Source organism: Lepus europaeus, chromosome 13 (assembly GCF_033115175.1).
Source record: "Lepus europaeus isolate LE1 chromosome 13, mLepTim1.pri, whole genome shotgun sequence".
NCBI classification, from domain to species: domain Eukaryota; kingdom Metazoa; phylum Chordata; class Mammalia; order Lagomorpha; family Leporidae; genus Lepus; species Lepus europaeus.
The window spans coordinates 85,848,693-85,901,775 of record NC_084839.1 but is presented as its reverse complement, the minus strand read 5'-3'; the positions used below and the strand labels follow the sequence as shown (position 1 = coordinate 85,901,775).

Sequence of the window (53,083 nt, the reverse complement as noted above, 5' to 3'; positions counted from 1 at the left end):
CTTCACACTGGGCTTCAAATTACTCCCTGCAGGTTTTCAGGTACAACCTGTGGTACTCAGTCAAAAACTGTTGCGTGCAGAAACAAGACAAAAACCTCACAAAAACCAAGAGAAACAACAGACACTAGAAACAGACACGTGTAGGAGCAAAGCTGAACTTTAAAATAACTGCTTAATATGCTCAAATATACATAAAAGACAAGACAGGCAATTGGGCAAGCAACGGGGAGTGATATTTTAATTATTTCTATTTCACTTGTTTTCATCTCATCAATTGCATTTAAAAAATAAATACAGGGTGCTAATTCCCCTGTCCAGGTCAACAGATGAATAACATGGGGTAAAAAAAAAAATAAAAACCAACAACTCAGGGAAAAGACAAAAAGAGATAACGGCTAAGTTCAAGGTTGCTTGCTTGAGAATGTGCCTGCAGTAGTAACAATACTGTGTAGGCACTGTCCTAATTTCTAGTAGAAATTTGTTGCTAATTTACCAAATGCAATTAAACACGATCTTTGAGGGCTTTCTCCCTGTGACAGGGTCCCATCTGCCTCTCCCTGCGGGCCTGCCCAGTTCCCAGTTGTACCCCCGGCGCAGAGCTGTCGTGACACAAAACAGCGGCTCCCAGCCAGGGAGCATTCTGCACCAGGGCCCTGCCGAGGGCTTTCTACACATTGTCACGTGGAATTTCCACCACCTTAGGAAGAGGCTGGGATTATTTGCCCCATATACCTACTGGGAACCTATGCAACACATTCACGGTACCCCAGCAAATAAGCATCCGCCCAGGCTGCAAACCCAGGTGTGCTGCTCCTCAGGGTGTGCTCCCAGGGAGGCCCCACTCCCCAGGTGCTGGTTGCTGCAATGATCCCCGGATGCCTGCAGCCAGGAGGCCTCAGGGTTCTCCTCTCCAAGAATGCTCCCTAAGCACCTGCTGTGTACAGGGCCCCAGTGTGGGAAGCCTGTTCTAAGGACCCAGACCCAAGGCTTAGGGAGGCGCGAACTTTCAACACACCTGAGGTCCCTCCACTTCCTCTTCTCTCCCCTTCCTTTTCTCATTTCTGGAACTTGGGGTCCAACAGGCAGGGACAACGCAAGAATAGGAGGGGGTAAGCCCGGGCCACGTGCACAGAAAGGAAGGGGGAGTACAAAATCCTGGGATGTCTGGGTGGGGCCATGGAAAAGGCTAGCTCCTGGGAGCCAAGGGGGAGCCACCCACCCACTATAGCCCAGGTGCCAGGTCCCCGTCTGTTAACTCAGGGTGCAGGAGGGGAGGCTCAGCCATCGGACAGGCATCCCCCCCCACCACTGGAGACAACAAATCCAGGCCCTGGGGTAGTGGAAGGCTTGGGGGCCATCGGAGCCCACTACCAGTCCATGGTGCCCCTGCCTGCTTGGGGGCTTCACCTGACTAGTGTGGTTGGGCAGGAGGAATCTCTGGGAATCGGGGTGGGGGAGGGGAGAGGAGGAAATGACTTCCCTGGCCCGCAAAGGGCTGAGGAGGCTGGCGGAGAAGGTGCAAGGAGCCTAGAGCGAAAGGGTGAGAGGGCAGATGGGGATGTCCTAGGTAGCCTTGGACATGGCCTCTATCCCTCCCAAGAGGTTCCATTAGGTGGAGGACAGCCCCTCCTGGTGCGGACACAGTATAGCACAGAGGATGCGGGGTAGACCCTGGGAAGAACCTGCCGGCTCTGTGGCTTGACAGAAGTTAGGCATGACTGTGACGACGAGGAAGGTGGTCATGCGCAGAAAGGGATGGGAAGGAACAGGCAGGAGGGAGCCAGGCAGGCTGCAGGTCAGGCCCGGCTCTGGGCCACGAGCTACCGCAGTCCTCTGGTCCAGGCGAGTCAGCGGCGGAGCACGGGCAGCCCTGGGAATCACCTTGCCCTGTCGTGGGTTGGGAAGGAAACAGGTGAGGTGGGGGGCAGGGCTCAAGCCTGTCAGTCCCCTGCTGGGAGGGCCACCCCTGGTACCCAGACGCCACCAATCTCTGAACCTTCCTGCCCTCCTGGGCCCTGGCAATCCCAGATCCCAGCGCCTCCCTCCCCAGGATGGAGGATGGGGAAACTCACCCAGGGGGTCCTACAGCTTCAGGGAGGTGACCCGGGGGATGTGGAAGAGCTGCGTCTCCTCGGAGCTGGTGGAGCTGTGGCAGCCCCGAGGGAGAGTGAGAGAGCCCCCAGCACAGAGGCAAAGGCGGAGCCCTGTGGGTCCCACCCCAGGGGATAGGAAGAGTCTCAAGAAGTGATGCCGTCTTGGTGACTGTTGCAGCGAGAAGGATTGGGGCAGACACATGGAAGAACTTCCTGGGCCTGCAGCTGCTCAGATTGTGTGGCTCTCCAGGGCCAGGCCACCACACCCCAGGCTAGAAAGGGTGTGGCAGGGGCCGCAGAAAGACTTCCCCGGTCCCTGGTGCCCCCGTAGGGTCCTGGCAGCCCTCACCTGAGGCGTTTCCGGATTGGACGGAAGTATTTGGAGGTCTTGACGGCGAAGATGATGCTGGGGATGAGGAAGAAGGTGCACCAGGCCAGGCAGAACCAGAAGGCATTCTGGAACAGGTGCACAAGGTCAGCTCACCCGGCGGGGCCACCTGGCATCCCAGCCTCCCCCACTGCCTCAGCGAGGGGCAGGAGCAGCAGTCGACGAGGGCTGCCCCTCCCGTGGGGACTCGATGTCCCCAAGCCCTGCTGGGCTGGGGCACTCACCCAGGGGTCAGCCATCATGTCGCACAGGATCACATGGCTGTTGTCCAGGGCTGCAGAGAGGGGCTGGCAGGTGGCGATGTGCTGCGTCACCTGCATTGACAACACGGGGCAGGTGCATGGGGACACCCCGACCCATGCAGTCAGAGAGGGAGGCTGCCAGGGACTGGGGAGGCCCCGGGACACAGCTGAGGGGCCACCGTGCCCTTGTTCACAGATGCACAGGTGCAGCTACAGAGATGGGGACACTGGGCAGGCTCCCCACGCAGCTCTCGCCCCCTTGGCATCCACTCACCAGCCTGTGGGAAGGCCCCACTGTGTGCCTGGCTCTGGGCTCAAGGCCAGGATCTCACGGGAGAGGGGACCCATGTGTTGTCACAGGCTCACCCAAGCACACACAGACATGGAGGAGCCAGGCCTCCTGCCGGCCTTGTGTGGGTGCGCAGACAGCTTGCAGAGGCTGTGGGTTGCAAGATCCACAGGAGGAGGTGGGCCTGGGGGGCGGCTGTGGACAAGCTGGGCACAGAGGCTGGCCCAAGGAAGGGCGTGGGGACACGGTACGGATGGCATGTTCTAGAAACGGCCACTGCACTCCCACTCAAGCCTCAGAGCAGAGCAAAGAGGGGGCAGGCAGAGCCCGGCCGCCTGGCAGGGTGCAGACGCCAGGTTTGGGAGGCTGGGTTCAAACCTGAGGGCCCATACCTTCCCCAGGGGCACCAGGGAACAGTGGGAGGAGAGCAGAGCAAGGCGAACTGCTGCAGGTACCAGTTTCTGCAAGCAGCTGGGTCCCCACTCACCTCCTCTTTCACCCAGGCCAGGTACTGGGAGAAGTAGCCCATCTCACGGGCCAGGAAACATTCACTCACCTGCAGGGAAGACAGGCCTCTGGGTGGGCGGGGGTCCCAGCAGCCCCCTCCCCACGCCTGACGCTGTTGGACAGGACAGGAGGAGCCCGTGCGCACTGGGTCCTGGGGCAGCCCTCTCTCCCCAACTCACATTCCTCAGGATGTGGTCGACCCGAGCAGGGAGCTCTGCTTTGAGGCGAGTGACATTGGTGAGGACTTCTGTAGTCTGCAGCTGGAGGTCGGGAGAGCCTGCACTCAGGGCCCCGCCCCGCTGGGGAAGAGCTGCCCGTTCCCTCCCCCACTCACTCCCTCAGTCATCCATTCGTTCAATATACAGCACACCGTGTCGCCAAGCCCTGAGGACACAGAGAGCCCAAATGGCAGTCCTCAAGGGTCTGCCCACCCACTCACTCCCATCTTCTCCCACCCCCACCCTCAACTCCAGTGTGGCCAGCACAGCAGGTGTGCTCCCTAGCCGGCTGGAGTCCAACTTCCTCCCTCTGCTGCCCTCCTGCCCCACCCCCGCAGCTACCTGGAGCTCCAGGGCAGAGGATTCCAGGGCCCTCATACTGCGGTTGAGCTTGGCCTGCAGAGAAGAGAGGAGGGATGGATGGGGAGAGAGGGAGTGGTCCCAGCATCTCTCTCCTCTCCCCTGCCTCCTCCTCACCTCCCTTTTCCCCCCAGGCCCAGGCTCCCTTACCATGAGGTTCTGCTGGGTGCTGACCCTCTCCTGGTAGAGGTTTCTGAGCCCTTGGGCCTCCTCCTGCAGCTGCTGCCCCAGCACAGGATTGCCCTGGGGGGAGACACGGGTGAGCACGGCCCCCGTTGGGGGGCAGGACTGGCTTGGCCAAGGGATTCTTGACCCAGCCCTTGAACTGGACATGCTGAGGCTGGGGAGGTGGGGGAGGTTCTGGGCTCAGAGGCAGCAAACCAAGGCCTCCTTAAGCTCCAGGACCTGACCTTGGTCAAGGTCAAGTTCTCAGTCTACCCCTCGCTTGCTAGGTGCCCTGAGGATTGCGCTCTGCTCTTTCCACCACTCGGGGGTGCTATGAGGTCTGTGAGATGTCTTGAAGAGAGTTCTGGAAACTCTGAATGTTTAGGAACAAGCAACGCTGCTCTTCCCAGGCGAGCAAATGTCAGGGTGTCTGATGCATTGTGGGTCCTCACCGTACCTGGCCCAGCAGATCTTGTGGCAGGCTGGGGGGTGAGCACACGGCCACTTGCCCAGCTGTGTGACGTCAGGCTGCGACAGCGGTCACGGCCACACGAGCATCACAGGACACGGTTCTCGCCACAAACGCAAGGTGGCGGATTCCCACAGGCCACAGCAATACTCTCCCCAGCTCTGGCCAAATGAAGTTTTGCCGGCCACAGAGCCCTACACCGAGAGTTACGTTTCGAGTCTGGGTGGTTGGCTCTCCCTTTCGTCCATGCTGTGGGCGTGCGTTAACGCTCCTCTAGGCTTCCCCAGCCAGAGCAGAGCAGCTCCACCAGGGGTGGGGTTTCTCTCTGCCCCTGCAGAGGGCCCCAAGGACTGAGCGGCGATGTGGTCGCAAACTCGGTGCCGGGCTTTGGTTTTGGCCAAAGCTACCTGGAGGAAGTGCCGTTCCTCCTGCAGGCTCCGTGAAGCCAGCCCCTGCCCCTTCTCAGGGCACCCCAGTAAAATCCCCAGGGCACCCCACTGAGCAGAGCTGCAGGGCTCAAGAGTGCTGGGCTGTGGCTGGCCCCCTCTGCTCAGACTAAACCGCCCAGACTAAACCGCCTCTTCCCCTCACCCTCCAGCCTCGTCCCGGCTCTTTAGATTTGGCATTGAGGACGGGGACCCAGCTTTCGGTGACAAGGCCAGTGACTTCCTCAGCTATGAGATGGGCAGTCCACTCTGCAGATGAAGAAGCCAAGGCCCAGAGATGCCAAATGACTCACCCGAGGCCACCCAGCCCATCAGCTGCAGAGTTTATGTCACAAGTGGATCTGCAAAACCCTCAAGCCCAGCTGGCTCTGGAGCCAAAGGAGGCTTCCTGTCTCTGAGTCCACGAGGGATTTAGGAACCTCAGACCTCCCTGGAGAGCATCCTCAACCCCCTGTCTCTACCCTCACCTGCTCCCAGTCCAAGCACTCTCCACTGCCCCAGTCCCGCCTCCCAGGCCTCCCTGGCCTGGTCTCTGCCCCTTCTCACTTGGGCCTGGGCCAGTCCCTCCAACTGCTGGGCCAGCTGCTCCACGTCGGCCTTCACCACGGGCTTCTGGATCTAGGGGCAGATGGCAGAGGATGGCTCTAGGTGCCCCCCGCGCCCACCCACCCCACGGCCCCAGCCTCTGAATTCCTAGTCTTGCTAAGCGCTCTCTGCACCTGCTAAGTCTATTTGAACGCATCCATCACTCACCTGTGGAATCTTTAATTTTCCAAAAGGATAGAAGAAAGCACAACAGGAAAATGAGATGCCCTTCGTTATACTCAAGGAAGAGGCTACCTCCCCTCAGTGTTCCCGCAGCAGTGGGTTCAGGGTTTGGGGGTGGAGCAGTCACACTGCCAGGCCTGGGTGGTGGCACCTGGATAAGCCAGGGGCACAGGCTCCTGGGACACTCCCTCCAGACAGAGGCCCCAGGAGGTGTGAAAGAAGGCAGAGGACAGGGACCCAGTCTCTCCCCAGCTCCTCTGTGGGGCCTCTGTTTGTCATGACCCTGCGGAGGGCACCTAGGGTACCCGCTGCTCACCTGCACAAGCAAGTCACGGTAGGTGATGTTCTCGATGCCACTGCTCCTCAGGGCCTCCAGGTCGCGGTGGGCAGCTGGGGTCAGCAGATCCAGGTTCTGCAAGTCCATTTTGAGACTCTGCACCTCCCACTGCAGCTTGTGGGTGAACTGGGAGGGAGAAGGGGGAGGGGACATGAGCAGGTGCTAGGCTGGCACTCCAGACAGCTCCCCCTGCCCTGGGCACACCCCAGCTTGCTCCTCTTGCCCATGCTGGAGACCCAGCCTACTGCCAGAGTCTGGCTAGTGAGCTGTGACACAGACGTCCCCTGGCTACCTGCTAGCAATCAGCTTTTCTGCCCCTTTTATCACATCACCTGTGTTAAGGTCGCCACAGTACCTGTTGCTCTGAAATCACCAGCCGTTAGCTCCCTGACAGTGGGGCCTTGTCTGCCTATTCTGTCCCAAACCCTCAGTGTCTAGAGCAGAGACCCCGCGTGGTAGATGAAGACAAATCTGTGGGCTGTGTGAACGGACGGATCAATGGATGGATGGACACAACTGTGTTTCCAGGAAAGACCCCTGGCATTTTCCAATGATCCCTGGAGGAGACTGAGGGGTCCTGAAATCCAGCCCCAGTGTTAACAGGCGAGAAACTGGGGTCGGGGGGGGGTTTACCAGCCAGTGGTCACATAGCAAGTTAGAGGATGCAACCCAATCCTGCTCACACCTCCCTGCCCCTAGGCTGCCTTCCCTAGCGGGAGGAAAAGGCCTAACCCGCTCAGGGCAGCATTTTGGGCATCGCTGACAGCAGGGATGGGAGGGGCACTCTGGGAAGCACACCTTGTCCTAGTCACCTGCCACAATCACATGGCTACTATCGCCTTTAAGGACGAATATTCTTTTTTCATTTTTAAAGATTGTATTTGGAAGTCAGAGAGAGAGAGAGAGAGAGAGAGAGAGAGAGAGGGAGGGAGAGAATCTCCAATCTGCTGGTTCACTGCCCAAATGGCTGCATCAGCTGGGGCTGGAGCAGGCTGAGGCCAGGAGCTAGGTCTCCCACATGGGTGCCCCAGGGACTTGGGGCATTTTCTGTTGTTTCTCAGGTACATTAGCAGAGAGCTGGAACAGAAGCGGAGGGGCTGGCGCTGTGGTACAGCGGGGTTAAAGACCCTGGAACCTGCAGTGCCTGCATCCCATATTACTGCCTGTTCGAGTCCTGGCTGCTCCACTTTAGGCCAGCTCTCTGTAATGGCCTGGAAAAACACTGGAAGATGGCCCAAGTCCTTGGGCCCCTGCACCCACGTGGGAGACCTGGAAGAAGCTCCTGGCTCCTGGCTTCCGATCAGCTCAGTTCTGCCCATTGTGGCCATTTGGGGAGTGAACCAGAGTATGGAAGATCTCTATTTTTCTTTCTCTACCTCTCTCTGTAACTCTGTCTTTTGAATAAATAAAATAAATATTTTTAAAAAAGATTTATTTAAAAAAAGTGGAGGCCGGTGCCATGGCTCAATAGGCTAATCCTCCGCCTGTGGCGTCGGCACAACGGGTTCTAGTCCCGGTCAGGGCGCCAGGTTCTGTCCCGGTTGCCCCTCTTCCAGGCCAGCTCTCTGCTGTGGCCCGGGAAGGCAGTGGAGGATGGCCCAAGTCCTTGGGCCCCTGCACCCCATGGGAGACCAGGAGAAGCACCTGGCTCCTGCCTTCGGATCAGCGTGGTGCGCCGGCCGCAGTGCGCCAGCCGCTGCGGCCATTGGAGGGTGAACCAATGGCAAAAGGAAGACCTTTGTCTCTCTCTCTCACTGTCCACTCTGCCTGTCAAAAAAAAAAAAAAAGTGGAGCAACTGGGACTTGAACTGGCACCCAGTTCAATGGGATGCTAGCATTGCAGGCAGTAGCTTAACCTACTATGCCACAGTGTCAGCCCAACACATATATATTTTTTCCAACTAAAAAAAAAATGTTTGGCCGGCGCCACGGCTCAATAGGCTAATCCTCCGCCTAGCGGTGCCGGCACACCAGGTTCTAGTCCCGGACGGGGCACCGGATTCTGTCCCAGTTGCCCCTCTTCCAGGCCAGCTCTCTGCTGTGGCCTGGGAGTGCAGTGGAGGATGGCCCAAGTACTTGGGTCCTGCACCCCATGGGAGACCAGGAGAAGCACCTGGCTCCTGCCATCGGATCAGTGCGGTGCGCCGGCCGCAGCGCGCCAGCCGCGGCGGCCATTGGAGGGTGAACCAATGGCAAAGGAAGACCTTTCTCTCTGTCTCTCTCTCTCACTATCCACTCTGCCTGTCAAAAATAAAAAATTAAAAAATTAAATAATTAAAAAAGAAACTTAAAAAAAAAAAAATGTTTGGGGCCAGCGCTGTGGCACAGCGGGCTAAAGCCCTGGGCTGAAGCGCTGGCATCCCATATGGGTGCCGGTTCTAGTCCCGGCTGCTCCTCTTCCGATCCAGCTCTCTGCTGTGGCCCAGGAGTTTGTGGAAGATGGCCCAAGTCCTTGGGCCCCTGCAGCAGCATGGTAGACCCAGAAGAAGCTCCTGGCTCCTGGCTTTGGATCAGCTCAGCTCCATCTGTTGCTGCCATTTGGGGAGTGAACCAGCGGATGGGAGACCTCTCCTTCAGTTTCCCTCTCTGTGTGTCTGTAACTCTACCGCTCAAATAAATAATCTTTAAAAAGAAAGAAAGGAAGGAAGGAAGGGAGGGAGGGAGAAAGGAAGGAAGGGAGGGAGGGAGAAAGGAAGGAAGGAAGGAAGGGAGGGAGGGAGAAAGGAAGGAAGGGAGGGAGGGAGAAAGGAAGGAAGGAAGAGAGGGAGGGAGGGAGGGAGGGAGGGAGGGAGGGAGGGAGGGAGGAAAAAAGCAAACCCCAGCCCCAACAGCTGCTGGTGCCCCAAGCCCTTCCTCAGTCAGCAGCCAGCTCCTCTGGTTCTCAAGCATGTACATTACACTGTCTTAATAAACCTTTGCTGCCTTTAAAAAAACAATACAAAGGTCAGATCTGATATGTTGCCAGCCAGTTTCCAAAGACTGTCCAGCCCACGGAAACCTCAAGTCCTGTCTGTCCAGATTGCTCTGGGAGCTGGACCCTTCCCCTCCCAGGGCCAGGGCCGAGACCCTCCCACCTGGGAGCTATGACATCCAGCCAGCGGGGGGGCTGAGGGGGCCCTCTGCCCAGGGCCCATGCTACAGCCCTCCCCGCCAGCCTTCATCCACGGGACAGTGTCTGCCCTGGCGCCGGTATATTGCCCTGACTGTGGACCTGCCGTCTGGCTATAGATGTTGACAGAGTGAGCTAAGGCGATAAGCAGGCAGTCCCAGGTTATAGTTTAAGGCATGGGGTTGAACTAGACCACATGGCTGTGCTCCCAGTGGACGATGGATCCAAGAGGAGTTGGGTTTCTCGGGACCACTCAGAATCAGGAGTTAGGGGCCAATGCTGTGGCGGGGTGGGAGGTGAAGCTCACACCTTCAACGCTGACAACCCATATCAGAACAATGGTTGGAGTTCGGGCGCTCCACTTCTCATTCAGCTCCCTGTTAACGCACCTGGGAAGGCAACAGAGGACCCAAGTTCTTGGGCCCCTGCCACCCATGTGGGAGACCCAGATGGAGCTCTGGCTCCTGGCTTTGGCTTGACTGGCCCCAGCTGTTGCAGCCATTTGGGGAATGAACCAACAGATGGAAGATCTCTCTCTCCCTCTCTCTCTCTCTCTGTACCTCTGCCTTTCAACTAAATAAATTAATGGAAAAAAAAAAAAAAAGACTCAGGAGTTAGGATGCTCTGCGGGGAGGGGATGAAGGCAGGGGGAGAGAGGCTGTAGATGTCCTGGATGTATTCAAGAATGGCTCCCCAGGGGCCTGGAGGTCAAGCCCCGCCCCTCAGGTGTGCAGTAAATGGGGGGAGGGGTGCCTTACAGATCCTGGACGCCTCTAGCAGAACCATGCTCTCCCGAAGTAACCTGTCCTCTGCTTTGTTCTAGAACTGTCTCTTGCCAGTGGGGACGGGGGCCTCCCCTTCTACCCACCGCGTCCCAGGAAAGCCCAGGGATGGCAGGAAAAGGCTTGGGAGTCAGGAAGTCAGGATGGGGACAGGGTCCCTGCCGCCGCCACCTGCTGACCCTGAGCCCTCCAGCAGCGTCACCAGGCTTCATCCCTGACACTCTCCGCACAGCCCCGCAATGGAGCGTCCCAACCAGTGCGTGTCCTCGGTCAGGGCACACGCACGCCCTCGCCCTCCTGCTGCAGCCTCAGCTGTGTTTGCTTGTCCAGGAGCACAGCCCTCGCAGCTGGCCACGGCCCCCAGGTTCTCACACACCTACCCACACGCCTTGACCCTTCCCCAGGCTCTAGCCCTGACTGTGCACCTGCAGCCTCCGCCCCGAGAGCATCAACAGTTGCTCCTACAGGGACCAAAGGAGGGGGGGGCCTGCAGGAGGGGGCCCAGAACCTTCCAGAACTTTCTCCTACCTGGCTGATGTCCAGGTGCTGCTCCAGGTTGAAGGAGTCATTGAGCTGCAGAACCTTCCAGAGTGCAGCCCCTTCTTTGCACTGCCTGGGAGGGGACAACGGGCATCAAGAGTGAGTGACACTGATGGCACCCCGATGGGGCACCCCCTCTGCCCCTTCCCCCAGACGCCTCCTGGCACGCACGCCCCTCTGCAGCCAGGCTATGCACTCACTGATAGGCCAGGAGGACACTGATGTTCTTCCGCAGGCCAAGGAGATGGGACAAGTTCATGGACGGGGGCAGGTTCCCCGGCGTGTCTACAAACTGGCCACAGGCAGGGAGGGCTGCAGCACAGCGAGGGCTGGGGGCAAGGCCACCCCAGCTCCCCAGCATCTGGCGCTGGTGCAGCAGAGACCGGGGCGGGGACACCCCAGGGACTCCAGCTCAGACATGGCCTCTCGCTCCAGTTACCCCCGGGCCCTAAGTTCTTCCGGGGACTCTGCCCACGAGCTCCCAGAGCAGCTCAGCTCACCCACTAGAGAGCACAGTGGATACGGGGCTAAGGAGAAGAGAGGGGCTCAGGTCTGGGTGCACCCCCCAGGGGTCCCCATCCAGGGGTCCCCATCCAGGGGCCCGGGCAGCTTTCCGGGACTCACAGGTCCCCTCATTCCCTGGCTCCCACCCCATCCATTGGTGGTTTTCTGCCTTTTTCCCTGGCCCTCTGTCCCCCTTCCCCCTGGCCCCCCACCACTGGCCCCTCTGGCTCCCCCTTCCTCCGAGCCCTGGTTCTGCCTCACCTCCCCCCACCTGCACGCCGGCCCACCTCAAACAGCTCTCCGCTCTCCCAGCTCCGGCACACCAGGGTCTCCACATTGCCGCCCACCAGGAAGGTGGCAAAGACCAGGAGGATGAGGGGTGCGGCGAAGAGGAAGCTGAAGCCCACGCCGCTGGGAAAGGTGAGAGGCGTGTCACGTGTCAAGGGAGAGGGGACACCAGCTCCTCCCCCACACCCTCCGGGGCCAGCAGGACCAGCCTTCCTGAACAGTAGGTTGGAGGCAGAACTCTGGCCCAGCCCCCTCGCATCCTCAGCCCGTGCCACCCTATCACTGAGGGCCTGCTGGCTCTGACAGCTGGGGAGCGAGCGGTGGGGGTGAAGCGGTTGGCAGCTGCTTTGTTGTTCTTTATTTGAGAGGCACAGACAAACAGACAGGGAGCTCCCATATGCTGCTCTACTCCCCCAGATACACACAACAGCTGGGGCTTAGTCAGCTGAAGCCAGGGGTCAAGAACTCCATTCAGGTCTCCTGCGTGGGCGGCAGGGACCCAAGCCCTGGCGCCATGGCTGGCTACCTGGCAGGGTATGCATTAGGAGGAAGCCGGAATCGAGAGTGGAGGGGACTTGAACCCAGGCACTCTGATACAGGATGCCTGGCATCTTAACCACTCGTCAAATGCCCACCCCCGGGACATTCGTTTGGAGACTAGTCAGGACTGCCAGCCTCTGGGGGCAGGGCCCAGGGAAGTGACCTGCTCAGAGCCCAGCCCTCCAAGCGGTCCCCGGCCTGACCGGGCATGATCCGCCAGCAGGGGCAGCACCCTAGCAAGTCTGAGTAATAAAGACCCTTAGATCAGGTGCCACGGATTTGTGGGGCTTCTTGTTGAATGTGCAGCCTGCACAACTGTATATGGCAGCCCTAGCCCTGAAGTCTAGGGATGGTAAACAAACCCTATTTCGGGTGCTGCCACCTTTTGGTGGTGGCAGCTGCCTGGGAGGTGGGTTAAGAAGGATTCTGAGGCTTTTGCCTGGAGTCAGTGAGAAAGTGCCCATTGGGTACTGGGGTTGTCACCAGCACAGGTAGGCAAGTGCTTCTTATTGGCCATTCCTGTGCTAGCCCACCCCCCTCATCCAGGTGAGGCTGCTGAGGCCCAGATGGGTTAGCAAGCTGCCCAGGGTCACCCAGGGAGCAGGTGCCAGGCCTGATCCCAGGACTTGGCTCCTGCAGCCCCGCCAGGAGCCGTCCACAGGAGCGAGGGGAATCCAGCCGGCCCAGACCTCCCACTGCCCCAGCCCTGTCTTACGCCATGAGGAAGCGGGCTCCGGCCTCGCCCCTGGCTTCCGAGTGGCTGGGGTCCTCCCGGGCAGACAGCCCCCAGATGCCCAGGTTGAGGCCCAGCAGGTTACAGATCACCACAAGCAGGATGGTGGAGCACAGCACGCAGCCCAGGAGCCACCTGCCAGACAGGGGGTGGGGTCACGGAGATAGGAGTCGGCTGAGCCAGTGGGGGGGCCCCTAGCCCCAAGGCTGGGGCTTTAGAAGTGTAGGTGTGCACCCTTCCTGAGGGTCCCGGGGTCACACAGCCAGGTGTAGAGATGGAGACCCGAGGAGTCAGCAATCCCAGCTTCAAAGAAGGCCAAGGCTTGGCACAGCCAGGGGCTGAAGGGGCCTGGAAATAAGGCTCAGAGGAGGCGGGCACCAGCACACCCTCACCCAAGCACCTGTACGTCTCGTATCTCTGCACCTCCTGCAGGTATGGACGGCTGCTCTGGTCCAGCTCCTCGAGGGCCTGGCTCCAGCGGGAGGCTGCCTTTAAGCCTGGGAACCCTTCGGCCAGGGTCCTCAGCCCCTTGGGCTCCTGGGCCACCGCCTCCTTCAGTTCTGCCCAAATCAGTGGGGGGGAGGGGGGCTTGAGGAATCGGGAGAGCACCCAGGGGCCAGGCAGGAGGAACACCTGAAACCCCGCTGAGATTCTACTCTCTAGGGGCCCGGCCAAGGAGGACAACCTTCCCCTGCCTCCCCCTCCCTGCCCCACTGCCTGATTGGAGCTCTTTGGTGGGGGTGCAATGGGGATGGCGCCCTGGGCAGGGCCTCACCTCTGATCGTGCTGGCCATCTGCGTGGCAGCCAGGAGCGGGAGGGCATTGAAGGTATTGTTGTCCTGAGGGAACCAAGAGGGTTGGTGCGCCCACCCTCCATCCCAGCACCCCAAAGTCATCAGGCCCAGTAGGAAGCTTCCCTTGTTCACTTGGCTACTGCCTCCCCCCACCCCCACCCAGGCCCAGTCTGACCCGACTCCCCCGATTGCTCCACGCAAACCCCCTTAATCCTCCCCAGCCCCCATCCTACACCACCGTCCTCAACTCTGCCGTGCCCTCACGCCCTCGTGTCTCCCAGGCTTCCCGCACACGACCACCAGCCCCGTCTCCAGCAGGCAGCTCCTGCCCCCACCCCACTCCGGCCTCTGGAGCCTCCTGCTCCAGCTACCCAGCACAGCTGACTCACCCTTATTCCCACTCAAGGCCCTGGGTCACAGGCGCTGACTCACACGGCACCCTCCCCGTGGCCCACCCCCAACCCCCAGCCTGCAGGGCGCTGGCTCCCTTGCCACCGCCAGCCTCCCCTCCCTTGAGGGTCCCAGCTCTTCCTCCTGAGCTCCAGGCCCACCTGCCCTGGTAAGCAAGGGCGCCTCCAGCCCAGGACACAGTGTGGTTAGGTGAGGTCCCACCCCAAAAAGGGAACCGTGGGGTCCTTCACTTGTTGGGAAGGAGGTGGGTAGCCTGGGTGGGCACTCACCTCCTCGATCATGCTGGAGAAGTTGGCCTCAGGGACGCCCTGCAGCTGTCTTACAACAGCGTCCACGGAATGCACCTGCCATGGGGGAGGGGATGGCGTCATCACCTAGAATGGCCTGAGAAGGCTCCTGGGGGAGGGTGGGGAGGAGGGAGCAGATGTCCTCTTGTGTGCAATGGGGACCACCGTGGCCGTGACTGCCCCGGGCAACAGGAGCACAGGGAGTTAATGTGTGTGAAGCTCAGGAGCCACAACCAGGTTGGCTGCCGCGAAGAACAACACCAGGATCATGCAGGTGCCCAGGGATTCCTGGGCCAGTGGACAGAGCGGCCCTTCTTAGCGCCCTTGAGGCCTCTGGCCTGGGCCCGCACCTGAGTAAAGTCAGCGCTCAGCTCCAGGGCTCGGACCCAGCTCAGGGCCCCGGAGCAGTCGCCCTGGCACCCGGGCTGCTGCAGCAGGGTGAGCAGGCGTTCCCGGCGCTCGCGGACAGCCGGCTCCAGGTGCTCCTGCCACACCTGCAGCTCCGCCACAGTGGCGTTCAGGGCTCGGAGGTGGTCCACGAAGACCTGCAGGGCTGAGAGTGAGAGCCACACCTGGCCTAAGCAATGGCCACAGCTCCCAGCATGCTCAGAGCCTGTGCCGGAAGCAGAGCTCTCCCTTCCCCCAGCCAAAGGGACCTGTAGTCCTAACCTCCCTGGCTTCAACGGAAACTGCCCCAGGGCATCCTGAGCCAGGAAGTGGGCAGGGTTGGGGATCTTGGGATATTGCATGCCATGGAAAAGTCCTGGGTGGGGCTGAAGCGGCCCAAGAAATCCAGGGCTGGGTGAGGCTGGGCTGGCCCTGGACACCTGCTGGGCCCCTCCCCCACAGAGCGCTGGTCCCGCTCACCTTGGCCCAGGCTGTGCAGTGAGGCCAGGGCCAAGTACACCGTGCTGCTGAGCCGGCTATGGATCACGTTCCCGATGGCCAATCCGACACCTGGAGAGCACAGGGTGTCTGCAGCTGGGCGCCCTGCAGCCCAGGGGCCCTTCCTGCCCACCCACCCTGCCCCCCTGCAGCAGAGGGAAGGTCCTCCCAGGCCTGGGGGCGGGGTGCGCGGTGGCCCTGTGTCGACCAGGCTGCCAGGCAGCTGTGACCCTCACCATCCAGATCCTTCAGGACTCGCCCCTGAGGCAGAAAGAACTGCTGTGCCACGGCCTGCAGCTCCTAGGACACACGGCTGTGAGTCACCCTCCAGGCCACCCGCAGCCCCTGGGAACCCCAGGTCGCCTTGGATGCCGGGATGCACCACATCGACTCTCCAGCAGGGGGCAGCAGGGGGCACAGAGGAAAGGGCTTCCTTTCCGATTTGCCGGCTCTGGGCCGTGGAGGACCCGCTCTGCCCCATCCTGCCTGGGCCTGGTGCTCACCTGGGGCACATTGGAGACCAGGCCCCGGAGGCTGCGCAGCGTCTCCGGCACGGCCTCCACACTGGGGCCTGTGTGCTCATGCGTGCGCTGGTTGGTGACAAAGGCACAGACCAGTCCGACCCTGGGAGGAAGGGGAGGAGGAACACGGGGGCTTGCTGGGTGCCGGGGGAAGAGGCCACCGCCCAGCCTCCCGCCTGGCCTGGGCGGCCCCTCACAGCAGCACGAGGGTGGTCAGCAGCAGGAAGGCCATGAGGGTGCCGCGCTCACAGGCCAGGGCCTTGTGCTCCGTCTTCACTCGGCCCCCGCAGCGCCGGCGGCAGCGGAACCACCCGAAGCACAGCCCGGTGGTGGGGACGGCCAGGAGGTAGAGGCCGGCGATCACGGCACACACCACGTAGCCTGCCTGGTACCGCACCACCTGCACGAGGGCAGCAAGGCGTCAGGGCCCGCCCGGACCCGCTGCCCCCAGCCCTGGCTCCTGCCCGACTGCAGAGGGAGGTCACCGCGCCCATGGTGCATGGTCCTCGCCAACACCCATCGTCTCCCCAGGGAGGAAGCTGAAGTGCAGGGGGCTTCAAGCTCACTGCAAACCCGGCTGCCACTACTGGGCAGAGCTATGATTTGAACCCAGAACTGGTGGAGGAGGGAGGGCAATGCTGGAGAACCCCCCCCAGCAGCGCCCCCCCCCCCCCCCGCAGAGCTGAGCTGGGGAGCTTTTCTCCTGCTCACCCTCCCCCGCAGCCCTCCCCCTCCCACTACCTCCCCTGGGTTCTCACCTCGTCCACCTTTACCGATGATGGGTCATTCAGCAGGGTCTTTACCAACTCTAATGGAAAGAGCCAAGCTGGGGGTTTGGGGACAGCCATTGGCGCGCCCCTGTATCCAGCCCCTCCTCACTGCCAGGCCAAGGGGGAGCCCCGGGGCTCCTTCCACCACCGCGACACCTCGGGAGAAGGCGGGACCCTCCCCGGGACCCCACAGCCTGGGAAAATGGGGGGGGGGGCACAGGCTGGGAGGCTGCTACAGCCCCTCTGGCCGTCCTGATCTGTCTGAGCCAGGCTAATATAAGGTGCTTCTAATGCAACCTGCTGGCCTTGATGGACGGAGAAGGAGGCTCAGGAGGAAAGGGGGCTTGCCCGTGGACGGCCACATGGAAAGTTCCAGAATCCTCTCCAGATGCTGCCCTTCCCCACCCGGGAAGGAAGAGGGTGGTGGGGGAATGCTGGGGTCCCTGGCCTCCGAGCGCCTGCTGACGGGGTGGGCACACCCCGTGGTCGACAGGGGATAGAGGAAGGCTGCCCAGGAACCCACTACCGGCCGAGACCCGCCCGGGTCGGGGGACGCACACGCTCACCTGAAGGGAATGGGTTGAGCTGCACCGCGGAGAGGAAGCGGCGCACGGTGCCGTAGAGGTGATCCAGGGGCCCCGGCGCCCGCACGAGAGGGGCCAGCCAGCGGGTCCTGGCCACTGGGGTGAACGTCAGGCGCTCCGCTTGGCCGAGGAACTCACAGTCGGCGGCCGCCGTCCCCGACAGGCTGAGGACTAGTCCCAGCCCCAGGCCCAGCAGGGGCGCCGTGAGGCCCGGCGCGCGCGTCATGGGGTCGGTCGGGTGGGCAGCTGGGCAGGCTCAGGCTCAGGCGGAGGGTGCAGGCGAGCACGGGGCTGGACGTGCATCCTTCCCCAGCCTGCCTCTCTCTGTCCCTGCGGCTCTCTTCTCAAAACCGGTCCGACAGGTTTGGGCTCCCCAGCTACCCCGTCGCTTGCCGCCCGCCCAGAGCGCAGGAAGGGCAGGGGCGGAGGCCTGGGCTGGGGAGGGGGCAGGGCCGGAGGGGATCGCTCTTGGCGGTCCATGGGGGGGGCCTTGCTCGCTCTCCCACCCCCAGCACCTCCCAGGCAAGCTCCCAGCTGGTCCAGGAGGCATAACCGTGGCTGTGGTTTATCCAGAGCTGCCCAAGTTCAAATATTCTATTCCATGCCCAGCCCCTGCAGAATCAATTGGTGGGCTGCAAGGGGTCCTAACACCAGGCACACCGACCCAGGAACCAGGCTAAGTCTCCCCACTTCCTTTGGGGCCTACCATGTCCCCAGGGGTCATGCCTGGTGCCCACTGGCAGGCCAGGGGAGAGCAGCAGACCCTGATGGGCACAGCTGTGGGAGGTGACCCCAGCAGAGGCGGGCCCTTTGATCCAGCCATGCCTCCCTCCAGCTGAAAGAACTAATCAAAGATACGCCCGGAGATGTGCCTACACAGGCCCCTGGTTTGTAAACGACTGTATGGCCAGTGCCCAGAAAGTCACCTGGATCTAAGTAGGTGGAAGAGAGAGAGTGCTGGATGGGTGATGCTGGGAGGCAGAATCAGTGCCCAAGGCTAGCCCCAGGGAGACGGTGAAAGGAGCAGCTCACAGGACCCACTGGGCAGTCACCAACGATCCTCATGATGCATTGCTCAGCACCGGTAGGGTAGAAGATCCCAGAGTGGGCCACAGAGGCAGGTGCAACACAGACGCCACCTGTGGGCATCCGCTCACAGAAAATGCATATTATGAAAAATCATGCATGGATTTAAAAAAAAATGTTTCACACCAAAATACATTTAGCTTTTAATTCCATTTTCCCATTTCACTTTTTATTTTTATTTTTTTTTATTTTCATTTTTTTTTTTTTTAATTTTTTGACAGGCAGAGTGGACAGTAGAGGGAGACAGAGAGAAAGGTCTTCCTTTTGCCGTTGGTTCACCCTCCAATGGCCGCCGCGGCTGGCGCGCTGCGGCCGGCGCACCGCGCTGTTCCGATGGCAGGAGCCAGGTGCTCTCCTGGTCTCCCATGGGGTGCAGGGCCCAAGCACTTGGGCCATCCTCCACTGCACTCCCTGGCCACAGCAGAGAGCTGGCCTGGAAGAAGGGCAACCGGGACAGGATCGGTGCCCTGACCGGGACTAGAACCCGGTGTGCCGGCGCCGCAAGGCGGAGGATTAGCCTGTTAAGCCATGGCGCCGGCCCCATTTCACTTTTGAAGTATCCACATGCGTCCTAAGTTTTGTGCAGTAAGCATGCGTCCTGGTGTTAACAGAAGTAAGAGAAGCTTGTGTTTCCATGTCTGCCTCCCTACCGCCCCCTGGCCAGGTCTGTGGTTCCCGGGGCCCCTAAGCTGAGCCCAGGGCGATAGGCCAGTATGGGGCTGTGGGCTTTGGGCTGCTCATGATAATAGACTTGAGGGTTGAGGGTTTGGTAAGTTCCCACTAGGGATGCTGGCATCCTATATTGGAGTGCCTGGATTCCTGTCCTGGTTCCACTCTGATTCTAGCTTCCTGCTAGGAAGCTGCGGATAATGACCTAAATGTGTGGACTCCTGCCACGCACGTGGGAGACCTGGCCTGAGCTCTGGGTTCCTGGCTTTGGCCAGGCCCAGCCCTAGCTATTACAGGCATTTGAGAAATGGACCAGTGGGTGGAAGATTCTCTCTCTCTCTCTCTTTCTCTCTCTCTCTCCCCCTGCCTTTCAAATGAAAATGAAAACAAATCAATTGATTAAAAGAGAGTCCAGGCTGATTTTCAGAGCAGCTCTTTCCCTTCCCATTGTTGCCTCTCCACTTTTCTCCCAGCCCAGGGACGCAGGTGCACAGCTGCAGAGGCACAGTCCAGTGAATAAGGAGGAACGGGCTCTCCTCAACCGGTGACTCAGAGATGAGGATCAGGGCTGCCCTGAGGGATGGGAGCGTCCTGGATTGCAGTCCAGGGGGAGCAGGCTTTGGCCCCAGGGAGGAGCCTGGGCCAGCCAGTCCCCCCCCCCCCCCCCCAGCTTAGCTGCAGTACGTGGTGGAGCGAGGCCCCCGCCTGCTGTGCTGTGCGTGTGAATGTGGGTGTGCCCGCCTCACTCCTCACAGTCTTCTGCCCTGTCTCACCTGAGCAGGCATCTGTGTCGGGCTTCTGACCCCACCGAGAGGCCCCCTCAGGAAGGGCTGTCCCTCCATGGCCTGCCTGCTCCTCCTCCTCTTGGTGGGGGATGTTAGAAAGAATTACTCCCAGGCTTAAGCATCCACCTGCGGTGCTGGCATCCCATATGGGTGCTGGTTCAAGTCCCAACTGCTCTTCTTCTGACCCAGCTCTCTGCTATGGCCTGGGAAAGCAGTAGAAGATGGTCCAAGTCCTTGGGCCCCTGCACCCGCGTGGGAGACCTGGAGGAAGCTCCTGGCTCCTGGCTTCGAATCGGCCCAGCTCCAGCCATTGGGGTCATTTGGGGAGTGAACCAGCAGATGGAAGACATCTTTCTGCCTCTACCTCTCTCTGTCTGTGACTCTGTCTCCAAATAAATAAATAAATCTTTTAAAAAAAGAAAGAAATCCATCCCCTAGTGATCACTTTCTAACTCTGGCCAGGTCATGGAAACCCGCCCTTTCCGCCTGTTATCACCCCCTAAGGGGCGATCAAGAAGCTGACTTCTAAGCACTTTCGTGTTTGCTGACTTGGTGCGCTCACCGCTCACCGGTGGTGGGAGAATTTAGGTCCCAGCTCCCCAGAGAGGACCAACAGCCCTCAGGGACTTGGGAAATAAGCAGGTGTTCCACTACCCACACCCTTTCCCTCTTCTCAATTATTGTAATTAAGCCAGTCTGTGGCTATTGTTTAAATAAACATTTACAATAAAAACACTGTCCTTTGAAGGTAAAATTTCCCCAAGAATAAACAAAATGCTTCAAGCTTCTTCCTCAGCCGGGGGGGTGGGGGGGTGGGGGGGGTGGGAGAGTTGCTGAGGATAGCAAATCTACCCATTTGACAGGTGGAAAAGTTGAGGCCCACAAGAAGAAACATGCCTGAGTCAGTGGCCACACCCAGGTCTCCTTCGGCAGTGGGCTCCAGATGGAACAATCTACCATCAGACTGGCGGTTCAGCTCTAACCCTGCCCACCAGCAGCCCCACCCCGCAGAGCAGATGGAAACCAAGCCGCGGCCCTGGCACAGGGCAGCTGCCATGATAGCTGGACTATAGCAGGGAAGCCTGCTACTTGGGCCCATGGAAGAATCTGGAAAGTGAGAGTTGATTCCAGAGGTGCAGGAACAATTAGGGGGCCCGGGGGGACTCAGGAGGGCTCTAAGCCCAGAATAAGAAATTGATCAGGGGCGCACTGCCCTAGCAGGGGAGGCTCCTCCCACCATGGCTGCCCTGCCCTCCCAGGCGGCACACCACCAGGCCACACTCTAAACTCTGGCAGGAAGAGATGGGGGCTCCCACCAAAGGCAGCGTCCCTCAGTCCACCAGGCACGGTCACCTGCCATGGCACCTTCACGTCGGACAAGCATGGCAGCTGCACCCGGGCTTGCAACAGGCAGTGTGTGTGCGGGAGCGAGCCTGTGAACAGGAAGTAGCGTCCGAAGGTGTTTGTCACAGTCATGGAAGCAGAACCCTTGTGGGAATATTTTGGAGGGTTTCCGCCACCTGGCTGGGCTTCTCTCGCCCCCCCCTTCCTGCCTCCAGCCACCTCAGCCACCTCCTGAGTGCTTCTCCCTGGTTTCACATACTCCACTGGCTGCGGGCACCAGCCTGAGGACAACAGTGTGGGTCCCATGATTTCTCTCCCCAGCCCCTTGGCTGCTGGAGCTCTCCTCCGTTCACCTGCTGCTTCCGGGACTGCTCGCGCTCATTGCCACACGCACCTCCATCCCTTCTTGACCTCCCCCTCTACTTTCACCCACTTTCTGCCCATGCATTCAGGCCAGCCTCAACAGTTCTCTCCTCCAGGGCCCCGGGCTGCAGGAGGGGGGACCTTTCAGGGGCCCCTGACTGTGGAAATCTGCTCCTGTTCACACAGACATCACCGTCACACCTCCCCCAGCCCTGAGCACAGAGCCCAGCATACAGCGTGTTCTCCATGCTTGCTTTCTCTGACCTTGGGGAAGCAGATTCCAATCTACACCGGAACGGCCGAACGTCATAGCCTAGACCAGCCTGCCTTAAAAGAGCCCAGAACACTCACGTTAGCCTGTGTTTGGACAAAATCATCCAACACAGAGCCCATGCTGTGATGAAGTGTTGACTATCATGGAATTGACCGAGTGCTGTCCTGGAAAGGGAACACAGGCTGGGTGGCTGGATGGCTACGCTTTCTCACCATTGTCAAGTTGGAAACTCACCCGGCTGAGCTGTGTGTGAGTCAGAGGTGATCAGGATGGAGAGGGCAGGGGTACAGGCAGGGGGAGCTCAGTGCAGATGGATCTTCCAGGAGGCCTTGCTGTAGGGCCTTGGAGCTGACCAGAAGGCTGATCCTAGCAAGCCACGCCCCCTGGGGAGGCTCTGCACCCATGGCATGAGCAGGTTTGTCCTCTTGGATCAGAGTCACCGTGGCCTCTAGACTTGCTGGTCTCCGTGTCAGGTGGGATGACAGCATCTTTCCCCCTGAGCCAGGTCTCAGAGCTACCTGGGCTACAAGTGCCTCTGCTTCCCCAGTCATCAGAGTCCCCCTCTGCCCCCTCGCTCCAAGGTCAAGGGCTTGTGTAAAGATCCAGGCTGAGTGACAGCTGACTCTGATGTGGGCTCCCTCCGCTCCCCGTGGCACAACAGCCATGGCCCCTCGGGAGAAGACAGAGATGGAGTCTGGGGTGCAGAACCTCAAGGCACGGCGCGGGGTGGGGGGCGTGTGTTGTCCAGCCATATCACAGGAGCCCGAGAGCGCCTGACTCAGGAAGGCAATGGACACGCAGTGGGGAGGGGCTGCCGGTCCCCTGGTCCATCCCCTGCTGCTGTGACAGAACACCCAAACGCTGGAGAATTTCTCAAGAACACGGGTTTCTCTGGCTCACAGTTCTAGAGGGTCCTGGGCAGCTAGGCTGGCTCTGGCCAGGGCCTCGTGGCAGATGGCATCACAGTGGCAGGAGCGTGAGTGGAGATCACTTGGAGACAGGAAGCTGGAGCCCCAGGAGGGCTCAGTCTTGCTCTTTTGTAATCACTTACTCTCTAGAGAACCAGCTCCTTCTGCGAGAGCAGCGAGAATTCCTGCTGGGGACAGTGCCCCCAAAGACCTGTCTCCCCCCAGGCCCCACATCTTGAAGTCCCAGCAGCTCTGAGCATCCCCACCCTTGGAGCCAGGCATTCAGCACAGCCAAGCCACATCCAACCCACAGCACACCCCTACCCCTGTCTCTTCCACTTACCATCAGTGCAAGGAAACACTGCTGATGTCTCCTCTTGGGAGCTCCCAGGTGGCTGTGGTCCCCTCTTGGGGGCTTATGACAGCTCCATCTGACTCTCAGGAACTCAGTCCAAGCCCCTGAGTCTCTTCCTGGGCCTGTCCACACCAATGGTCTTAAAGGGGCAGAACTTATATATTGTAGCAGGAAAGTGTGGCCCCGCTCTGTGTCCCTGGAGACAGCTCTGGGAGGACACAAGACAGAGGAGCCAAAGCTCAAAGGCGCAAGGCCCTGGTGGCAGAGTGAGGACTGGAAGGAATCCCGGCCGACTGGAAAGCGGGGTTCCAACCCAAGCAGGGAGTGGAGGCAGGACAAGAGCAGCGGCCAGGGCACCGGTTGCCAGCTGCTTGTGGAAACCAAAAGACCTAATGGATTAGCTGACCACAGGTCAGACACCTAAGATGCTTTGTTGGGCTACACGCTGCGAGCGGTCAAAGGTCATGGGCTTGCCGTTGTCCAGCACGCTCAGCCCTGCCCTGTCACTGTGGCTCCCTCCAGGGACAGAGCCTGTAGAACAGGGCTGAGCTCCAGGCAGGGCTGAAAAGGCTTCCTGTGCTGAGCACAGGAGCCATCTTAAGGGCCAGAAGCGGGGACAGGAAGGACAAGGAAAAGATGGCATTGGCTTCCGGTTTTCCACACAGGAAGGCGTCAACAGACCTGACCCCACAACAGGGCTTTCAATAACAGCTAACTCAGATAGTCCTGCACCTATTTGGACAGGTCCTCACTGAGGACTTAAAGGGCCTATCTCTTGAGGGGGGTGCACAATAATCTAAAATGTAGATGGTTGAACATAAATAATTTGTGGGGTCGGCGCTGTGGCTCACTAGGCTAATCCTCCGCCTGTGGTGCCAGCATCCGATATGGGCACCAGGTTCTAGTCCTGGTTGCTCCTCTTCCAGTCCAGCTCTCTGCTGTGGCCCAGGAAGGTGGTGGAGGATGGCCCGGGTGCTTAGGCCCTGCACCTGCGTGGGAAACCAGGAGGGGGCACCTGGCTCCTGGCTTCGGATGGGCACAATGCGCCAGCTGTGGCGGCATTTGGGGGGTGAACCAATGGAAGAAAGACCTTTCTCTCTCTAACTCTGCCTGTCAAATAAATTTTTTAAAAAATGTAAATTATTTGTTATCCTGTTTCTTTCCCAGCTTGAGACTATAGTCTTGTACATTGGCTTAACTTCCTAGCAAAACTAGCTACTAGGTATCCAGAGGAAAACAAAGCATAGCTAGTCCATCAGAGTGTTAATTATTTAACCCTTATCCTCTCCCCTGGGGAGAGAAAACCTGCCCCAGAGAGGATATGGGCCATGCAGCAAATTCCTACTTCTGCAAACGTCAGGCAGTCCCAGCTTTTCTCTATCAGGTTACAGGTTCCTAGATACAGGGAAATAGCACAGTTCCTAAACCAGGCTCTCGACAGGCAGCCGAAGCAGAGCCCCCTCCTTTGGGATAAAGAGCAAACTACAGCTTTTGCTCAGCTAAAGGGTGCTATGACTAGAGCCCCTGTGCTAGGACTGCCAAACCCAGAGAGACCCTCCCAGCTGTACGTCACTGAGAGGCACGGAGTCGCCTTAGGAGTGTTAACTCAGGATCTGGGACCAGTTAACCGACCTGTGGGCTACTTTTCTAAAACCTTAGACAAGGTTGCACAAGGATGGCCTCACCGCCTAAGGATGATAGCAGCAGCTGCCTTGCTGACAGGGGAAGCGTCTAAAATTACATCGGGGCAAGATATTGCCCTTTATACCTCACAGCAAATAAATTCTCTCTTAGAGCAAAAGGGCTCTCACTGGCTCACAGGTAGTAGAATACTAAAATATCAGGTCCTCCTTCTAGAAAACCCTCAGGTAAAAATAAGGCATTGCTCTACTCTAACCCAGTTACTTTAATGCCAGTTCCGGGGGAAAGTGGTCCCCTCCACTCCTGTACTGAGACTATAGACTTGATCTACGCCAGCAGAAGGGACCCAAAAGACAGCCCCCTGACTAACACAGATGAAGTTTGGTTCACAAATGGAAGCAGCTTTGTCAGACGGGACCTGCTTCTCAGGGTATGTAATAGTCACAGCATGGCACGTTATTGAAGCGTGCTCTGCCCCCAGGAACTTCTGCTCAGTTAGCAGAACTGATCGCCTTAACCAGAGCTCTAGAACTAGGTAAGGACAAGAAAAAAATAACTCCCAGGGTCTCAACCTCCACCTTTAATTAAACCTATGCAGCAAAAGGGAATTTACCCCCGGGGAAGACTGGCAAACAGATTTTACTCTGTCAAGGCTATAAGTACCTGCTTGTACTTATAGACACCTTTACTTGATGGGTAGAAGCCTTCCCAATCAGAACTGAAAGAGCTCAGGAAGTGGCCAAAATTCTCCTGAAGGAAGTTATTCCACACTTTGGTCTCCCAAAATTTTTACAAAGTGACAATGGGCTTTTCTTCATCTCCCAGATTACACAAGGGATTGGTAAGGCCCTAAGAATAACCTGGCCCCTTCACTCTGCATGGAGACCTCAGTCTTCTGGTAAGGTAGGAAGAGCCAACCAGACTCTATGGAAAACATCACAAGTATAGAAATGTGCACTTGGTAAGAAAGGTTAAGAAGGAAAGAGTTCTTTTGAGTAAAGAAAGGACATGGCTTGTAAGAATGACTTCATCCTGATGGCTAGTTTACTCTAGACTGGAATGGAAATGATGGAATGTTTCAAGTTGAAGAGGGTGTGTGGAAGTCACAAAAGATTATGAAAGAAAGAAATATTGGACATCCTAACTGCTGCTCCAAGAGGTATCTGTGCCATGCTCCAGGAAGAATGTTGTCTCTGGGTCAATCAGACTGGACAGGTACAAACCCAGATTCGTACTTTCCTGAACAAAGCCAAACAGCTCCAGGACCAGACCAAGCAGGGCTGGGATTTCTGGCCTGACACCTGGTCATGGAAATCCTGGCGATTTCCTCTCCTTGGCCCAATAACTTCTGTAATCTTGCTGCTTCTCTTTGGACCGTGTGTTTTTAATGCCCTTGTTTGTTTTGTTTCTAACAGAATAAAAGCTGTCGAACTCCAAATGGTCATCAGACAAGGCTTCCAGCCCATTCCATTGGACGGCCTGAGCAGCCCTCTGGACCAAGTAGGACAGTCTTTCCAAGGCCATTGTCGCATACCATAAGACAGATAGCAAGAGGAAATACCCAAATCCTCCTCGATGCTCATATGCCAGCTTTGAAGAAGCTACAGAAAATGGAACTCCATCCATAATCCCAAAGAAGAATTTTGGATATTCCCTCTTGAGGGGGGAATGTTAGGTAGGAAGTCAGATATGAGCTTATGTGTGTGTGACAAAGACCTAAAGAGAAGACCTCTATGTCCAGCATCTGCATCTCAAAGTCACCCCGATAACCTGCCAGGCGGGGGTCCCGCTCCTTCTGCCTGATAACCTTCTAGGTGCAGCCCAGTATCTGCTTTTCAAAATGATCCTAATCTTCCAGGGGGTCCTGCCCATCCTTCATCTAACCAGGGCATTTTACTTTCTGTTAATGGTGAATGGCAGGGTTCTTGTCTTCGCGAAAGAAAGAATTCAGGCGTGAGACAGAGAGTAGTGGGAAGTAAAATAGCAAGGTTTATTAGGGAAGGGACATCCTTAAGGACGGATGGGCACCTCTCCAGATAGAACCTGACAGAGAGTGCCCAGTCGCTCAGACGGGGTTGGGGGGAGAGCAGGGTTACATGGTTGAGTGGAGAGATTACACCTGACCAGGCCAAGCGGGCAGCTCAGCAGAGAGGTAGAGGACTGAGTGCCTGGTCCGGTGAGGCCAGGGGTTTTAAGGAGATGGGTCTTTGTCTTCACACATTTCCTCCTGAAACAAAGGATTTTATGGATGTAAATATTAAGAAGCTCCTATCTGAGTTTTCCCCTGAAGGTATCAGACAGGAGGAAGCAGGGTATTTGAAATGCAGATACTGGGCTGCATCTGGAAGATTGTCAGGCAGAAGGGGTGGGGACCCCCCACCTGGCAGGTTATCAGGTAGGAGGGGGCAGGATGCGAACACTGGGCTGCCCCTGAAACGTTATCGGGATGACTTTGAGATGCAGATGCATACGCTGGACATAGATGTCTTTGCTTTAGGCCTTTGTCACACACACATAAGCTCATATCTGACTTCCTACCTAACACTTTCCACTACTCTCTCACACCTGAATTCTTTCTTGCACAAAGACAAGAACCCTGCCATTCACCAGTAACAGAGGGAGACATGGGTGCTTGGGACATGGGTGCTTGACACCCAACAGGTCCCAAGCTCTCCTGCACCACCCACCGCAGACCCCTCAGAAGCACACCCTTGTAGCATCCTCTAAGGGGGACTGGATGGTTTTTCTTCTGAACCTCCTTGAAAGGGGAGGTGTTAGGTCTGGACTAGCTCACGGTTCTGGCCTTCCGTACCCCCAGAAAGGACAGACAAAGGAGACCTCAATGGAGGCAGGTTGCATTATTGGAAGCTAACAGATTGGCAACAGTCTGTTCCCATGAAGAGACTGCACCCCAGGCGCATCTGGGACTCTGGAGGGAATTTGCAGGGGTGGGGTGTGGGGAGGGGGTGGAGCCAGTGTAGAAGGCAGCTGGGGGAGGAGGAGGGGGCTCTTTGAAGTCTCCAGGGAATTTCCCTCTTATCTGTCTCAGAGCTGCGCTGTGCAGCTTATCTGTTTTGTCATTTTCATTGCAAGGAGTTGCAAGGAGTTGCATTGCAAGGAGTTGATTCCAAGGATCTCAACTAGAGGGAGGAAGTAGGGCGGGGAGGGAGGGAAGAGGAGGAAAGGGAGGAGGGAAAGGTGCAACAAGTCCTTTAGGGGGGCTTCCTTCTGGGGTGGCCTGCAAACGGAGCCCCCGTCATCCGACTCATGGTCAGCTGGAAATCTAGAGTCCTCCTGTGACAGCTGTGCCTTTACGGACCCATAATCTCTGCTCACGTGAGCATCTCAAAGCACAAAGAATGGGCACGCCCCCTTGGGAGTGACAGTGTGGAGGTGTGAATTGTGCCATGGCCTGGGTCCCCAAAATGTGAGGTACCCCAAGAAACTGTGGGAGAAGTGCCAGCCCTTGAGGGATGGGGACAGAGCGAGTCCTGTCCCAGCAGACCACACAAGCCTCCCCTCACATCCTCAGTTGGCAGGCCTGGTTTTTGGGGGGCTGGAAGGGAGCTGCCATCTAAGCAGGAGCAAGCGGTTGAGTCGGCTCCTTAGGGCAGAGCAAGGTGTCGGGGGAGAAGGCCCTGGCCGGCTGAAGCCACCTGCAGAGCCACCCCGAGCAGCCCCAGGGGTGGGGCTCAGGGTTTGTGTGAGCTCCCCAGGGGCTCCTGGGATGCTGGAGACAATGAGCTAGGGCCATCCTTACCTCCTGCACCCCTGAAGTTCCAGCATGTGTGGGGAGGGATGTCAGGGTCCACTCCTGCCTGTGTCTGTCTTGTGCTCACCTTCCCACACCCCACAGGCAGCCTTTCCCTTAAGAATCAGTGGCCCAGGACCAGGCTTTGGGGACCAGCACCTGAGACGGGGCTGGGCAGTGGCAGCTCGGGGAGAGTGTGGGCTGAGGCAGCCGGTGGCTGGGAGGCACCTGCTTCCCGTGGTCTCCAGGAGCGCCTTCAGTTGACCCCCAGCCTCAACCGGACTGTGCGCTCAGCCCTCTGCCTCCATGCTGAGCCGCCTGAATCTCTCCACTCAACCATGTAACCCCGCTCTCCCCCAGCCTGAGCGACTGGACACTCTCTCTCAGGTTCTGTCTGGAGAGGTGCCCATCCGTTCTTACGGATGTCCCTTCCCTAATAAACCTTGCTATTTTACTTTCCACTACTCTCTGTCTCACGCCTGAATTCTTTCTTGCGCGAAGACAAGAACCCTGCCATTCACCGGTAACAGTTGGAGCCATAGTTGTGAAATATGCAAGGCTGTGGAGCAGCACCCTGCCAGGGCAGGCAGTAACAGCATGCAGGAGGATAGCAAGGCGGCGCTTCAGGCTGCAGGAGACGGGCAGGGGAGACTCTGCTGCAGGAAACAGCACATTGGTGACTGCAGGTGAAGCTTGCCAATGGGGCGGTGCCTTGTAAAGCAGAAGCCAACAGAACGGTGCCTTCTAAACCCACAGAACAATGGAACAAAGCCAGAAACCACACGGGACTTGTACCATGCCATGCAGAGGGTGAGCAGTGAGGTCCAAATGCAGAACACGGAGGAATGATGCCCCCGAGGGCAGGGGCAGCACAACAGTGCCCTCCCACCATGCAGTGCAGAGGGTCTCTGGCTGCCGGAAGAAGCTCGGAGCCGAGCTTTGTGAATGCAGAACCGTGTGGTTCCGATGCTCCTGAATCCGGGGGCCACTGCCTCGGTGATGGCCAGAGGCAGAGGCCATGGGATCCTCCACCAAGTTCTGTAACCAGCCAAACTGTCACTGAAGTGCATCAGGGTCACAATTTTGTATTTTTTTATTATTTTTTAAATATTTATTTATTTATTTGAAAGTCAGAGTTACACAGAGAGAGGAGAGGCAGAGAGAGAAAGAGGTCTTCCATCCGCTGGTTTACTCCCCAAATGGCTGCAACGTCCGGAACTGTGCCGATCCGAAGCCAGGAGCCAGGAGCTTCTTCTGGGTCTCTCACATGGGTGCAGGGGCCCAAGCACTTGGGCCATCTTCTACTGCTTTCCCAGGCCACAGCAGAGAGCTGGATCATAAGTGGAGCAGCCGGGTCTCGAACTGGCACCCATATGGGATGCCAGCACGTCAGGTCAGGGTGTTAACCTGCTGTGCCACAGCGCTGGCCCCAAGGGTGACAATTTTAGACTAAGGTGTCCAAGCATTTAGACCCAAAGGACCTGAGACATTCATGTAGATTGTTTCCTTTCTCTGGAACTCGGTAGAGAATATGCTCCGCTAAAATGACAGCATGAGCCAAGAACGAGACAAACAGCAATCGGGAAACAATGGCGCCATCCCACAAGACAGGCAAAGAGAAGGCTCAGAGTGACAGCTGCTCAGACGGCCTGGAGTCTCCCCAGGCCAGATTAGAGTAGAAGAGGGGTGTGTGTGTGTGTGTGTGTGTATGTGTTTACGCACATGCGTGTATGAGAGAGAGGGAGACTAGGGGGACGGTTTCTAGGATGAGGGCAAACCCTGCTATGGTTTGGCTGTGCTTTGTCCCCCAAGGGTTCACGTTGGAAACTTAGTCCCGGGGGCTGGTGTTGGGAGGTGGTGCGCCACCTTGAAGAGGCGGGTCTAGCGGGCACACGGGACACTGCAGCACCACCATCGGAAGGTATGGAGGCAGCTCTCACGGCCCCCTGAGCTCTCCCAGAAAAGCAAGTTGTTAGAAGAGTGGGCCTTAGCCCGCGTCACCCTGGATTCCTGCTTCACATGCAAGCTCTTCTCCCCACAGGCATTCCCGCCATGGGGACACGTTCTGCCACCCCGGTCCCACCTCCACCATTAGGATGCCTGTGGGTTTCAGCCTCCAGCACTGTGAGCTAAATAAACTTATTATTTATTTATTTATTTTATTTTTGAAAGGCGGAGCAACAGCGAGAAAGAAAGAGATCTTCCATCCCCTGGATCACTTCCCAAATCCCTCAACAGCTAGGGCTGGGCCAGGCAGAAGCCACGAGCCAGGAACTCCATCCGGGTCTCCCATTTCGGTGGCAAGAACCCAGGTCTCCCATTTCAGTGGCAAGGACTTGAACCGTGACCTGCTGCCTTTCTTGGTGGGCGTTTGCAGGAAGTCAGACCAGAGCTCAATGCGCAGGAGTGCGGGCCTGGTGCTGTGCTGTGGGGCACAGGCCTCCCAAGCCCTGCACCACAAGGCTTGCCCCTGTCTCTTTGCTTTTGATTAAGTTTCCCTGCCTCAGCGATTTCGTTATAGCAACAAAAACCAGACAGATACAATGCCCGGTGGAGTATTTGGAAATACAAGTATGTGCCTGGTAAACGCTGCAGGTTCTCACACCTGGGAAATTTGCTATCTTGGGCCAAGATAGTGGATAAAGTCTCCACCTGCAGCGCCGGCATCCCATAGGGGTACCGGTTCGAGTCCCAGATGCTCCTCTTATGATTTAGCTCTCTGCTGTGGCCTGGGAAAGCAGTAGAAGATGGCCCAAGTGCTTGGGCCCCTGCACCCACGTGGGAGAGCCGGAAGAAGCTCCTGGCTCCTGGCTTTGAATCAGTTCGGCTCTGGCTGTTGCAGCCATTTGGGGAGTGAACCAGCGGATGGAAGACCTCTCTCTGTCTCTCCCTCTCTCTGTAACTCTGCTTCTCAAATAAATGAACCTATATATATAAAACTTATATTATACACACACACACACACATACATATATATGTAAAGGAGATGGCAGTCATAGCACACGTGGAACAGTCAGGCCAACCCTGAACACAGACTCCACCCAGCCAAGGGCTCTGCTGGTGTAACTTTGGTGGGAGAGGCTGGGGAGGCCTGGGGTAAGAGCCCCATGTTCATCTCTCCTATTGGAAAGTTAACAAGCAAGGTCTACGCTCAGCAAGGCAGACACAGCCACCCAGGCGCGTTACTGAGAAACACAGATAATGTCAGGATCTGGAAAGGAAGTGTGATGGCAGGCAGCAAGGGGAGGGCGGGGTTTCGCTGACTTCGGTCTAATTCTTCTGAGACCATCTCGGTCTTCTTTTTAGCCGCACTCATGCGTGGCTTCTGCCAGCAGTGCAGCGAGGAGAGTCACTTATGTTTCTGTGTCCCTTAGCTTCGTGGTTTGGACAGCAGGGAGTTGTTATCTTCTGCTTCCCAGGTCAGAAGGGGGGTGTGTGTGGCTGGGCTGGTTCCTGGCTCTGAGTCTCCCAGGGCGGAGCTCGAGGGGTGGGTCGGTTATCTGGGCTCTCCTCCGGGGGCTCTGGGGTCGGACTGACGTCCGGGCTCCGTGGGCCGGGTCCCTGCAGCTGCATCCCTATGGCCCATTGCCTTGCTGGCTGTCAGGTGCGGGTGTGTCGGGAGCTTCTCGCCTCTGGAAACTCCTTGACGTCTCATCTGCCGTCTTTCTCTCGCCTCTTCCACTCGCCGACTCACCTGCTTCCCCTCTGTGTCCCAGCACGCACGACCGGACACACCTGGATGCTCCGGGGTGGATGCTCCGGGCTCCGTCCCGGGTTGGCTGATTTTCCCACTGCTATGACAAAATACCCGAGGCGGTGTCGCCTAGAAAGACGAGGGGTTCATTTAGCTTCTAGCTTTGGAGGTTGAGGCCTCAAGATCCAGCCGTTGGTGGGGGCCTCATGGCTCCCGCAGAAGGGAGAGAGCACGTGGTGAGAGAGGAAGTGGAGAGAGAGACCAGGGAGGCGCAGCTCGGCTCTTTCTAACACCTGGCTCTCTGGAGAGCCAGCTCCCTCCCGGATGCAAGTGTCAATCTTTCCCCAGGGACAAGTCGGATCAATTCCCACTAGGCCCCGCCTCTTAAAGGCCCCACCACCTTTCAGCATGGCCACGCTGTGAATAAGCCTCCAGCATATGAACCTTAGCCAAACACTTCTCCAGCACCCTTCAGCCATGCCCAAACCGTATCAGCTCTCAAAGCCAGCTCAGAAGCCTCAATTATTTCTGCAAAGTCCGTCCCAGTAGGACTTTGAATAGCACTGGATTGAACAAGCAAAGGACAGAAATCTTCAAGGGACAACTTGAGGACTTTGCCTACAATAGTTTTCTTTATTATAAAGCTTCCTACCGCCGTTAATTTGGTTATGACTCTCCCAGAAAGGGTCTTCCGTGTCAGATATCGTTTAAGGTTAGGTTCAGTTGAATATTTCAGGAAACTCAAAATAAAAGTGGGGTGGCTGGCGCTGTGGCATAGCTGGTAAAGCTGCTGCCTGCAATGCCGGCATCCCATATGGGCACTGGTTCGAGACCCGGCTGCTCTTCTTCTCATCCAGCTCCCTGCTAATGCACCTGAGAAAGCAGAAGATGGTCCAAGTGCTTGGGCCCCTACACCCACATGGGAGTCCCAGAAGAAGCTCTTGGTTTCTGGCTTTGGATCCGCCCAGCTGCAGCTGTTGTGGTCATTTGGGGAGTGAACCAGCGGATGGAAGACCTCTCTCTCTGTCTCTCCCTCTCACTGTCTGTAACTGTACCTCTCAAATAAATAAATAAAATCTTAAATAAAAAATGCCACTTTACAGGGCCAGCACTGTGGTGTAACAGGTAAAGCCGCTGCCTACAGTGCTAGTATGGACACAAGTTCGAGTCCTGACTGCTCCACTTCCAATCAAGCTCCCTGCTATGGCTTGGGATAGCAGCAGTAGATGGCCCAAGTCGTTGGGCCCTTGCACTCGTGTGGGAGACTCTGAAGAAGCTCCTGGCTCCTGGCTTTGGATTGGCTCATTTCCAGCCATTGCAGTCATTTGGGGAGTGAACCAGCAGATGGAAGACTTCTCTCTCTTCCTGTCTCTGCCTCTCTGTAACTCTGCCTTTCAAACAATAAATTAATCTCTCTGTTTTTTTTTTTAAACACCACATTACATGGTATTGAAGAAAATAAAAACACACAGCTTGTGCCCGTCCCACTCACACTGCCTAATCCGCACTTTCTCTTTCCCCTCTCGCTCACGTTTCATTCCACCAGCACTCAGACGCGGCCCAGCACACGTGTAACCCTTGAAGAGCAAGGGAGCCCCGAGTCCCTACACTGGGGTCCATTCCCACCAGTGAAGCCGATGCTTGACCAGACACAGGTGAGCGAACCCCAGGACTTCCACCTGGAGGGGTCTCCAGGTCCTCCTCGCCTCCCATCCCCAGGTCAGCGCCTCCACCCCCCGGCCCACACCCTCCCTCTCCACCTCCTTCAAGGCCGCTTCCTGTATTGGAGACCGGGGCACAGGCGAGGACCATCTCATGTTCCCCTCATGCTGGTCACGGCCTGGAACCCGGGGAGCAGGTCCTTTCCCTTCAGCACTGGATGCCCACCAGAGGGACCCCGCCAGGGTCCTTGACAGAGGTCACAGCAAAGGGAAAGCAGCTGCCACCGAGGAAGGACATCCACTGGACCTGGATGCCACTCGTCCTACTCCTTGTGACCCCATAGGCAGTCTGTCTGGGACTCTGGCCACCTGCAAGCCCTCCCCACCCCACCCCAGCCGTGCTGTCCCTTCACTCCCTCTGCACCGCTCCAGCAAGTGACTGGTGACTTCAAGAGTGCAGAATCGCTTCCCCACTGTCCTGGAGGCTGGGAAGTGCAAGTTCAAGGTGCTGGCCTCCTGGGCCTTCTTGCTGCCCCATCACATAGGAATGGACTCTGCGTCCCAGCCTGGCAGAAGGGTGGGAGAGAGCAAACCCAGCGGGAAGCCCCTTTTCTGAGCTCCTAATGCATTCCCAAGGGAGGAGGCCTCAGGACCCAAGTACCACAAAGCCCCATTCCACCCCACCCCCTCCTTGGTGCCAGCACCTTGGCCACTGAGTTCCCACGCCTGAATTTTAGAGGAAAGACATTCGAACCAGTTAAGCCTCCCTCCTGTTTTAGATCCTGGAGCTGAAAACCCAATGAGGACACCCTGCGGGTGTTCTGTTTGGGGCTGGACGGTGAGCCCCCTCCCTGTGCACGGCCTTGCTGACCTCTGAGGCTGACCCCTGTCTCGCAGAGTGACCGCTGGTTTCCAGGGTTGGAATCACAAAGCCAGCTTCCCACAGGCAGGAAGGAGTCCTGCCCTAGAGAGCAGAGCCTAGACAGTGACAGCCCAGGCGCTGGTTCCCCAGGGCTGGGGGAGATAGGGCAAGCTCTCTAACCTTGCGGCTAGGGCCGAGACACCGAGACTGGCTTCAATGTCAGAGGTCCATAGAGGGCCGGCCGGGGTGGATGCCCATGGACCAGTGGGACTGGAGACTGGCTGGCTGCAGCCTCCGGAGCAGACTGCCCCAGGGCGGCCAGGACTGTGCGGCTAGAATGGAGCCACGCCTGAGAAGGGGGTGTGACAAAGTGGGGATGATGAGTGTGGGATTGAGGACGTCCACTAAATCAGAGTGGGTGGCATCCGGAGGCCAGACACTCTCTCCGTGTCAGTGTGGAGCGAGGGTGTGGCAACCAGAGGGTGGCCAGGAGCCTGGCACGGAGGGCTGGCAACGGCCTGAAGCCAGCAGGAACTGGATCAGCAGGGACCAAGGCTCGTGGCGAGTCAACACAAGTCCCGGCAGGCTGCGGGCAGCTGGGAACAGCTGCCGGAGCCCAGGACAGGGAGGAATGTAGGAGGCAGGGCCCGGAAGGAGGAGGCTGGAGCTCAGCCCCAACCCAGAGCTCAGCCCCAACCCGAGGCAGGATCTGGGCAGAAACCCTGGAGGCAGAACCCCCCTGGTCAGCTTTGGGATTCCAGGTTCCCCTACACCAGGGTCAGACCTGGCCTTTGTTTCCCGTGGGGGAGGGGAGCGGAAGCCACTCCCAGGAGCAGCTGGAGCAGGCCAGGGGGGAAAGGCAGGGGACTGACTGTCCACCCTAGAGGCCAAATGCTCAAGTTCTGTCCATAACACCACGAAGAATGGCCCTGGGGCAGGCCACTGGTCCTAACATTCCCCAAATACTAACTCTGTGGTCACTCTGCCAGCCTGCACAGTCAAGTTCTGTCTCAAAGGTCTTGACCCCCAGGACCCAGCCACATTCTATTTGCCTCTCCTGGTTGCTGGGGAGGACTCCACCCCCAGCCTCCGTGGTAGCTGGCTGGGGGCCGTACGGCTAACTCTGATGCCAAGGCTGTTGTGGAAGTGATGTGGGTTACTTCCTGGCTAAAGCAAGACACAGCAGGCTGGGGACCCTGTGTCTCCCTCCCCTAGCAGAGTCTCGGAAGCTGTGCCTAGATGCTGATGGGAGGTGGCGGGGCCCGCATCAGCCTGCATCCAATCCAACCCCTCCCCCCGCCACACACCAATCTCAATGAAAGGTGGCAAAATATGTCACCTTGGGGCCGGCACTGCGGCACAGTGGGGTAAGCCACCACTTGTGATGCTGGCACCCCACATCAGCACCAGTCTGGCCCATCTGGGGAGTGAACCAGGAAATGGAAGATCTCTCTCTTAATCTCTCTCTCTCTGTGTCTCTGCCTCTCTCTCTGTAACTGCCTTTGAAATAAATAAATAAATCTTACTCTTCTTTTTTTAAGATTTATTTATTTGAGAGGCAGAGCCACAGAGAGAGAGAGGTCTTCCATCTGTTGGTTCACTCCCCAAATGGCTGCAATGACCACAACAGGGCCGATGCAAAGCCAGGAGCCAGGAGCTTCTTCCGGTCTCCCACTCGGGTACAGGGGCCCAAGGCCATCCTCCACTGCTTTCCCAGGCCACAGCAGAGAGCTGGTTTGGAAGAGGAGCAGCCAGAACATAAAACAGCACCCATATGGGATGCCAGCACTGCAGGCAGAGGTCTAACCCATTACACCACAGCACCGTTCCCAAATAAATCTTAAAAAGAAACACAATGTCACCTTGTCACCAGTATTACCTTGACCTAAAGATGACTGGAAAAACAGCAGGTGCAAGAAGGAAATTCAAATCTCTCCATTTCTCCCTGACAACTGGAGGGAAAACTCCCAGGTGAAGGAGGCCCCCTTAGGGGAGCAAGGAACACCGTTTATGGGGGTCATGGTCCAGGGACTTCCGCAGGGCCACTGCTTGTGGGAGAAGGCGTCTCCGCCTGTGGCCTCGGCACAAAGCTTATTTTCCCACCATTGCCTCTTCTGTCCTAGCTAACACAGAAGCGTGTGGGTTTTTGCCAGCCCTTTGGGGCTCCATTTTGTCCTGAAGGCTCCTCACATCAACTCACATCAAACTCACATTAAGTTTGGATGCTATTTGCCTTTCGGCTATCTCTGTCCACTAATTTCTAGCCAGGACCCTCGGCTATACCCTGCAGCTTCAACACGGATCAGAGCGAAAACAAATCTTTGTTGGATGAAGGCTGAAATCAAGAGTTCGGTGGTCCCCAAAGCAGAACCCAGGCCACCCCAACAGACCACAGGTTAGGGGCAGGCACTCTCAAGGCCTCCTTGCACGCTGGCCAAACTTCGCACAACCTGCCATCAGCTGCTATCTCCAGGGCCATCTGCCGCAGGGCTCTGCCCCCGGCCAGACACGGTCCCTCCTGCATCCACTCTCTGCCCTTGAACATGCCGTTCCCTGAGCCCAGGGCCCCTTCGCGACTCTCCATTAGCTAAGCCTCCAACTGCACCTTCAGCCTGGGGCCGTGGTTGGTGAAGGCCTGTCGGTACAGCTGCACCTCTCCACTGAGGGGGGTGGGGGGTTGGTTTCTGTCCACCATCTCCACGAGGCCAAGTCCCTGGAGGAGCACTGAGTAGGCACCACAGGATGCGGCTCAGAGCTGGTTTCCAGGGTGAAAGCCTGGTTTGGGACAGGACAACCTGGAGGGCACATCTCCAGGCAAGGGGGCTCAGGACTTGCAGCCAGAAGGAAGGGGGGTGGTCCCTAGAGTCTCCCACAGCCCCTTCCCCGGGGACCTTCTAGGAGGGGCTCCTTCCTCGCCTCTGACAGGTGGGGGTCACCACCACCTCCCACCCCAAGTTTTGACCTACCACTGCCTTCCTGAAGCCAGCCCCTGCTCGTTTCTATGGTAACACCTTTATACCCTGGCACCTAGGGAACTGGACGGTGGGCTGGTGTGGTGGCTACTGGTCCCATCTGGGTTCAGGCTAGGGGCTGGAGGAGCAGGTAGCAGCGATGTCAGCAGGGGGCAGTCCACCTGGAGCCGAGCAAATGTGTGTATGGAGAAGGGAAAGAAATAGTTAAGTTGTGTGTGTGCGTGTGTGTGTGTAAGCTACCATGAAGAGCTATGGAGTCCTTATAAGAAACCCCGGAGAAAGGCCCACCGTCCAGTGATTCCAGACAATAAAACCAGAGGCCCAGAATGTGACTCAATCTCACCCCTCAGGAAAGCGTGTCTTTCAGAACCAATTAGCCTAGCAGGAAACGGGACGTCCCACAAAATGAGGCTAACTAGAATTAGAGGGCTAGAAATAATTTCAGGTGTGTTTTGCCAAGAACTCGACAGGCCACTCATTCCACAAACCTGCACCTGGCACCCACTGCGCTGCAGGCACCCATGAACGCTTACGACTCTGCAGCTCTGTTCCCTTGAGTATAGAAAAGGAGCAGCCTAGGGCCGGCGCCGTGGCTCAACAGGCTAATCCTCCGCCTTGCGGTGCCGGCACACCGGGTTCTAGTCCCAGTTGGGGCACCGGATTCTATCCCGGTTGCCCCGCTTCCAAGTCCTTGGACCATGCACCCGCACGGGAGACTGGGAGAAGCACCTGGCTCCTGGCTTTGGATCAGCAAGATGCGCCAGCCGCAGCGGCCATTGGAGGGTGAACCAACGGCAAAAAGGAAGACCCTTCTCTGTCTCTCTCTCTCTCTCACTATCCACTCTGCCTGTCAAAAAAAAAAAAAAAAAAAAAAGGAGCAGCGTAAATCCGCAGGGGCATGGAAGGGGTCAGGGTACACACATGTGCTGAGTGATGACAAGGAAATGTTGTTTTCTCCCAACAGACAAAGCTTCTCTTTGTGGGCAGATAGGCTGGTAGCCCTAGCTCAGCCGTCCTGCAAGCCCACTGGATGTGCTAAGAAGAACATCAAACTCTGGATTCATCCAGGAGCTCTGAAGGAATGGAAAGGTGTGCCAGAATACATATTCTACTGTTTGGCTCAGCCAACTAGGCTAGCGATGTGCCAGGAGCACCCTGGAATCCCAGGTGCCCTGGAGTCCCACTGCCAAGGTCAAGCAGATAGTCATGACCCTGACCAAGGCCATGGCCCACTAGCCCTGGGGTGTCACGGAGCCCCTGTTATCTGGGAGATTGACAGGCAAGAATGACGCCAGGTAGACAGTGTCTGCGGCGGAGTCGGTGCCCAGCAGATGCTAAGGATTCTCAACCTGGAGGGGAAAGTCAGGCAGGGGTGCCCGGGCGGAGGCGGGCAGGCTGGCGGGAACCCATGCCCACTCCTCCAAGCCCTCCACCTGGGGCTGTGCTGCACCCCAGCCACCGCTCTGTGAGAAGATTCCATCGCAGTCTGCTACCGGGGACGCTGGCTCTGCCCGGCTTCCTACAGGGCCTTGAAGTACTTGCGTGGGGGGCACATTTGCGCCCTAGATACAGGGTTTGGACGCGGTGGCGCCGCGCCCCGCAGGGACCTCCTGGGAGCCGACTCCCCCGGCCGCGCTGACTGATGCGCCACTGCCACCTGGTGGCGCTGCGAGGAACTACAGGGCGTGTCTCGAAAGGTGAACAGGCGCAAATCCAAAGGTTCCCCCAGCAAGAAACGAATTCAGTCTTCCAGTTAACTCTCAGTTTTTGCCGGGCAACGAATAGTTTCATATTTCCTTTTCAATTGCTTTTTGAACCCAAGATGCAGAAGTCACACACACACATACTGATGTGTATGTTGGGAAAATTTTCTAGATTTGCCCACATAGATCCTAGCTGGGCAGTTGTGACCAACAGAGCCACAGTCCCAGAGCCCGGGCAAGACAGATCTTTGTCACACCCTGGAAACGTTCCCTATGTCCCTTCTCTAAGCAGGGGCTCTTCTCCTTCTGCCACCGTGGATCGGGCTGTCTTTTCCGGAGCTGCAAATTCTGGGAGCAGCATAGATGTTGTCCACTGAAAACTTTTGAAATTCCACGCAGATGGGCAGCTTGTTCTTTCTGTTGCCGGGACGACACCGCGTCCGGCATCCTGTTGTGCTGCTGTCTCCAGCGTGGGCTCCTGTGGGCGGTTCGACGAGAGCCAGGCCTGAAGCCGTGCTCTGGTGACACAGGTTTTCCTTTCGGGCCAAAGTCCAGCAGTCAGACGGCCGGGTCACCGGGTGCCGCTATAAGAAACTGCCAACCTCTTTCTCAAAGTGGCACCGAGATTTTTAGTTTCCTTCTGTTGTTCAGGTTGGGGAGAGCCCGGTACGACCTCAACGGCGTTGTAAGGACGGTTCACGTGCAGGGTTTACGGCAGTAGGTGCTCTCTACGGCTCATCACGCCGTGAAATGGAAACGGTGGGTGGAATATGAGAAAGCAGCTCATGAAACCACTAGTGACCCCCGGAGGTCAAAAAACAATAAACAAACAAATAAATAAATAAATAAATCAGCCCTCACTGGAAGGAACCATAGATTCTGGGAAAATAGCTGGTTCCAGATGTGGGTAAAAGAAAGAACAGAAGTGAGTGTGGAGCCCCCGTTATATCAGACCCCAGGAAAGTGCCCGAGGCAAAGGTGGGGGAGCCGGCGGCCTGGGCTCCACCTGCTGGGTTTCATCCGTGCATGTGCTCACTAGGTTGTTCACAGCAGTTATAGTCATACATTTTTAAATACTGATTTATTCATTTGAAAGGCAGAGTTAGAGAGAGAGAGTGAGAGAGAGAGAGAGGTCTTCCATGCACTGGTTCACTCCCCAAATGGTTGCAATGGCCAGAGATGGACCTGTCTGAAGCCAGGAGCCAGGAGCTTCTTCCTCGTCTCCCACATGGATGTAGGGGCCCAAGCTCTTGGGCCATCCTCTGCTGCTTTCTCAGATGCCCTCGCAGGGAGCTGGCATGGAAGTGGAGCAGGCAGGACTCGAACCGGTGCCCATATGGGATGCCGGCACTGCAGGCAGCGGCTTTACCTGCTGGCCCCTATTGTCATAATTTGAGGAGATTTCTAAAAGTTTGTGGAAGGTGGAATCAAAAGACGAGTTTGTTTCAGGGTGAAAAACTTTTAAGTCCGTGCAAATGAGGAAAGTTCAAAAAGTTCATGGAAAGAGCCTATCATGAAAACCTGCACAGATTTCATATTTTTATACCCAAATAATTATCTTTTAATTCCATTTTCCATGAGTGTTTTGAAGTCCCCTCACATCCCCAAACTCAAAACAACTCACTTATTTATCAACTCACAATGTATATACAAACTTCAGTATATTTGTCCACAGACATACTACCACACCATTTGTGACAAAGAACAGCTGAGTCGGGCAACATGGTTTACTCACGCAAAATAAGAGATGTTTTTGCAAAGTTCATAGCAAATTAACGTTATGGAAAAATTATGTGTAAGTTTCAATTTTGTTTGCACCAAAATAAACTCATCCCAATGTCTTACAATATGTCCAAACGAGATGCAGTTGGAGACACTAGGAAGGGTAAGACGCCAGTTTTGAAGAGAGTCCCTATCAGAGCAACATGAGCTCTGGTAAAACGGAAGCAAGAACAAGCATGGAGCTTCCAGTGAGTCTTGCAGGGAGAAACGGCGAAACCATGCATATTTATGAAAGTTTATGGGGACAAAGCCCCAAAGAAATCAACAGTTTAGGCCGGTGCCGTGGCTCACTAGGCTAATCCTCCGCCTGTGGCGCCGGCACCCTGGGTTCTAGTCCAGGTCGGGGCGCCGGTTCTGTCCCAGTTGCTCCTCTTCCAGTCCAGCTCTCTGCTGTGGCCCGGGAAGGCAGTGGAGGATGGCCCAAGTGCTTGGGCCCTGCACCCACATGGGAGACCAGGAGAAGCACCTGGCTCCTGGCTTCGGATCGGCACAGCGCACCAGCCGTAGTGACCATTTGGGGAGTGAACCAAAGGAAGGAAGACCTTTCTCTGTCTCTCTCTCACTGTCTAACTCTGCCTGTCAAAGAGAAAGAAAGAGAGAGAGAGAGAGAAATCAACAGTTTATAAGCACACATTTTAAGAGCTGATGTTGTCATCAAGTCCACAAATAGACTACCAAGTTGCAAGGAAAAGAATTACTCTTGTTCACATCCTAATTTAGGGGAAGAATGTCAACAACAGCATAAACAGTAGCCAACATGGCAGACATCTCAGCTGGTTCAGCTCAAATAATTCTGACTAAAAAATTAAAGTGGAGCAAACTTTCTCTCAACGGTGCGCAAACTGTTGAACCCAGAGCAGCCGTAGCCAAGAGCAGAGCTGTCAATGGACATTCCAAACAAGCAGCTCGAGATCCTGAAAGGGCGGCTGGCATTGTGGTGTAGCTGGTGAAGCCACCACCTGCGATGCTGGCCCCGCAAAATAACTTTAAAAAGAAATCCATGACTCCATAGAGCTTTATTTAAAAACGGGCAGGAGGGGCTGGCACTGTGGCGTAGCGGGTAAAGCCACTGCCTGCAGTGCTGGCATCCCATATGGGCGCCAGTTCGAGTCCCCACCGCTTTACTTCCGATCCAGCTCTCTGCTATGGCCTGGGAAAGCAGTGGAGGATGGATCAAGTGCTTGGGCCCCTGCATCCACGCGTGAGACCCGGAAGAAGCTCCTGGCTCCTGACTCTGGATCGGCCCCAGCTCTAGCCTTTGCTGCCAACTGGGGAGTGAACCAGAGGGTGGAAGATCTCTTTCTCTTTCTGCCTCTCCTTCTCTCTCTGTGTAACTCTGACTTTCAAATAAATGAAGAAATCTTTAAAAAAAAAAATGGCAAGAGATGGAGATGGAAAGCCCTCCTGTTTTTGTAAGAACACCAACTGCTAAGTGTAGAAGGGAAAACAGAATTAGGAAAACACCATTTTTAAGCACCAATGTAATAACTGATTCAGGCAAGCATCATCAACAGAAACCAAAAACACAAGGTGAAATGTGGTTGCAAAACAAGTTATTCATGGGTTACTTATTAAGTACAGAGAGAGAGGTTATTAGTTACAAGAGTATTTGGACAACGTGTGAACAAAGCAATAAAACCTGACGCTAGGAAGGACAAATTGGTATCTTGAGCCCCTTGATGTGATTCAATGCAAATGTTGCCGCATCTGTGCAGATTTCTTGCCAAAAATGCTTAATCTGGATCCAATCATGAGAAATGTCAGAAAATACAGATTGTCAGACATTCCTCAAACAACTGGTCTACTGTTCTCCCAGACAGGCTGCTGTTCTCTCTGCGCGTGAGGAGGCAGCCTGTTGGGTTTCCCCTACCTGACAATAAACAAACAAAAAACAACTCGTCTAGATTCCTCAAACTATTGGAAAAAAAAAAAAAAAAGATCAGTGGAGCCTGAAGGAGGCTAAAAAGGCAGGACATGGGCCAATGCTGTCGAACAACAGGTTAAGCTACTGCCTACAGATGCTGGCATTCTATATGGGCACTGGTTCAAGTCCTAGCTGCCCCAGTTTTTTGTTTTTAAAGATTTATTTATTTATTTGAAAAGCAGAGCGAGAGAGAGGTCTTCCATCTGCTGGTTCACTCCCCAGTTGGCTGCAATGGTTAGAGCTGTGCCAATCTGAACCCAGGAGCCAGGAGCCTCTTCTGGGTCTCCCACGCAGGTGCAGGAGCCCAAGAACTTGGGCCATCTTGTAGTGCTTTCCCAGGCCACAGCAGAGAGCTGGACTGGAAATGGAGCAGCCAGGTCTTGAACCAGCACCCATATGGGATGCCAGCACCGCAGGTGGCAGCTGCCTGCTATGCCACAGTGCCAGCCCCTGCTCCACTTCTGATCCAGTTCCCTGCTAATGCTCCTGAGAAAGCAATGGAGAATGGCCCAAATACTTGGGCCCCTGCCACCCACATGGGAGACCAAGATAAGTTCCAGGCTCCTGGCTTCCACCTGGCCTCAGCTGTTGAGGCCATTTGAGGAGTGAACCAGCAGATGAAAAATTCTCTCTTCTCTCTCTTTCTCTCTCCCTCTCTCTGTAACTCTGACTTTCAAATCAATAAGCAAATCTTGTTTTTTGAAAAAAAAAAAAAAAAAGAAAGAAAGAAGCAAGACATGTAATGCAATGTTTTCCCAACGAGTGGGAACTAGACAGAGAAGTTGTAAATGACAGTTTGTGATAACTGTGGATAAATTAAAATGGACTGCATGTTAGGTAATATTCTGGTGTCAGTGTGAGTTTTCTTGGATTGAATAATGGTATTGTTGTGGCCAGCGCTGTGGCGCAGCAGGTTAATGCCTTGGCCTGAAGCGCCAGCATCCCATATGGGTGCTGGTTCTAGTCCCAGCTGCTCCACTTCCAATCCAGCTCTCTGCTATGGCCTGGGATAGCAGTAGAAGATGGCCCAAGTCCTTGGGCCCTGCACCCGCATGGGAGACCCAGAAGAGGCTCCTGGCTCCTGGCTTTGGATCGGTGCAGCTCCGGCCATTGCGGCCAGTTGGGGAGTGAACAATTGGATGGAAGACCTCTCTCTCTCTCTGCCTCTCCTCTCTCTGTGTAGCTCTTTCAAATAAATAAATAAATCTTTCAAAACAAAGGTACTGCAATTATGTTGGAGAATGTGTGTGCTCATAAAAGATACATGCTGGTACAAGGGTACTTCAAAATTTGTGGGAAATGGGAATTAAAAGGTAACTTTATTTTGGTGCAAAAACATTTCAAATGCATGCATAACTTTTTTGGAATATGTATTTTTCCAGGAACTTTTTGCATGGATTTCAAAATTTTGTTAGGCAAAATTAATTTAGCCTTTAATCCTATTTTCCCATGAATTTTTTGAAGTCGCTTCAGACACATTTTTCTTTTTTAAAAAAATATTTATTTGAAAGGCAGAGTTACAGAGAGGCAGAGGCAGAGAGAGGTCTTCCATCTGCTGGTTCACTCCCCAGATGGGCACAATGGCTGGAGCTGTGTTGATCTGAAGCCAGGAGCCAGGAGCTTCCTCTGGGTCTCCCATGTGGGTGCAAGGCCCAGGGACTTGGGCCATCTTCCACTGCTTTCCCAGGCCACAGCAGAGAGCTGGATCAGAAGTGGAGCAGCCGGGACTTGAACCGGCACCCATTTGGGATGCCAACACTGAGGGTGGCAGCTTTACCCACTATGCCACAGCGCTGGCCCCAGACACATTCTTCTAAGACCCATTACATCAGGCTTAGCATGCTATGGTATGATTAATTCTGTTCCAATTAGTTCAGCAACGGAAAATAGGCATTGACAAAGATAAAGCAAATGTGGAAGAAGGGACAGAGAAATAAGGAAAAGAACGAAGGCCTAGAAATAAACCCTCATCTCTATGGAGAAATGAGTGGGGCCAAGGACACACACTGTTCAGCACGGTGTTGGCAAAACTGGACATTGACTTCCAAAGGAATGAACTTGGACCCTTACCTTCTAACATGCAAAAAATTAACTCCAAATAGATTAAAAAAACAAAATGCGAGAACAGAAACTGTAAACTTCTAGAAGAAAACACAGGGGAAGCTGTCGTGACATTGGCTATGGCAGTGACTCCATGGATATGATCCCAAAAGCACAGGAAACAGAGGTAAAAATAGACCAATGGGAATATATTGAACTTTACAACTTCTGCGTCACAAAGGAAAAAAAAATCAACAGTGTGAAAACTCAGCCATGGAATGAAAGAATATTTGCAAATCATTTATCTGGCAAGAGTTTAATATCAAGAACATATAAAGAGGGGCCGGCGCTGTGACGTGGTGGGTAAAGCTGCTGCCTGCAGTGCTGGCACCCCACATGGGTGCTGGTTCAAGTCCTGGCTGCTCCATTTCCAATCCAGCTCTCTGCTATAGCCTGGGAATACAGTAAAAGATGGCCCAAGTATTTGGGTCCCTGTACCCACGTCAAAGACCTGGAAGAAGCTCCTGGCTCTGGATCGGCACAGCTCTGACTGTTGTGGCTAATTGGGGAGTGAACCAGCAGATAGAAGACCTCTCTCTCTCTCTCTCTCTCTCTGCCTCTCCTCTCTCTCTGTGTAACTCTGACTTCCAAATAAATAACAAATCTTTAAAAAAAATATAAGGAACTATAACTCAATAATAACAACAATGAAAACACAACCTTATTTAAAATTCGACAAAGGAATAAAATAGATATTTTTCCAAAGAAAATATGCACATGGCCAGCAACCATATGAAAAGATGCTCAATATCACTGATCGTTAGGGAAATGCAAATTAAAATCACCTCAGCCCAGTAGGGTGGATACTAATAAAAAAGAGAACAAGTTATTTGTGAGGATGTAAAGAAATTGGAACCCATGTGCATTGCTGGTGGGAATGTAAAATGGGGCAGCTGCTATAGAAAACACTATAGAGGTTTCTCAAAAAAAAGAAAAATAGAATTACTAGGATATCTGGCAACCCTACTTCCAGGCATCTATATAAAACAATGGACAATAAGATCTCAATGAGATATTTGCACACCTATGTTCACTGCAGCATTATTTACAATAGCCAGGAGGCGGAAGGAACCTAAATGTCCATTGGCAGATGAATGGATAAACACAATGTAGTATATAACAATGCAGTATATAAATACAGTGATTATTATTTGGTCTTTAAAAAGGAAGGCATTTCTGATACAAGCTACAACATGAGTAACCAATGAGGACTGTGCTAGGTGAAATAAACCAGTTGCAGAAGGACAAATACTGCATGATTCCACTTATGTGAAGTATCTAATGTAGCCAAACTCCTGGAGGGGCTGGTGCCGTGGCATACTAGGCTAAGCTTCTGCCTGGAGCGCTGGCACCCCACATAGACACTGATCCGTGTCCTAGCTGCTCCTCTTCCCATCCAGCTCTCTGTTTATGGTCTGGGAAAACAGTAGAAGATGACTCAAGTCCTTGGGCCCCTGCACCCACGTGGGAGATCCGGAAGACGCTCCTGGCCCCTGGCTTCAAATCAGCTGAGCTCCCGCTATTGTGGCCAATTGGGGAGTGAACCAGTGGATGGAAGACCTCTCTCTACCTCTCCCTCTCTCTGTCTGTAACTCTGCCTCTCAAATAAATGAATAAAATCTTAAAAAAAAAAAAAAAAGAAAGAGAGAACACAAACAGGTAATTATTAGGAAGGAAAGGGGGGCATTACTAGAGATAAAACAAGGACCTACCTAACAAAACATGTTTTGAAAAATTTAATGACAAAATATAAATTTTTAGAAAGATCTAAAAAAACTTTCAAGAGGAAGTAGAAAAATCTGAATAGTCCCTGTAACAAAACACACACTACATGGGGCTGGCACTGTGGCATAGTGGGTAAAGCCGCCGCATCCAGTGCCAGCATCCCATATGGGCATCAGTTCAAGTCCTGGCTGCTCCATTTCCAATACAGCTCTCTGTTATAGCCTGGGAAAGCAGTAGAGGATGGCCCACGCCCTTGGGCCTCTGCACCTGTATGGGAGACCCGGAGGAAGCTCCTGGCTCCTGGCTTCAGATCAGTGCAGCTCCGGTCATTGCAGCCAACTGGGGAATGAACCAGTGGACAGAAGACCTCTCTCTCTGCCTCTCTTCCTCTTTCTGTGTAACTCACTGACTTTCAAATAAATAAATAAATCTTAAACACACACACACACACACACTCTACAAATAAGATTAATGCAACAAAATATTGAAAGAACACGAAGTCACGAAGTTCTAGGGATGGGAGAAAAAAATCATGAAATTGGATAAATCCCAGGAATGCAGGGATTCGATCAATGTGATACGCTATATTAATAGATCAAGGAAAACCATATGATCATCTCAAAAGATGCAGCTATTACTACTGTTAAATAAAGTGTATATCTGAAAAGACCCATTGTATTCAGTTGATTTTTATTGGGCTATACCGTCAGAGAGTATACATGATGGACACGTCATATATACGACTATATCAGTGATACCTAATCGTTCTATGCAGTTGACAGCTTACAAACCACCTTTGCATCCGTTTTCTACCTAATTCTAACCTCTCTCAAGTATAAGGAAACAGATTTCAAAAGACTAAGTGATTTCTTCCGAATCCCAAATATCCTCATCCTGGATTTTGTTGGTTCTTTCTGATTTCATATGCTACATATCAAATGAAAATGAACAGATAGCCACATGCAGATAATACATAATTGGAAAAAAATCCAAAAATCATGAATCCAATTCATTCTCACATACTCTTGGCACAAAGATACAAACAAACAATGCTAACGCTGTGGCTTTATAGTCTTTGTCATGTCAATCTGCAACTGAACAGTGGCATTTTCCCAACTTAACAACTGTAGCTCTGTCAAAGCTAAATGAAGCGGCCTGGTGGCTTCTGCTTATCAACTTGGCAGCTTGTCTTTGGGGAACCAGTGACCATTCCCTTTGGTACTTATTTCTAACTGGTTACAAATGATCTACCTATGCCATAACAATGTGGGCTGTTCTCAGCACAACTCAATGTGCCTTCTCAGTGTCAAATAAAAGGCTGTTATGGGGAAGATACAGTAGTGCTTTCCCTTATCCTCCTTGCTAAGTACAGATAAAAAAATCCCAGGTCTTATATGTAAAACAAGCATACCAAGATTTCAAAAGGTAGAGAGAGAGCGCGGACCAGTTAGAGACCTACCAACCAGAGGAACTACAGAGCAGTTTCTTGGGTTCTCTTTTTGCTTCATCTTTCCCAGACCGGGTTCTGGGAAAACTGGCAACCCAGAAATGCCAATAGGTATAGGCCCCAAACAAACAAACAAACAAACAAAAAGGCAAAAGAAAAATCTGTTCCTTCTGGCCAAAGGACTTTGCAGGGAGCCACCTAGCAAGACAGTAGACATAGACAATTGCTCTCTTCAACCAAAGATCCCAAGAGGCAAAAATCTGCAGCCCCATTCCCAGGGGCTGAGTGGGGAGCCTGAATCTGCACCCTCACTAGGCTGTCATGAGGTTGCGCCAGCCTCCACCCTCACCCCAAGGTGCTGTCAGCGAAGGCCAAGTTAGTGGCCAGCTTTTTAGAAGCCATCCTTGCCCTGGCCTCCCCGTGGCAGAAGCAGTGGAGGTCACGGTCAGTGGGGGAGACTAGGCCTCCAACTCTACCCAGAAACAAGACATTTCCCCTCCTAACTGGTCTGGTGTCAGAGGAGGAGAGTGAACATCAGGAGGTGCACCCCTGCCCCAGCCCATGGCACCAGCGGGAGCCATGCGGGGAGCGGTAATGACACAGTCTTGACCCTCCCAGCCGGGGTGTATGAGTGAAGGCCTAGCGATGAGCAGTATCGAGGCTCCCTATCAGTGAGGCACCCCAGTGATGAACTGCAGTAACAAAGCAATGTCCTGTTAACTGTTCACCAGGACACTGGCACGGGAGGCCTGCCAAACAGACTGAAACAGGATCCTGAGTCTCAGAGCATAATCCTCACGGCGCCCAGATGTCACACTAAGTCATTCAAGAACCAAGAGAATCTCAACTGGACTGGGAAGATGATCCGCACAGAGCAATGCCAAGCTGACACAGATGTGACAGCAGCCATCATACTCGAGGAGTAACTGCAAATACATTTGACACAAATACAAGGACAGAAAGTCTCAACAGAGATAGAACAAGGAACACAGTAGAACCAAAAACTGAAAACCCAGCAATTTAAATAAAACTCAAGGATGGGCTCAGTAGCAGAAGGGAAGTGACACAGAGAAGAAACAGTGAACTTGAAGACAGAACTAAAAATAATCTCAACAGAGAAAATGATGATGGACTGGATTAGGTACCCCTAACATTCATTGTGGAGATCCTCACCCCCGTTGTTACTATATTTGGAAATAGGCTTTTAGGAGGTACTTAAGGTTAAAAGAGGTCATAAGGTGAGGTCCTAATCCAATGAGATCGGGGCTGGATAAGAAGGAACTCACGCTCTCCCTCTCCACACACGGGTATTGTGAGAAGCCCACGTGCGGACACAGTGTAACGGCAACCATCTACAAGCAAGGAAAAGAGCCCTCACCAGAGCTGGACCCTGCTCAAGCCCAACTTTGGAAGGCCAGCCCTTAGAACTTCAAGAAATAAGCCTCCAGTTTTCGAGGCACCTGTCGGTGGTGTTTATTGTGCAGCCTGAACACACTCAGGTTTTGGTACTGTGACGTTGCATGCTGCTGTGACAAATACTGGAAATGTGGGCGCAGCTTTGGACTGAGCAATGGGTGAGTTTTGAGGTGCATGCTAGAATATGGAAGTTAAAGGCCATTCTGGCTCTCAGGTGGCTATAAGGAATATGTTATTGGGACTAAAGGAAAGAGCCTTGTTACAAAGTAGCAAAGAAGTTGTCTGAACTGTATTCTAGTGTTTTGTGACAAGTGGCACTTGGGAGTGATAAATTATTTAGCAGAAGGTATCCAAGCAAAGTACTGAAGGTGTGACTCGGGTCCTCCTTACTGCTTAGAAGCTAGAGATGAATTAAATAATGCATTTTGGGGGCCGGCATTGTGGTGTAGCAGGTTAAGCCTCTGCCTGGGAAGTGAGCATCCCATATGGGCGCCAGTTGAAGTCCTGGCTGCTCCACTTCTGATCCAGCTCCCTGCTAATGCGCCTGGGAAAGCAGCAGAAGACGGCCAAGTCCTTGGGCCCCTGCACCCACATGGGAGACCCAGAAGCTCCTGGTTCCTGGCTTCTGATTGGCCCAGTTCTGGCCATTGCAGTCATTTGGAGAGTGAACCAACTGATGGAAGACCTTCCTCTCTGTCTGTAGCTCTACCTTGCAAATAAATAAATAAAATCTTAAAAAAAAAAAAAAGTTAACAGAGCCATAGGAACTTTTGTGATTATAACCAAAGACCTAGCATTCCTGTTATCAAAGTCTCAGAATGAGGGAAGAAGGGGTGGGGTAGGATAAAAACATGTTTGCAGGCATGACAGTTGAAAATTCCCCAAATTTGGCAAAAGACACAAATCTACAGACGGAAGAAACTCAGCAATCTTCAAATAAACCAAAAGAAATCAACACAAAGACACATCACAGTGAGGCTGCTAAAAATTAAAAAATTGCATGAAAAAATTCTCTAATAATAACCTTCAAACTTTCAACAAAAAAGAGATGTTAGCTGCCTCTCCCCAAGAGTAAAATGGTAGAAGGCAAGTATTTAAAATCTTTTCAAGTTTTTTACAATCTAATACATAATGTCAGTGCAAGTCTACAGCTCAATTTTACTATGGAATGAAAAAAAAAAACTAAGGTACAAACTACACAGAACTGAGGTAAACCTTTATAAATAAGCACATTTCCAGGTAACACTAATAGCTTAAAACAGACTGAACTCATCAAAGGTCTCTCGTGTACTCTCCCTTTTCTAAGCTGTAGCTCTTGATCTTCGAAAATAATGTGACTCTTGGTAGGCGGTGTCTAATAAGCCAGGTCGGAAAGACACAGGGTTCTCAGGGTTCCTCAGCTTCAGGGGAAGCCGCCCTCAGGGGAACCTGGCAGCTGGCCCACTGTCTGCCTTCCCCAGCTGTGATGTTCAGTGGAGTAGCTGTCACAATCAACCAACCCTTTTTTCTATCCGTCCCATCTACCTCTTACACGCTCGTGTACTTACAACTAAAGGACAGCTTGCCTTCCTCGACCAAGTCCGACCCTGGACAGCTCACTGTGAACTCCTAATTCCTTATTTCTTCCCTTGCCATTTCCCTAAAAGGCCCACTCTTCTCTTTAAAACTTTAACCCCTTAGCATTGTACTATCCAGCCCAGCCAAGACATGTCAGCTTTCCACCGTGGCAAACTCCTACTTCACTCTCAAGGATTTGTTAGCTTACATATACATCGGGGTACAAGAATTTCCCCAGGGAGATCACTGTCCTACGTTAGTACATTTTAACAATGCAGCCCTCTCCCCTTTCACAGCCTACGTACATTATGCTCCACGTCAACAATGACTTCCTAGCACTTCTTTGTAGCGAAGCCTTCAACTTCTCTGTAGCCTCCTCAACACCGTACTCAGTAAAGACACCCTGAATGCACCCTGTTTATCCAGTATGAATTCTCTTTTGTTGGCCGAAGGCTGAATGCTCACTAAAGACTTGTCCATACTCCTTGGTTTTCCCTTCAGGGTGAGTTTTCTGATGTTGAGAAAGGGATGAACTCTGGCTGAAGGCTTTCCCGCAATCCTTACACTTGTACGGTCTCTCTCCAGTGTGAGTTTTCTGATGTTTCGTAAGAGATGAGCTCTGGCTGAAGGCTTTTCCACAGTCCTTACACTTGTAAGGCTTCTCTCCGGTGTGTGTCCTCTGATGACGAATCAGGGCGGAGCGGTCACTAAAGGCTTTGGCACAATCGCTGCACTTGTAGGGTTTCTCCCCAGTGTGAGTCCTCTGGTGCTGAGTCAGGGCGGAGCAGTAGCCAAAGGCCTTTCCACACTCGTGGCACTCGTACGGCCTCTCTCCAGTATGCGTTCTCTGATGCTGAATGAGGCCCGAGCGGTCACTAAAGGCTTTGCCGCATTCATTACACTTGTAAGGTTTCTCTCCAGTGTGGATGACCTGATGCTGGGTGAGGAATGTGCTCTGGCTGAACGCCTTCCCACACTCGCTGCACTCATAAGGTTTCTCTCCAGTGTGAATTCGCTGGTGCTGAGTGAGGTACGAGCTCTGGTTAAAGGCCTTCCCACACTCGTTGCACTCATAGGGTTTCTCTCCAGTGTGGATTATGTGATGGCGGATAAGGGCCGAGCGGTGACTGAAGGCCTTCCCACAGTCGTGACATTTGTAGGGTTTCTCCCCAGTATGAATTCTCTGGTGCAGGGTAAGGTGTATGCTCTGGCTAAAGGCTTTGCCACATTCCTTACATTCGTAGGGTTTCTCTCCCGTGTGTATTCTCTGATGCAAGACAAAAGCTGAGTAGTAGCTGAAGGCCTTCTCACACTCATTACACTTCCAAGGTTTCTTTCCCGCATACGTTCGCTCATGCCTGCTTACGTCTGAATTTTGTTTCAATTTCCGTTTAAAAGAATCACAGTCCCGTAGCCTCTCTCCTTGTTGCTGACCCAGTAATGACCTCCGACTGCAATTCCTTTTACAGTCATCCCGTTGGTGACTTCTCTCCCCAGGTTGCTTCTGAGTGACGACTTCCTGCATCAAATGTTTCTCGTGGTTTTGCTGCTGACCCTCTAGAGGAGCCTCCCCTCCGCTGGGACTTCCCTCTGGAAATCTTCCCAGCAGCACCCCAGGGGCTGATTCTTCCTGAGCAAGGTCCTCCAGATTTAGCATCTTGCTTTCTGGTGTTCTCGCCCAGTCTGAAAGAAGCAAATACACAGGTATCATTTCTCGCATGGGGAGAACAATAACTGCTGTCGCGGGAAAATAATAAAACAAAAAAATGTTCCCGGGAGACACATGACCTTGACAGTTCTCGCGAATAGCTGTGCAATCTAGAGAGGATGCGAGCAAAGAAAAGATGACTGAGCAAAGAAGCCAGCTGCACAAAAGGAGAGGGGCTGAGCAGTTACGCAACACTCCCCCACGCAACACGGTGGCAAACGAGAGAGGACAGCAGAACACGACTAAGCAGAGGTGGCGCCAGCGTTGTGGTGCAACCAGCTAGGCCACTGCTCAGGACGCCGGCACCCCCCATCAGAGTACCTTGC

General features: G+C 54.7%; 2 protein-coding genes across 7 annotated transcripts in view; both read right to left on the bottom strand.

Annotated features, from left to right (window-relative positions):
- Positions 1-212: 212 nt before the first annotated feature.
- On the bottom strand, positions 213-17,256 carry PROM2 (prominin 2). Of its 2 annotated transcripts, XM_062208752.1 has the most exons (24): positions 17,013-17,256; positions 16,435-16,484; positions 15,874-16,076; positions 15,659-15,779; positions 15,392-15,455; positions 15,138-15,227; positions 14,621-14,823; positions 14,253-14,327; positions 13,554-13,617; positions 13,179-13,338; positions 12,761-12,913; positions 11,505-11,628; positions 10,914-11,005; positions 10,702-10,786; positions 6,262-6,408; positions 5,724-5,795; positions 4,248-4,340; positions 4,080-4,133; positions 3,699-3,779; positions 3,500-3,568; positions 2,706-2,795; positions 2,443-2,549; positions 2,073-2,146; positions 213-1,887 (listed from the first exon to the last, which is right to left on the bottom strand). In XM_062208752.1, the coding sequence occupies exons 1-23, from the start codon at positions 17,254-17,256 to the stop codon at positions 2,083-2,085; spliced, it is 2,505 nt and encodes an 834-aa protein (XP_062064736.1). In that variant the 3' UTR covers positions 213-1,887; positions 2,073-2,082. The 2 variants fall into 2 exon arrangements, with proteins under 2 accessions (XP_062064736.1, XP_062064737.1); XM_062208753.1 differs by lacking the exons at positions 14,253-14,327; positions 14,621-14,823; positions 15,138-15,227; ... (3 more) ...; positions 16,435-16,484; positions 17,013-17,256 and having other exon boundaries at positions 3,699-3,785; positions 4,086-4,133; positions 13,554-13,689.
- Positions 17,257-50,106: 32,850 nt separating this feature from the next.
- ZNF892 (zinc finger protein 892) overlaps positions 50,107-53,083 on the bottom strand; it is a 10,552-nt gene continuing 7,575 nt past the window's right edge. For all 5 annotated transcript variants that reach the window (XM_062209862.1, XM_062209861.1, XM_062209863.1 and 2 more), the window contains one exon: positions 50,107-52,732. In XM_062209862.1, the coding sequence (XP_062065846.1) occupies positions 51,468-52,732 (1,265 nt within the window). In that variant the 3' untranslated portion in view covers positions 50,107-51,467. The remainder of the gene's footprint in view (positions 52,733-53,083) is intronic.

Bases quoted from the DNA above. Each gene is read 5' to 3' on its own strand.
- PROM2 (XM_062208752.1), bottom strand. From the start codon at position 17,256: ATGACGCGCGCGCCGGGCCTCACGGCGCCCCTGCTGGGCCTGGGGCTG. The intron at 16,077-16,434 runs GTGAGAACCCAG...GCCCTCGTGCAG, and splicing joins CATCGGTAAAGGTGGACGAG to GTGGTGCGGTACCAGGCAGG. The intron at 3,780-4,079 runs GTAGCTGCGGGG...CCCGACCTCCAG, and splicing joins CCTCTGCCCTGGAGCTCCAG to CTGCAGACTACAGAAGTCCT.